The 72,089-nt window shown below is 42.7% G+C and overlaps 1 protein-coding gene across 1 annotated transcript; it reads left to right on the top strand.

Annotated features, from left to right (window-relative positions):
- Positions 1–17,692: 17,692 nt before the first annotated feature.
- Positions 17,693–67,353, top strand: ZDHHC2 (zDHHC palmitoyltransferase 2). Its single transcript, XM_027772353.1, has 12 exons — positions 17,693–17,717; positions 18,889–18,983; positions 27,946–28,066; positions 31,032–31,101; positions 32,091–32,123; positions 42,622–42,742; positions 44,805–44,937; positions 52,063–52,189; positions 52,621–52,713; positions 59,370–59,482; positions 62,892–62,966; positions 65,748–67,353. Exons 1-11 carry the CDS (start codon positions 17,696–17,698, stop codon positions 62,930–62,932), a joined length of 969 nt encoding a protein of 322 aa, XP_027628154.1. The 5' UTR covers positions 17,693–17,695; the 3' UTR covers positions 62,933–62,966; positions 65,748–67,353.
- Positions 67,354–72,089: the final 4,736 nt, after the last annotated feature.

Raw genomic sequence — 72,089 nt, 5'->3', positions numbered from 1 at the left:
TGGACTGTCAGGAATATTAGGACCGGCTTTCATGGAACTTGACAAAGTGTAGACTATTAGGTCGTCAGGAGTCATGACCCATTTTTCTGTGCAAAAATGTGTCATGACTTTCTCACGACCCAAGAGATGCATTTAGGGCTCAAGGGCTGCAATGTTGAAGCCTTGGCTTTAACCTTTGCTTCTGTTCTGAAGCTCCTTCTCTGTCCTTGACGAACCGTTTCTGCTAACCCACGCACACATTTATTTTTAGAATGACTTTTGCCCTAAGGTTTTTAAAAAAAGTCAGTACTTTTTTTTTTTTTTCCAAAAAACATCAAAGTAGGAGTTAAGATCATTTTAGAGCTGGAGGACTCTTCAGGGTAAATGCAGGTTTCTGTTTAAACAGGAGAGAAACACAGCTCCGCCGTGTCGCAGAAGCACCGTCACACAGGTCGGGAGGATGGGATCGTGATCCAGGGCTTCTGCTTCCCAGGTCAGAGCCCGCACAGCGGAGCGAGGGAGGTGAGAGTGTTAGTGCGTCTGAGAGGCCAGAGAGCCCCGCATCGGGGAGCGTGCACAGGCGGGAAGTGGCCTGCCAGAGGCTGGAGAGGAGGGTAGGCACTACAGTGACCTATGAGCACTACAAAGGAAGAAACAGTTTGGAGCCAGCAGGTGGCGTGGTGGTTGAGGCACTGGATCACACATGGCGGACTGCAGTTTGCGTCCTGGACCTGGTGACTGACTTTCTCACTTTCCCTCTTTCTCTCACACTTACTGTCTTTGGTGAGTGCCTGTGCCTTATAGCAAATAAATATAATAATCATAATAACAAATACAATTAAAATTTAATTTTTTTTAAAAAAGAAAAAAATAGTTTGTTAAATACTTTAAGAATGCAGGACCAGCAGTTGGCATAATGGCTATGTCTCTGGACTCCCCTGTATTCAACTGCGGTTCAAGTCCCGGACCTAGTGGCTTAAACTCATGCCCGGCATGTGTGCGTGCGTGCCCAAGACCCCGAGAGGAGAATGGGGAAGAGTTTGTGGCATGGCCATTCCCCCTGGGGGGTGGATTTTTTGCTTTCTGTCTCTCTGTCTTTCTGGCGAACGCATGTGCCCTATAGCAAAAACCTTTCCAAAATAATAATAATAAAAAAAAAATCTTTAAGAATGCTGAACAGGTATGTTATAAACAAAACAAAGTTTTAAAAAGTTATTAGGAAGAAAGGATCCTGTTGGAATTAAATACTGGATATATTAACGTGAATAGGGAGCTGAAGATGGTGTAATGGTTATGCCACTGGACTCCCACATGGCTGACCTCAGTTCGAGTCCTGGATGTGCTTTTTCACTTTCCCTCTCTTGAAACTCATGCCAGGCACCTGTACGTACATGCCCAAAATCCCAAGAGGAGAATGGTGGAGAAGGGATTGTGGCATAACCATCTCCCCGAGGGGTGATTTCTTGCTTTTTATTTCTCTCTTTGTATCTCTGGTGAGCACACACATTCTACAGCAAAAATCTCTCTTTTTTTTTTTTTTTTGAGAGGTTTTCGCTATAGGGCGCGTGTGCTCGCCAGACAGACAGAGAGAGACAGAGAGACAGAAAGCGAGAAATCACCCCCCAGAGGGGATGGTCATGCCGCAATCTCTTCTCCTCCATCCTCCTCTCGGGATCTTGGGCACGCACGCACACGCGCCCGGCGTGAGTTTTAAGCCACCGGGTCCGGAACGTGAACCGCGGTCGACTACGTGGGAATCCAGCGACATAGCCATTACGCTAACTGCTGGTTCCAATCTCTCTTAAAAAAATATTATTGTGAATATATTTTTCTTAGGTCTGTCATTCAATGATTTAACAGTAATGTCAATTTTTTTTCATTATTGCCAGAGGGCACATGTGTTTGCCGGGGAGAGAGAAAGAGAGAGAGAGAGAGAATGAGAAAACAGCCCCCATGGTAGATGGTCATGCCACAATCCCTTCTCCCTCCTTTCGGGATTTTGGATACACACGTGCCTGTACCCTGTGTGTTTCTCAAGTCTCTGGGTCTGGAACTGGAATCTTGCAGTCGCCCAAGTGGGATCCAACTGCCTTACCCACATGCCACCCGCTGCCCCAGTAGCAATGTCAGTTCACTCTCTAATGCGTTAAAACAAACTTGGATATTTTGGAAAGTAACTGAAAGGCAAAGCGGATACAGCTTCATGGGGTTCACATGGGCCAGCTTTGTCAAGAATTAACTGTCACTTTGACAAAGGTTTTCAGGAAGAAGAGCACAATTAATACTGTTAGAGTCACTTGAGTACAGAAAATTAGCTGCAGGGAGGTGCTGGCGACCTTACAGAGTACTGGAGTGGTCCCCCTGGAGTGTCGGGGAGAGGAGACAGCTGAGTAAGAGGAAGAAGTAATAGGAGGTTAAGGGGTAGAGATAGAGACTTTAGATGATGTAAAGTGAGGTTTCTTTTGAAAAAGCCAGAAAAGTGGGATGGCAGCTAGAGGAATTAGGTCAAAGGAGAGATTTCCTTAGGACCGGAGATAACGCTCCTGATATTCGTACGGCCCTAGTATTTTTGTCTTCGCCTTTTGATCCCAGCTGCCTGTCTTACTGGATTTAAGGGCCGTCTGCGTGTGAACACAGTGCACGGCTTCCAATGCTGAAGCACCGGGAAGGACCCGGTTCACATCCCGAGGTCTCCCTGTGCATGCCAGGTGCTTCTGTACCTCATCCTGCAGCTGGGGGTGGATCCCATTGTCAGGCCCCTGCTGGGGGGTGCCTGTCACTCTCTCTCATGAAAGAAAGAAAACGAAAACTTCGAAAAAATGTTTTAAGAACGCCGTCCTTGTTTCTTCAGTAAGTGTTCACTTGTAACTAAATTGGCCTCATAACATTTGAGCTTGTCAGGCATAGAGACGGTCTTATTTACCGCTTTGCTAGGACCGTGTAAGCGTGTACAGTCCCCGGGTGTTTTTCAGTAAGTGAGCTGAAAACAAGCAGAAATAAAGAGCTCGGCTAGAGCTTTTTTTTTTTTTTTTTTTTTTTTTATTTTCACTGTAGGGCGCGGCGCGTGCGCTCGCCAGACAGAGAGAGACATAGAGACAGAAAGCGAGAAATCACCCCCCAGGGGGGATGGTCACGCCGCAATCCCTTCTCCTCCATTCTCCTCTCGGGATCTTGGGCATGCATGCACACGCGCCCGGCGTGAGTTTTAAGCCACCAGGTCCGGGACAGGAACCGCGGTCAACTACATGGGAGTCCAGCGACATAGCCATTACGCTAACTGCTGGTTCCCTCGGGTAGAGCGTTTTTGATATTCTTCATGATTAGATTTCCTGCATGAGGCCAAGATGCAGCTGTGTCAGAATGAGTCTGGAAATCGCATACGAGCTTTGTTGGTTTGTTTTGGTTTTGTTTTTACTTTGCAGAGGGTTTGTGCCCTTGGCGGGATGGGGCACCCACCAATGGGGTGTGATCTCACCACAGACCCTTAGCCACTTCTCCATGCTATTGGGATTTTGATCATGTATATGTATGTACTCAATGTGTATGTGTCATGTGTGTGTATGCACTCAGTGCGTTTTTCTCTCTCTTTTCTTTAAGTTTTTTGCCGTGGGGTGCACACGCTCGTGGAGAGTGACAGAGAGAGGGAAAGTGAGAAATCACCCCTCAGGGAGGATGGCCATACTACACTCCATTCTCCTCCATTCTCTTCTTGAGATTTTGGACACTCACACACAGGAGCCTGCTGTGATTTTTCAAGCCTTTAGGTCCAGTACTCAAACTGAGGTCAGCCACGTGGGAGTCCTCTGCCTTATCTGTCATGCCACCTGCTGGTCCCAGCCAGTGTGTTCTTCAAGCCACCACAGCCAGGATTAGAAATGTGATCAGCCAAGTGGAATCTGCCCTCACCCTTTGTTTTAGGTTTCTGCCGTAAGGCATGTGTACTCACCAGCCAGAGACAGAGAGAGAGAGAAAGTAAGAAATCACCCTCCAGGGGAGATGGCCACACCCAGTCCTTTCTCCTCCCTTCTCTTTTCTGGATTTTGAGCATGCACACACATTGCCGGGTGTGATTCAAGTCACCAGATCTGGAACTGGAACTGTGGCCAGCCAGGTGAGAGTCTACACCTTAACTGCCATGCTACCTGCTGGCTCTGGGATCTGGCTCCCTTAACACCTGGTTTATATGGCTGGCCCTGAGTCTTCCCAAGCATGAAAAAACTGCATATGAACCCGGTCAGAGATATTACCATACACATCATCAACATGTAATTTTCTGCTTTCATGTCTGTTAAATGTTTTGCTTTTCTTCCCCCCACCCCTGATTCCCTTCAACTCACTCCCTTTGTCCCCCCACACTGTCTCTAGTATCCAAAGTTGCTCTCCAAGCCTTTATATCTTCTAGTCTTTCCGTTTCTGTCATAGAGTAGACATTTTTATATATTAAGTGGGGACATAAAAGACTTAAATACTGCTCTTTCATAATCTGGCTTGCTTGACTCAGCATTAAATCTTTCATATTCATCCACTTTCTGTCAAATGCCAGAGTCTTGTTTTCTTTTTTTTTTTTTTTTTCAGGGAGGTTTTTGCTATACAGTATGTGTGCTCACCAGAGAGACAGAGACAGAGACAGACAGGGAGACAGAAAGCAAGAAAGGGGTAATGGCCACTGTACAATCTCTTCTCTTCCAGTCTCTTCTCGGGATTTTGGGCACACATGCACATGCACCCAGGATGAGTTTTTAAGCCAGCCAGGCCCAGGACTTGAACCACGGTTGACTATGTGGGAGTCCAGTGATGTAACCATTACACCATCTGCTGGTCCCCTCATTTTTTTTTTAATAGCCCAGTAGTATTCCATAGTGTATATGTGTCACACTGTTTCAATCCATTCATCTGTACTTGGACATTTGAGTTGATTTTATGTTTTAGCAATTGTGAATAATGCTGCAGTAAACATGGATGTGTAAGTGTTTTTTCGACTAAATGTATTCCTATCTTTTGGGTAGATACACAGGAGTGGAATTGTTGGATCATATGTTAGTTCTGTTTGTAGGTTTTTGAGGAACCTCCATATTGTTCTCCACAGTGACTGTACTAATTTACATTCCCACTGGCAATGAAGGAGAGTTCCCTTTTCACCACAACTTAACCAGAATTTATTCTTTTTTTTTTCTAGAGTTTTTTTTTGTTAGAGGGCACGTACACCCACCAGAGAGACAAAGAGACACAAAGTGAGAGGAAGGCCAAGCCACAGTCCCTTCTCCCTTCTCCTCCATTCACCTCTCAGGTTTTTGACCATGACGTGAGTTTCAAGACGCTGGGTTCAGGACTTGAACTGCGGTCAGCCATGTGGAATCCAATGCCTTAACCACTATGCTACCTGCTGGCCCTACATTTCTTCTTATTTTTCTTCATCTTTTTAATCGTAGCCATTCTGACTGGGGTTGATCCATTTCTTGCTGATTTTTGTTAATGGTGAGAGCTCACGGTCCACTTTTTCCAGCACCATTTGCTGAAGTGACTTTCTTTTCCCCACTGAATTGTCTTAGTAAAAAATCACTTGGCTATATGTTTGAGGATTTATTAAAAGTAAATTATTATTTCAAAGGAAGGTTAAGATTTGAAAACAAGAAAAGGAGATTAAGAAAAGGAGTGAAAAGATAGTAGCAGTATACATTTGCAATAAAAATACCAGAAAACCAAGTTGTTCTAGAAACAATTATGTAACAGTTCTTTGCTAATTTTAGGGGGAGAAAGTACATGTTTTTGTCTATCATGATGGCTTATTTTAGTATTTGACATTTTGGATTTTAGATGTCCTACATGACTACAAGTTTAGTCATATGTTAAGATTTAAGTTAACGGCGACCAGCAGTTGGCGTAATGGCTATGTCACTGGACTTGCATGTATTCGACTGCGGTTTGAGTACTGGACCTGGTGGTTTAAACTCACTCTGGACATGTGTGTGTGCGTGCCCAAGATCCTGAGAGGAGAATGGAGGAGAAGGGATTGTGGCATGGCCATCCCCCCTTGGGGGGGATTTCTCGCTTTCTGTCTCTCTGTCTCTCTCCGTCTTTTTGGAGAGTGCATGTGCCCTATAGCAAAACCTCTCAAAAAAAAGAGATTTAAGTTAACAGTTTGCTGGACTGTCACATTCAATAGACACCATTTTGGTCAGTAAGCAATGTGTAATTCACCGAAGCCAAAAACTATCTGATAAAAATATAGGATTGTAATAATCTTTGAGGTAATTCCTTGCTTTTAATGAAAGTTGAATTTAAATCAGCCAAGACTACATAAGTTCCAATATTTTTAATGCTCTTTAGAGAACAGAGTTTGATAGCATCTTTAGGAAATCATAAATATATGCGTATGTGCATATATATATATATATATATATATATATATGAACAATGTGGATAGGATTATTTATAGTCAAGTTTCTAGAGGTTGGGAAAAGATTTTTGTTTTGTCTCTAGTAAATACACAAATATGTATCGCAGTTAACTTTTTAGATATAGTTCTAATTTACTAATTTATAGAAAATAATTAATTGCCTAAGAGCTGATATAAAAGATCAAGACATATCTTTTTTAAAAATTTTTTAAGAGAGATTTTTGCTATAGGGTGTGTGCACTCACCAAAGAGACAGAAAGAGATAGAAACAGAGAGAGAAAGAGAGAAATCACCCCCCAGGGGGAAATGGCCACACTGCAATCCTTCCTCCTCCATTCTCCTCTCGGGATTTTGGGAACGCACACACACAATGCCTGGTGTAAGTTTTAAACCTCTGGGTCCAGGACTCGAACCGTGGTTGGCCATATGGGAGTCCAGCAAGGTAACCATTATGCCATTTGCTGGTCCCAAGACATATCTTCTTAGTAAACGTTTTTCAGAGTAAAAATAAATTATAGGGTCAGCCTATGTGGCTGGATCCCACGTGGCCAACTGTGTGGTTCAAATCCCAGACCCAGCACTTTAAGAAACATGCCAGATGCATGCGTGTGCCCAAAATCCCAAAAGGAAGTAGAGATGAATGAGAAGGGATTGTGGTGTGACCATGCCCCATAGGGGTGCTTTCTTGTTTCCTCTCTCTGGTGAGCATATAAGCTCTCTGGCAAAATTAAAATAAATAAATGAAAAATTTTAAAGTAGATAAGTGACAGATTTAGGATGTGATGGTTAATTTGTGTGTCAACTTGTCTAGGCTGTGGTGACCAGTTGTCTGGTCAAACACCAGTCTAGGTGTTGGGAAGGTACTTTTTAGATGTGATTGACATTTAAATCAATAGACTGAGTCAAGGGCATTTCCCTCTTACTGTGTGTGCTTGTGTGTGTGTGTGTGTGTGTGTGTGTGTGTGTGTGTGTGTAGGGGAGGAGCTTGTTCCATCATTTGAAGGCCTCAAGAGAAAGACTGAGGTCCCAAAGGAGGAATTCTGCCTTTGGACCCAAACCCACTTCCTTAGCTCTACCAGGACCCGAGCTTGCACGCCTCTCTGCACATCCTCGACGTGGCAGCCCCACAGTCCCATGGGCTGTTCCTCGAGGCAAATCATGCTCTCTCCTCCTCTCTCTCCCTTTGCTAGTATCTCCATGATAGGGAGGTCTCTACACAGTGAATAAAAAATGCCTGTTATGCATGTATTAAAAAAATTTTGCACCAGAATAGACTTACACTTTATTTCTATTTTTCAACTAACTTTTAGAAATACATATGCACACACACACGCACACACACACACACACACACACACCCTATTGGTTTTGTTTCCCTAGAGAACTGTGAGTAATTAATACACAGCGGCTAGAAAACTTCCTGGAAAGGGCCTGATGATAAGCACTTTCAGCTTTTCCGGGTGTACTGTCCCTGTCTTAACTGCACAGTGCTGCCATTGGTGCACGAGAGTGGCCATGTATGTGAGTGGCCATGTACATGAGTGAGCATGTACATGAGTGCCTGTGTACATGAGGGTCTGTGTACATGAGTGGCTGTGTACATGAATGAGTATGTACATGTGGGTCTGTGTACATGAATGTCCATGTACATGGGTGGGTGTGTACATGCGGGTCCATGTACATGAGTGGCCATGTACATGAGTGTCTGTGTAGATGAGTGGGTGTATACATGAGGGTCTGTGTACATGAGTGGCTGTGTACATGGTTAGCCATGTACATGAGTGTCTGTGTATATGAGTGTCTGTGTAGATGAGTGACCATGTACACGAGTGGCCGTGTACATGAACGTCCATGCACATGTGTGGCTGTGTACATGAGGGTCTGTGTACATGAGTGGTTGTGTACATGAGTGGCTGTGTACATGAGGGTCTGTGTACATGAATGTTCGTGTGCATGAGTGGCTGTGTACATGAATGGCCTTATACATGAATGTCTGTGTACATGTGTAATCACGTACATATATGGACATGTACATGATGATCTGTGCACATGCATGTCGGTGTACAGGCATGTCCATATACATGAATGTCTGTGTACACGAGTGGCCATGTACACAAGTGTCTGTGGACATGAGTGGCCATGTACATGAACATCCATGTACATGAGTGGCTATGTACATGCATGACCGTGTACACGAGTGGCCGTGTACATGAATGTTCATGTACATGAATGCCTGTGTACACAAGTGGTCATGTACATGAGTGGCTGTGTACACGAGTTCCATGTGCATGAGTGGCCGTGCACACGTGTGGCTGTGTACATGAGTGACCGTGTACATGTTCTGAAACTTTGTTTACAGAAACAGGTGGCTGCATCTTGTGACCACGGGCTGTATTTTACTGACCCCAGGTGAAATGATTGCTTGAGAATTCAGGCAAAAGAGATGGGGGCATACACTTTTAAAGTGTTTTGTTCAAGCCAGGTTGGATCAAGGAGCAGTTTGCCAGCCTTTTCTATATTAAGGATTACTTCGATACTCTCAACTCTTCAGTTTTATCTGTCTTATACTATACAAGGATTTTAAAAAGAACAGTTATTGCTACAACAGAAAACTGACAGTGTTCTCAGCTCGGAACTGAGCACGTCAGCCTTTCTCTGTCGTCCCACTCAGCTTACAGGAGTGAGTAAAGAGGAAGGAGGGGTGAGTCAGAGAGGGAAGCAGAAAATAGACCCGGACGAGTCCAGACTCCAAGATGTGATTCTCAGGAGCCTTCATTTTGCTTTTGGCAGTCGGGGATACCCTTGGCCACTGGTGATACCTCCTTCCTATGCACCGTGGGTGCCAGGGCCGGGCGGCCACTCCAGTACCACAGTGAACTAGGAGGCGCTTTAACGTCCGGGTGGATATTGGAAGGTTGGAAGTCTCCAGAGCAAAACACTGTTACTGTAGAACATGAACCAAAAGGAAATTAGACCGATCCTAGATAAAATTAGGCAAGTAAATTCTTGAAATGGAAATGAAGTTGTGGTCTTCAGTAATGCTATCGATTGTAGTTAGAGTTACCAGACTGAGGACAAATGACAAATATTTCAGTTCAGTAACAGCAGCGCTATTGTTCCCAAGGGAAAACTGCATCTAACTTCTTTGGAATGACCGTAAGATTTAGGCCTTTTTTTTTAAGTTTTTGCTGTAGGGCGCATGTGCTCCTCCTCAGAGAGAGAGAAGGTGAGAGATCAGCCCCGGGGGTTGGCCGTGCATAGTCCCTTCTCCTCTATTCTGCTTTCCGGCTCTTAGGCACGCACGCGGTGCTGCCAGGCGTGATTGTCGGGTCGCCAGGTCCAGGACTCCAACCGTGGAGCCAGCCGTGTGGGATCCAGCCCCTTCCCTGCACCCTACTTGCTGGCCCCAGGTTTAGGACTCGTTTTGTTTTTTAATTGCTTTTATTCATTAGGGTAAACAGCATCATATCCAGAATAGATATTCTCACCTTTAAGAGAATTCCTCACAGGGACTGAACTGCTCCATCCCAGCTGAGGCGTGGCTGTGTTAAAGATGAGTAGCACCTCTTTTGTTTATTTAGACCTAAAATTTCTGGAAGGGCACGTCTGTGTAAAATGGCAATCTACTTATGTTAAGAGTTAAATCATTTTTTACCTTTTCCCACTTGTAAAGCCTGTATTCATGTAAAATTTGGCAATTATTTCTTTCAAAAACCTGTATATGTTATTTTTGCCTTGTGATTTTTCATTTAAAAAAATGATTCATTTAATTTTACTCATTGTCATTATTTTATTATTATTATTTTTTAAAGTGGATCAGAGAGAGAGAAAGAAGTGAGAAAGTAAGCTGCCAGGTCCAAGGCTCAAACCGCGTTCAGCCATGTGGGAGTCCAGCACCCTAACCACCATGCCACCTGCTGGCCTATTTTTTTCAGTTCTAAAAGTTTCTTTCTTTATTCCTTTCATGAGAGAGAAAAAAAATCACCTCTAACAGAGTCTCACCACAATCCCCTCCCAAGCCTTCCAGCTAGCCAGGATCATGGATCAAGCACACATGTGCCTGGTATGTATTGGTTGACCCAGGAACTGAACTCCGATCTCCCATACGGCTTCTGGTGCTGTAGAGCATTGCACTGCTGCCGTGTTACCATGGCTGGGTCACTTCTTCTTTTTCAGTCCTTCTGCTTATATATTGCAGTTAAAGTAAGTGAACTATAATATGTTATAATTGTACATTCGTAGGGCTTATTGTGTGTCAGGCAGTTTTTTTTCTTTTTTTGGAGAGGTTTTCGCTATAGGGCGCGTGCGCTCGCCAGACAGACAGAGAGAGACATAGAGACAGAAAGCGAGAAATCACCCCCCAGGGGGGATGGTCACGCCGCAATCCCTTCTCCTCCATTCTCCTCTCGGGATCTTGGGCACGCACGCACACGCGCCCGGCGTGAGATTTAAGCCACCGGGTCCGGGACACGAACCGCGGTCGACTACGTGGGAGTCCAGCGACATAGCCATTACGCTAACTGCTGGTTCCCGTGTCAGGCAGTTTTTAAAGTACATTTTATAAAGGGTTTTCAAAAGTTTGTAAAAAATCCATATTTTGAGAACAACCATGCATGGTTTTCAAAGTTTTTGCAATAAAATAAGCTCATAAATTTTTTTTCTTCTTTTTTTTTTTAAGAGATTTTTGCCTTAGGGCACATCGCTCATAGGGAGAGAGACAGACAGAGACAGTGAGAGGGAAAGTGAGAAATCATCTCCCAAGGGTTATGGCCACGCCACAATCCCTTCTTCTCCATTTTCCTCCCGAATCTTGACTATGCATGCACATGTACCCAGCATGATTTTCAAGCAGCTGGGGGTCAGGACTCGAACCGCGGTCGGCTACGTGAGAATACAGCGCTATAATTGCTGTGCCATCTGCTGGCCCCAAGAAGCTCATAATTTAATTCCACTCTCCGTGAACTCATTGGAGTCTTGTTGATTCCTGCAACAGCCCCAGGGATGCCGCCCTGTTACTGCACTCATCTCGTGACGGAAGGAACTGGAATAGCTTTTACGCCGGCGGCAGAGATGGTGTTGAGTTTTGCCCGTGTTTATCCAGAGCATTTGCTCTTAAGTGCCTTTATGCTTAATAAGAGGTCCCTTTTCATTTTGATAAAGTGAACTATAAAAAAGTAAAATGCTAAGGAAGAACCAAACGTAGGTGTGGAGGGAAACCTGTAAACTTATAGAACTTCCGTGTTTCAGAGGTGCCTGAGGCCCAGTGGAACCCAGCTGAAGCCAGTTTCTCCCTTGACATTTTCCTTTTTAAAGGAATAGCAACCTGAGACCAGCAGTTAGTGTAATGGCTATGTCGCTGGACTCCCATGTAGCCAACTGCGGTTCGAATCCCGGATCTGGTGGCTTAAACTCACACCGGGCATGTGTGCATGAGTGCCCAGGATCCCGAGAGGAGAATGGAGGAGAAGGGATTGCGGTGTGGCCAACCCTCCGGGGGGTGATTTCTCGCTTTCTGTCTCTCTGTCTCTCTCGGTCTTTCTGGTGAAAGTACACACACCCTCTCCAAAAATAAAAAAAGGGAATAGCAACCATTTTGTCTTCTTCCCTCTTTTCATTTTATAAGTTCATTCATTTATTTATTTACATCATGAGCTACAGGGAGAAAGGTCCAGTCGACAGGGTCTCACCACACCACATCCTGTTCAGGTCAACCCCAGGGTCCACACCTAGGCCTCCCAGTGGCTCCCGCATCGCTCAGTGACACCCTCCCACCTGCATCACCATGGCTGGGCTTTTCCTTGAGAGTTATTTCTTCATTTCTGGAGAAATATGCCAGAAGGAGAATGCAGAAAGATTGCATTTAGTTTTGTCAGTTATTAGTTGAGGTTCCTATACTGAACTGACATGGTTAAAAAAAATAACAACTTTTGTGTTGAGTTTTTCATGCCCACGATAGACAGAATGAACTTTTTTTATGTTTCTGCTTGAACACTTTTCTGTGAGTCAAATTCATGTTTTATTCTGTTTATCTAAACTGCACTTTTTGTCAACAAAAATTTATTTATTTTAGGGTTATTTTGGCAGAGGGCGCATGTGCTTGCTGGAGGCAGTCAGAGAGTGGGAAAGTAAGAAATCACTCCCCACATAATGACCAGGCCTCTGTCGCTTCTCCTCCATTCTCCTCTGAGTATTTTGGCTGCGCACACACTCCTAAAGCGATTTTCAAGCCACCAGGTTCGGGACTCAGGCTGCATTTGGCCATATGGGAGTCCAGCGCCTTAACCACCACCATGCCACCTGCTGGCCCCAAGGAATTCATTTTAATATGGTACAACAGAGCCCAAGGTCGTAACAATTTTATCATATGCCTAAAATTTTTAAATTGAAAATAAAAGAATTTCTAGGCCAGAAAGAACTAATGTGCTATTCACTGTTACCTTGATAAAACTCATTTGTTTTTCTGAAAAAATGGAATTAACTATGTTAATTTACCTTAATAGCTGGTCTTAAAATGGGATAAAGATGGCCATGTAATTTCTCTCTGGTGCAGTTGGATAATAGGTATCAGAATAATATTTTTTTAAAGATCAATCTCAAGATCTGTCCATGAATTAAATAATACTAAATCAAAATCCCAAATTAAAACCTAATTGTTGTTTTTAGAAGATCTGGCATAAATATGTTCAATATTTAATTCCCATGTTGATGTAATCAAACCATATTTTATTTCTTTACTATTTCTTTTCTTTCTTTTTTTTTTTTTTTTGAGAAGTTTTCGCTATAAGGGCGCGTGTGCTCGCCAGACAGACAGAGAGAAACATAGAGACAGAAAGTGAGAAATCACCCCCCAGGGGGGATGGTCACGCCGCAATCCCTTCTCTTCCATTCTCCTCTCGGGATCTTGGGCACGCACGCACACGCACCCGGCATGAGTTTTAAGCCACCGGGTCCGGGACGCAAACCGCAGTTGACTACTTGGAAGTCCAGCGACATAGCCATTATGCTAACTGCTGGTTCCCCAACCATATTTTATTTCCATTTATATTTGTTCAAAAATGCATCTACTTTTCACATACTATCTTTATACACATATATATTACAAAAGTAATGGCAACACTTTTAAAAAATAATTATTTTATTTTATTTAACTTTATTTATTCATTCATTCATTCATTCACTATTTTAATTTGCCCAGAGAGGGGCAGAGTGAGAGAGAGAAAGTAAACTGCCAGGTCCAGGACTCGAACCGTGGTTTGCTATGTGGGGAGTACAGAGCCCTTAAACACCATGTCACCTGCTGGCCCGGCAGCCTTTACTTAATCAAACAAAATATATACATTTGAAAATAACATTGCATTAATATGATTTTACACAGTGAGAAAGGAAACTTTGACCACTCTGTCATTAAATTAAAAATGACAAGGTGACTCTCAGACCCACTAGTAACTTAGTAACTGTGGTTAAAAGAACAGTCATCGTAACAGTCCCTGTATCTGTTAATAAAATAAGCTAATTTGAAAATTTTGGTTCTGCTCTTTAATCAGTGATAAGTCATAGCATTTAGCTAGTGTTTACTAAGTCATTTGAAAGATACACTGCTTCATCTGTAGCATATGGATATAGGGTTTCTGTGCAGAACAGGTCAAAGGCTCTCAGAAACTAAAAGATAAGTAGGCCAAGAGGAGAAGGGTAATGTACTCAGAGGAAATAGGGAAAGCCAATCATTATATTTTAAAACTATTGCTAAACGTCACTAGTAATCAGGGAAATGAATACTAAAACCATGCTTTTTGTTTGGGCCTGTGATGTTGACAAAAATGAAAATGAACTATGTTTGTAGAAAATTAAACGTGTTCACAATCTTAGTGGGGCTTGCACATTTCACTCCATACATGTTACCAGAACTATTGACCATGAGCATGTATCCATGTGCAGCTTACTTGAAAAAGAACTAGTGCCTCTGTGGGTTTTGAAGTGCATTTAGAGAAAAGCTAGGCATGCACAGCAAACATAGCTTTAAAAGTGATGTCTTCTGGGGCCCGCAGGTGGGATAGCGGTTAAGGTGCTGGACTCCCACAGGATCGCAGTTCGAGGTCTGCGCCTGGTGACTTGAAAATCACACCAAGCACCGAGGAGAATGGAGAAGGGATTGCAGCGTGGGGGCCATTCCCCCGGAGAGGGATTTCCCACTTTCTCTCCCTTGCTGTCTCTACAGCGATCACACACGCCCTATAGCAACAATCTCTCTCTCTCTAAAAAAAATAATGATGTCCTTGAATGCATATCCAGCTAATCAGAGTGTTGCTTCCAGTCAGAAGGGTGATCAGCCTCTGCTGACTGCACTGTTTTTTAGAGTCGTCTTGTTTTGCTGTTTCCCGTCCTGACAGCTAGTCGCAGATCGTCGATACATTTCCTCTAAGACAGCAGCCCCCCTCCCCCCCGCCCCCGAAATGGTCATTAAGGGCCATTCATACATAAATGCACAGACAGAGTTGAATTGCTTTTCCATTTCTTTCTATTAGCTTCACTCAAGGATGGGAGATTTGATCCAAGGGAGAGCGGTAGTCAACGTGGGGCACTTTTCGACAGGGAAAGGAGTGTAAGCGTGGTGGTCGGTTCTCTTGTAGGACATGAGCTCGCCTCCAGGCTCTTCTGGTCTTCAGACCCACCCTTCAGGGCTCCTTTAGAAAGTGAGTGTCTACAGCCTCTGCCCCCTGGCAGGCTTGCAGAACAGGCCATCTGGAGTCACCTAGTGACTGTGCTGCCTGTCCCATTCTGGGAACTGAAAGTGTTAAAGGGAGTTGGAAACATTTAAAGGTACCTAAAAGAATTGGTAAGAGTTAGCGTAATGGCTATGTCGCTGGACTCCCATGTAGTCAACTTTGATTCGAGTCCCAGACCCAGTGGCTTAAACTCACGCAGGGTGCGTGTGCGTGCATGCCCAAGATCCCGAGAGGAGAATGGAGGAGAAGGGATTGCGGCGTGGCCACCCCCCCCGGGGGGTGATTTCTCTCTTTCTGTCTCTCTCTTGTCTTTCTGGCGAGTGCACACTCCCTATAGCAAAAACCTCTCAAAAAAAAAAAAAAGAGTTGGTAAGAGACGATCATTTGGGCTAAAAGAGTATGGTTTAGAGCACAATCACTTTAAATGTGTGAGGATCTGTCATTTTGATTTTCCGTTTACTGCTGCAGATGGGAAGCCTAGATATCACGGGAAACAGTGAGGATTTCAGCACCCTGGAGGATGAATTTTCGCTTTCTCAGAGCAGCCTCAAGCTGAAATGGGCTACTCTCCAAGCTGTGCCTCCTGTTGGCTCCAGAAATGTCTAAATTGGCATTCGATAGTGTCGTGGGAAGGAGGTTGGTTAGACCAGGTCATCTTCTTTTTTAGATTTTTTTCTTTCCGTAGGGAATGGGCTCTCATAGGAAAAAGAGAGAGACAGAGGGAGAAGGAAACTGAGAAGTCATTCCTGGGGAGGCAGCCATGCCACGGTTCCTTCTCTATTCTTCTCTCAGGACTTTGAGCACATACACACACACACACACACACACACACACACACACACACACGTGCCTGGAGTGTTTTTTTCAGGCCACTGTCCAGGATTCGAACCTCAGAATTGGCCATGTGGGAGCCGGTACCTTAACCTCCAAACCACCTGCTGGCCTGAATCAGGTCATCTTAAACAGCTCTCCATTAACCCTCTGGTTCCAGTACTTCTTAAGGTAGCGACATTTTATTCCAGGACTCAGGCCTGGAATCCTGAACCTCTTTAAAAAGCTCAGTGGAGGGCCAGCAGCTGTTGTCGTGGTTATGGTGCTTGACTCCCATGTGGTTGAACACAGTTCGAGTCCTGGACCTAGCAGCTTGAAACTCATAATAAGTGTGCATGTGTGAGTGCGTGCCCCAAATCCTGAGAGAATGGCGAAGGGATTGTGGCATGGTCATCCCCCCTAGGAGGGTGACTTCTCACTTTCTATTGCTCTGTCTCTGTCTCTCCTGTGAACACGCATATCAAAAATCTCTGGGGAGGAAAAAAGCTGAATAGGAACAAAAATACCTAGCTATTCTTTGGTACAATGGAGATAGGACTAAGTTTCAAAAACTTTAGTACAAACAGGAGAAAGCCAAATGATGCAAAACAAATAGACAGTACAAAAGGTAAGAAAACTGTCTGGATTATCATGTAGTTTCTTGGTTTTGACCCTGTGGCCCCTGTCCTAAACTGCCCCCTCCCTTACAATAGTCTTAATGGCCCTATGGACTGGCAGCTCCCCAGGTGCGGCCTGGATTCCTTACTGTATCGTGGGGAGCTGTGGGTCACTGGGCATATGAGTTTGTGCACGGCAACAATGTGAAGAGAAGAGAAGGCCCCGCTGCCTGGTGCAGCTGCAGTGCAGTGCTCGGCGGTGCTGGGAGCCACGTGGAGGACCGGGTGTGTTTCCCAGGCTGCTCGCACCTGCTCGGATGCACATGCTTGTGATCCTGGCTGGCTGGAAGGCTGGGGGGAGGACTGCAGTGAATTCTCTGCTGAAAGGTGCTTCTCCTGCTCTGTCTCTGTCATGAAAGAAAGAAAGGAAGGAGGGAAGAGAGAGAGAGAGGAAGAAAGAGAGAGAAAGAAAGGGCCGACAGGTGTGGTGGAGGTTAAGGTGGCTGGATCCCATATGGTCAACTGCATGGTCTGAGTCCTAGACCCAGATGTTTGAAAAACACATTGGATGCGTGTGTGTGCACCCACAATCCTGAGAGGAGGATGGAAGGGAGGGGATAGTGACGTGCCCATACCCCTTGGGGGATGATTTCTCACTTTCTCTGTCTCTCTGCCTCTCGGCCAGCGCATGTGCCCTTTAACAAAACTGAAAAAAGAAAGTATGGGCTGTAGATACAACCTTTTGTATGGCTTCCGGTTTATAAAGAGCAGTAGTTGGCTCCGGAAGTGAAGATGCCTCTGTAAGGGACCTAGAGAATGCTGGCATTTGTTTTTAAGGATTTATTTTATTTTATTTGCTGCTTTTATCTGAACTCTGTGCCTGGAAGGAAACCTACAAACCCATCGTACAGAAATAGACCCTCCAGGGTACCCTGCAGAGCCCCAGCGTGACTAAGGCGCCCAGCGGAGGCCCCACTCCACCCTCTCCCACACGGTGCGCCTCTCCTCCTGCGGATGCCATTTAGGGACCGTGGAAAGAATGTGGGCTGGAGGGAAGCCAGGTTATTAACCTCCGTAAGGGCCTGTGTCTCCCTTAGGCCCCATGTTTGCCATCAGCTTCATATAACCTATTTTCTATCTTTTTTTTCCCATGTATTTCTGTAGTGTCCATGGAAAACATTGGAGAACAAGGTAAAATATCTTCATTGTTACACTTTTGAAATAGTTTGGAAAAAGTGAATTGTGTTCATTTAGATTGGGTTGGGCTTTATTATTCTTTGAGAATGTGGAGAAAAGATAGGGTTAAAGAGATCTCATTTCTCTATGTCTCTAGACTGAATTCTGTTAGACACCTGGCAAAGGATTCTACCCTGAAATGGTTGCAGTCATGCCAAAGATTCCTGTGACTTCCAGGCACAAGGGTGTCAACAATCTCCTGTCCCAACTCAGGACACTATCCCAACATCGAGCCTCCTTTTCATGAGTTAAAGTCACCTTTCATACAGATTCAAGTGCCTTATTGGATAATTCAAATTTTAATGATTCTATAAACATGAGTACCCTCGTTCTTTAGAAAAAGATTATAAATCGCTATTAAGTATTACAATAGCTAACATGATATATTTAAAGTTCGCCTTATTTTATACAACTATGGCATACAGAATTAAGTTGTATATTAATAGATTATCTAGAGTAAGTCACCATCGCTGTAGACACAATCAGTATCTTAACTTTGTATACACTCGAAGGCTTTAGGCACCAAGATACATTTATATACATCGCCTGAATAAAACTCTTCAGGATGCTTTTCTTAACCATCATCCCATGTAATAAATAACACAAGCGAACTCCCATTGGAGGAAACCACTCTTTGTCCAGATGGTCTGTTTAGATGTGTTGTCACTACTGTCAGGGACACCAATTTTGTCCAGAGCTGAAAAGCAAATAAGCAAATAGCTTCTCAAATAGGAACTGCTTTTGCTTTTTGTATCAGTAAAGCAACGTTCTTAAAACCTGAATGTTCAGCATTTCATGCCATGTTGACAGAAGCGCCCTAGTTTCACAAGTTAGGAAGGGTCCCTGGGAGCCGTTCTGCCAATGGATGGGCCTATCACAGATCAGAGGGTTCTTTTCATGGGCATAGATCTAATTATACATTTAGGGATTTTTTTTTTTTTTACAAAATTCTTGGCTGTAGGTTTATTCATTAAGTTGTGCTTATTCTAGTATAATATAAATGGAGTTTTATAGCTTATTATAATTGGTAATTTGGTTATTTTAGAACGAGCAGATCTTTTGTGAATATCATGATTTGCATATGTATTTGCATATTACAGTGATAATTATGTTTCTCTCATTTTAGTTGTGTGCCTGATGGCTTATCATCTACTTTTTGCAATGTTTGTCTGGTCGTACTGGAAAACTATCTTTACATTACCAATGAATCCTTCAAAAGAAGTAAGTTAAAATATTAGTGAAATTATCCTACAGATAGAAATCAATGACATTGCTGTCTGAAGAATGAATTTTATTATTTTCGGTAATAAAGCCGACTTAATGTACAGTCCCTTTTTTGCATTTTAAAAATATTAATATCTACACATAAACATTTCATTTCTTTTTTGTAAAACGAGAACATTTTAATGTTTTTATATGATTTAGTGAATAATACCTTTGATGACTGCGGGCAAGTGTGGTGGGTAGCACTTAGAAACACCACAGTCATGGTGGTTTTCAAGACTGGCGTATCATCTTCAAAAATGATAAGGAATTACTTAGATGAAACTGCTATCAGGCCAGTAAGACAGCTTTTATGTATCCATTGTTCTCAGCATTGTTGGGAACTTGGGCATATTTCCTCCAAATAACCTTGCCTCCTGTGTCACAAGGCCCAACTTGCTCACGTTCACCCCAATGACAGTACCTTTGGTGATAACACCCAAAGTTGTATGTAGTGGGGTTGAGGGATTCTAATTTACACCGAGTACCGGCAGGCAGAAGGTGGCTTTCAGCTCAGGATGTGTTACATGGGCCTTCTTGAAACGTAAGCCCATTGGCCTAATGAATCTTTCATATTTAGGTGGTTTTCTAGTAAAGCATCTCCAACAAAGCAGACTTTTGTAGCCATCCTCTTCCATGCCTTTTCTCTCTTTCCTGTCTGAATAACTTTTAATATTTCTGTTTCTCCCTGGGCTCGAACTTTGGGTAGAGAGACTTCCCATTTTCCCGCTTTCTCTTTCCGTTTTTGTTTAATCATATTGGAAAGTACTTTAGCTCGGGACTGTCCTTCTCTGTCCAACAGATAGGCAGGTCCTGCTCCTTGTGGAGTCTTTCCATCATTCTTCTGTTTGGTGTTCCTCTTTTCATGCAGCTTGATCGTCTTTTTCATTTGTATTTTCTCAGCGTGGCGCTGTTTATGATAGAGCTTAGCCTTCAGACCAGTCATCTTTTTTGCCTCCTTTGAATGTTCATGAGCCTTTCAATTTTCCTCCTTTCTCTTTTTCTCATGATAAACCGATCAATGTCCATAGCATTTACGATGTGATTCTACTTATTAATTTTGTGGCGTGGTGACAGCTGCAGAATCACCGGGTGCAGCCTCTCGAATGCAAAGAAGTTCCCAACCTCAAACATTAAAATTTATACCTGATAGATATTAGTTTTGCACTAGAAAAATGTTCTATTCTAATATGAAATCCGTTATGCATCCCATGTCTTCATTAGAGGCAGACATCAGGATGAACGGGTGGATAGACATACGCAGATAGAGCTGGAAGGTGGATCTGATTCTATTATAATTATCATGGGACTGGGACCAGCAGATGGTGTACCGGTTACGTTGCTGAACTCCAATGTAGTCGACCATGGTCCAAGTCCTAGATCCAGCAGCTTAAAACTCGGGCCAGGCATGTGTGTGTGTGCCCAAAATCCCGAGAGGAGAAGAGATTGCGGTGTGGCCATTCCACCTGAGGGCGTGGTTTCTGCTTTCTGTCTCTTTCTCTCCAGCAAGTGCATGTGCCCTATAGCAAAAATCTCTCTTTAAAAAAATAAAAAAATTACACACAAGGTGTGTTTGTTTGCTGTTAGACACCAGAAACAACAGCACCAACAAAATTATGGCTTTACCTTGGAAGGTCTGTAGTTAGTCCACAGCTTCAGGTACCAGGGCTCCTCCTGTCCTGCTGCCACGCGAAGCCTCCATTCCCAAGGTCACCTCTTATTTCCCACTTTTTATGCCAGAGGGAGCAAGTTCTCCCCTCCAAACCCCCATGGGACCTGAATATGCCACAGTCCTTTTCCCACTAATTCTTCTTCCTGTCAGAATCCTGGGTACATGTATGTGTGCTTAGCGTGTTCCTCAGGCCACTGGGGTGGGACTCTAACCCTGGTCAGCCATGTGGGGTCCGGCTTCCTCCATGCAACACTTAACCACTGTGCTACAAGGCCAGCCCCAAGTCATCTCTTGGCCTAAGGTGGCTGCTCCATTTTCAGCTATCATGCTTACCTTTCCACCAACAGGTTAGAGAAAGCAGCAAAATAAATGCCCTTTTGTTTAAGGATACCATCTGCAAGGTGTTGACACCACTGCTGCTTACTCTGGAATCAGCTATGTGGCCACATCTCCTCGTGTAGGCGCTGGGCATGTAGTTTTATCCTGATGGTCATGTGATCGTCCCAAGAAAGGGAAAATGGGTATTGGGAGACTAGCTGTCTCTGCTACAGAAAGTTTTAAGTAGCACCCTATGATCAAATTTGCATTTTGGGGACCAGCAGTTGGCATAATGGCTATGTTGCTGGACTCCCATGTAGCCAACCGTGGTTCAAGTCCCGAACCCGGTGGCTTAAACTCACACCGGGCGCATGTGCATACGTGTCCAAGATCCCGAGAGGAGAATGGAGGAGAAGAGATTGCTGCGTGGCTATCCTTCCGGGGGGTGATTTCTTGCTTTCTGTCTCTCTGTCTCTCTCTGTCTTTCCAGTGAGCACATGTGCCTTATAGCAAAAACATCTCAAAAAAAATTGTATTTTGAAAATATTCTGTTTGTTTGAGCCTTCCATCCTGGCTAAGTGATTTTGGAGCCAAGGATGGTGTCTTACTGATTTTTGTATCCTGGGCCTTTAGTCCAGCCCATGTTTGTTGAAAAGAAAGGAGCTATGACTATGTTGGCAGTAATAGCAGTGTAGTTTTAGTAGGCTAAACCTAAAATATAAATTTCAGAAACGACATTGCTGTAGATCGTTTCCTGAAGTCGTAAGTTTGACACGCAGCTGTGGTCACGAGCTGCAGGGCCTGGGAAAGGGCATGAAGACAAAACCATGGATACTTGCACAGAGTGAGGGGCGCGGGGCCTCGCGTGCTTACGCATGGCCTTGTTCCTCTGCTCTCCACTTCTTGTCCTTTTCCTGCCTCTTTCCTCCCTCCTACCATGTTTTCTTCTTGTCTGTCACATCTCTCAGGCCCATCCTGGCCTTAGCTATAGGTCTGAAGAAAAATACTGACTTCCGTTATATGTGATCTCATTCACTCTGGTGGTTTACCCACAGCGTATCCGTCGGTAACTCCAACCTTGTTCCCATCTCTGAATTCTTCTCCATTTCACCTTAGATATCTCTCGGCCAGACATAGCTCCTTGATCACTCCACGGATGCCTCAAATACAGAATATCCAAACCAGAAGTTACCACCCCGTCCTTCCCCACACTGTGGCTCATCTGTTCTTACGTCAGTGGACGCCACTGGCACCCACCTCACCGTAGCAGCCAGGGCCCTGGGCGCCATGCTGGAACCCTTCCTCTGCCTCACCTCTCCCCCAGAGTCTACTTCCTACTGATGCTCTCACTTCCAATTGTTTCCTTCTACTCCAGCTTCTTTTTCCTCATCCTTGCCCTAACTCAGGATCTCAGTCTTCTCTCCTGTGAGAGACATCCTAGTCTCTTCCTGTGGGCGTCTCTATTTACGGTCTGGCCTGCATTCACATCCCAGAAATCCCTCCTCCACCCTGAAGCTGAAGTGCTCCATCTAAAGGCAGATTAGAACATTCCTGACTGCTCGCGTTCATTCTGGGAGACTAGCCCAACATCCCACGGGGTAAGGCCATCCGTTTCACGCAGCAGAGATGACTGTTCTTGTGTAAGTTTCTGACTTCCCACTCGATACCCTACTCATCCTTAACTACATGTAGTTGTATATACAGTAGCCTTTTTTTTAGAATTATGTTTGTTTATTTCTTACAAGAGAGAAAGAGAGGGAGTTTGGCCACACCTGTAACTGGTCTTCACGCCGTGATCCAAGCCGGAAGCAGCCGCAGATCATGGGTGTGCACACGTGCCACATGTTCAAGGTGGTCTCTGGAGGTGAACCCTGAACCTTCCGTGGGGGTCAGCCTTGCAGAGCATTGCATTTTCCCTCTGCCTGGCTCCATGGCATTATTTTCTCTCTGGGATATTCTTATCCCCTTTCTGACTGAAACGAACAAGCATAAAGAATCGATACGGGCAGCTTGTTCTTGCTCTGTTTTGCTGGTTCTTGACTGTGTCCTGAACCTCTAAAACACTGGATTATCCCAGAGCTGCATCTCTGACTTCTTTCCTTCCTTCTACGTTTATCCTCTCAGTGAGTTCATTTCGCTGTATGACTTCGTATATTATCCTCTTGCTGTCGTTCTCAAATACATTAGCATGACTCCGCTTCCTAACCTTTAGGCCATTTCCAGCTACCTATTGGATATCTAGTAACATTTTCCAATTCAACACGTCTTAACATGTACTTCTAGGCAGTCCCTGTAGTGCGGCAGTGAAAAGAGGTGGATCCCAGATGGCCGACTGTGGTTTGAATCCTGGCCCCGGCAGCTTGAAAACGTGCTGAGAATGTGTGTGTGCGCCCCGGATCCTGACGGGATGGAGAAGGGGGAGAAGGGGTTGTTGCGTGACCGTGCCCCATTGGGGGGTGCTTTCTCCCTTACCTTCTCTGTCTCTCTGCGGAGTGCACACGCTACCCTCTGAATTACTTCTGACTTCCCACCCACTTCCGCATCCTCATGTTCCTGAAGTTCTCCCACACCACCCCTCCGTTTGTTCGGTCCAGAAACCGCCAAGTCAGGGCAGGTCAGTCCACCTGTTCTGTAGGCTGTACCTGGGACCATCCACCATGTGAGCTCAGACCCTCTCACTGCATCACCGGGCCCAAGCCACAGTTGTCTTCTGCTTCTGTATCTGCAGAAGGCTCTGAGCACTTTTCCTTGTTGTTTTTTTTTTTTAATTATTTTTGCTTTAACTTTTTCTTTTTTCATATTTATTTATTTCAGTTTGACCAGAGAAGGACAGAGTGAGAGAGAGAGAGGGAAAGTGAGAAAGTAAGCCTCCAGGTCCGGGACTCGAACCACAGTCAGCCATGTGGGAGTCCCGTGCCCTTAACCACCACACCACCTGCCGGCCCCAGTTTTCCTTGCTTTTGTCCTTTCCTCCTCCTGTGTGTTTTTGACACAGTGGCCACAGTGATCTTCTCAAAATACAGGACAGACCGTCTTCTGCTCAGAACTTTCCCGAATGTCTGAGCCTAGTGAGAGCTGAAACCTCATCTTTCTGGCCCACTCTTCCCCTCTCACTGCTGCTTCAGGCCCGTTGGCGTGCTTGCTGCTCCCTCCGTGGGCTGAGCATCTCCTCCTTGAGGGGCCTTGAAACCTCTTTCTCCTGGACGTGGAACACTCTTCCACAGAGACAGGACCCTCACTTTCCTCATGGGTGTTCCTCAAATAATACTTTATCGATGAGGCTTTTTCTGACCATCCTCTGAAAAAACAGTGTCCTTGCCCCTGCCATCAGTTGGAGCATAGGGGAAAAAATACCAAAATGTCAATTTATGTCCTATTCACTTAATGTTTCTCATTTTTTTTAGAAGGTTAATGTGTAAGGTACGTATATCAGTAAGCAAATACTCACGTTAGCAGTGGGGTTTCACATTACTTTTCACTGATGGAGTACATGAGTCTGGAGAGCACTGTGGGAAGAAGAGCCCTTGTTTGGTGGTTCAAGAACCTTGGGTTGTAGGGGCTGGCAGATGGTGTGGTGGTTAAAGGCACTGGACTCCCACATGGCTGACCAGGGTTTGACTCCCTGACCTGGTGGCTTGCTTTCTCACTTTCCTTCTCTCTCTCTCTCTCTCTCTCTCTCTCTCTCTTTCTCTCTCTCTGTTTCTCTCTCCCCCCACCCCACCCCCTGGTCAAATTAAAATAAATACATAAATATAAATAAAATAATTCTAAAAAAATAATCTTAGGTTGCCCCATTAATAAAATGCAAGGTCTTGGGCTAAGCTTTTAGTTGATTTATCAGTTAGAGACCCTTCAGTTACAAAATGAGTATCTTAGACTTGAATTAGCAATAAAATATTCTACTATAAATTCTTGAAAAACAGGGCTACATAATAGAAAGAAATAATGTTCATATTTTCTTATCATTATTAAGAGAATGTAGGAAATCTGCCTATACTTTTTCATAGCAAGATCGTTACATTAATGAGATTTTTCTCCCAATATAAAAGAAGTATAACCACACTAAACTGTTTTTAAAACACAGTCTAGGAAAAAAGAAAAAGATACAATTCAATCACACTAACTGAACCACTTTAGATTTTGGGATTCTTTCTAGTTACCTTTTGTACTCAGTGTGTACTTGTTCCAATTTTTTCCCACATGGTAGTCCATCCTTGGTTTATCTTTATTTTTAGTAATAGCATAATTTTCCAGCTGAAATATGTAAAAATCTGCTTAGTCACATCCCATGTTGGATTTTTAGAGTGATGCCAACTTTTCATATTATAAATGCTGTCCTTTAAACCATGTGTAAGCTGTTGTTCAGAAAGTTCCACCCATACATTAGATTATTGCCTTACTATAAATTCTCAGAAGTAGAAGTAATAGATATAAAGTCACTTGCCAAGTTGCTTCCCAAAGGATTTGGTAACTTATTATGCTACTAGTTTCTTAGATCTTTGGCAGTGCATGTGGGTATTAACAAAATTCTTCTTTGATGATTTAATTGGTCAAAAAGATTTGTTCTATTTTATATATTTTAGATATTAGTGAACTTTGTTTTTGTCCTATGTGAAAAACAGCTAGCAAGAAAAAAATGCAGTTCTGTGAGTTTTCTACTCATTTGTTATTAGATCTTTTTTCCCCCATAGTTTATATGTTCTTTTTAAAGATATTCTTCTTTAATCTGAAAGTTTTATATGTGGAATCTTCAGAAAGTTCTTGGGAAGGCCATATGAGAAAAGTATGTATGGATTCCAGAAACTTTTCAAAATTTGTACTGTAATTCTGTTTTCCACAAACTTTTTGAAGTCCTCTAATGGGAGTCCAGATTTTGGTTTCTCTAATAAAATAAAATCCTCTAGTAAGAGGAAGGTAGACTCCTCCGAGAAATGGCTGGATTCTAGGGCCGTGAAAGGAGAGATTTAAGATGAGCCTGGGGGAACAGCAGATGGTGTAGTGGTCAAGGCACTGGATTCCCACATAGCCAACCATGGTTCGAGTCCTGGACCTGGCTTGAAAATCACACTGGGCACAAGTACGTGCCTGTCAGAATCCTAGGAGGTGAATGGAGGAGGAGGGATTGTGGTGTGGCCATCCTCTGTGTCTGGGGGGGTGGCCTCTCACTTCTGCTCTCACTGTCTCTCTCTCCCCTCTCTGGCGAGCAACATTCCCTGTGGCAAAAATCTTGGGGAAAAAAAAAAGAGATGGGCCTGGAACAAATGAGCTAAAACACAGGGAGGTGCTCCCCCCACACGCACACTGACGGCCATCTGTCTCAGGGACAGCGGAGCCCACTGAAGAAACTTCAAGTGGCAAGTGGGAACCATTTGAGCAACAGAAATAAAGTCGTGTTGGATTATAACTCAAATTATAAAAGAAATAATCATGAGACGACTGATATAAATCAATGATCGAATATATAAATAAGTGGGGGGAAAGTCTGTCTTATAGAAGAATCCCAAATAATTTTTGTAAATTTTTTTTTTTTTGGAGAGGTTTTTGCTATAGGGGGCGTGCGCTCACCAGAAAGAGAGAGAGAGAGACAGAGAGACAGAAAGCGAGAAATCATTCCCCGGGGGGATGGCCACGCCGCAATCCCTTCTCCTCCATTCTCCTCTCAGGATCTTGGACACGTATGCACACGCGCCTGGCGTGAGTTTTAAGCCACCAGGTCCAGGACGCGAACCACAGTCAACTACATGGGAGTCCAGCGACATAGCCATTATGCTACCTGCTGGTCCCATTTTCCACTGTTTTTTATTTATCATTTTATCACGTCCGTATGTATCCCTAAACAACAATATGTACGTTGTTTAGCTTGCTTGCTTTTAACATTTATATGATGAGAAGAAGGCTTGTTATTTGGAAATCTGTTGAGATTGTTGAGATTCTTTCCTTTCTCATGCACCATTGTCGCTCAAGAGTCAAGTGCCAGTAGATTCTGTCCTCCGGATGTATCACACCTTAATTTATTTATCCTTTTGTTTTTGGATGGTCATTGAAGTTCTGTTTAGCTTCTTTACATTTTAAGCAATGCGGTGACTATCTTGGTCTATGTCCTCTGAAGCTTATATAGACCTAACTGTTTTTGTTTGAGTGTGATGATCAAGTAGGAGCCCAAGCAAATGTTCATTTTTCTCAGATATTTTTTACTTAGTTGGGCCACACCGTCAGTATTAGATATAAAATGAACAATTCTTTTTTGAGTGTTGGAGATTTCATGTAATGATTATCCCGATGTAGAAACTCACTGAAATGAGAAAATAAGCTTGATGGATTTGTTTCTATGTGTTCTTCATTTTATCCAAATTAAAACAAATTACCCATTGAGCCATATTTGTTTATCGGGCCATTTTATCAATCAGTGTAAAGAATATGAAGATAAGGCTGGCCCTGTACACAGGTTAGGGTAAACACTGCTTTGAGAGCCGGGTCCCACGTGGCCAACAGCAGTTCACGATCTCACCCAGGGGCTTAAAAACACGGCAGGCACCTGTGTGCACGAGCCCCAGACCCTGAGGGGATGGAGCACTGGAGGGCAAAGGGTGGCACATGACCAGGCCCCAGGGAGGGGGCTTTCTGTCTCCCAAACACGTCAGGCAATTAAAAAAAAGAATGGCACAAAAGAGTTCCACAGTTTATAAGCACTTTTACCTTCTTTGTTCATTTCGATGTTCACAAACGTCCGAGGAAATATTATTATACACTTTCTCTAGATGCATCGTTAGATCTGCAAGGTTCACAGACCTGCCCGGGTTTCAAGCTCTGTTACGTCTCCAGATGTATTATATGCTATGAATGTTTAATAAGTACTTTTTCTGGGTATGGGAAAGTAGACCATATTATAATGCTTTGAAATATTGATTGAAATGTAAACTTCTTCCACAGTTCCATCTCTCTTATGCAGAGAAAGAGTTGCTGGAGAGAGAGCCGAGAGGAGAGGCCCACCAGGAAGTTCTGAGGCGGGCAGCCAAGGACCTCCCCATCTATACCAGAACCATGTCTGGAGGTACGCACCGGTAATGCGTGCTCTGGAACGGCAGCCACGCCCCTGCTGGGCTGTCCATCAGAAAGCATGTTTAAGTACTGCCAAGCGCTCATTCCACAGTAGTGTTATTTCTCAGATTCTAGTCAATCTTTCCTACATGATTCTAGAAAACAAAACGGAAGCAGGAATAGCACTGTGCATGGGCATCTCAGCTAGACCCCCTGTGCCTTTAGCTCTGTTGTGCCTGTTTAATTGTGACCCAGTGAGGACGTGGAGCCTGCTGACATCTCGTTTGGAGTAGTGTTCATCCTGAAAGTTTTGAACAAACGTTCCTCTTTGTAGTTATTTAAGGGTGCAGTGTCTATAATGACTGCAAAGTCAGTCGTTTTACACACATTTTTCATAAACTAGAAAAGCACTTATGTAAATTATCTAAAACTCAAGGAGGATATCAGTAGAACTTCTCACTCCATCTTTACGGGGTAGTACTTTTTTTTTTTTTTTTTACAAATGCAACTAGATTATGAAGCTTTTGCTTGGGTTATGTTTTCTTTGAGGAATTATTTACCTAATTTTATTTATTACTATTATATTTTTATTTGCTATAGGGTATGTGCAGTCACTAGAGAGATGCAGAGAGAGAGAGAAAGAGAGAGGGTGGGGGAAAGTGAGAAAGCAACCCACCAGATTCAGGACTCAAACTACAGTCTGCCTTGTCGGAGTCCAGGGTCGTAACCACCATGCTATCCGCTGGCCTCTTGGGGTCATATTTGTAAGGTAATTTAACAGCTATCTTATTACCAGTTGTCTTAGAAACTGACACACATGGGGTGTTTATACGAAAGATTACAAACTAAAAGCTAATTTCAAAGTTGTTTTGATTTCCTGAGCTTTTGCCTCACTCTGCGTTAAAAAGTTTCCTTTTTCCCCAGTGTACTTTGAAGTAGGGACTTATAACCTGGAGAGCATCTATGACTGCCCCCTAAAATGCCCCTAGAAACCCGGCAGCTGTAGACCGTGTTGCCATGTGGTAGCCGCTAGCCTGGTGTGGCTAGAGAGCTTCAAATGATGCTGCAAGTTATAGTAATAGATTGCAAAGAATTAGTATGACAACTGAATGCAAAATATGGCATCAGTATTTTTATATTGACTGTTGAATTAACATCTTGGATATGTGAGGTAAAAGGAAATTCTATTAAGATTCATTCTCCCTGTTTCACTTTGCTTCTTGTAATAGGCTGCTAGAGAATTTAAAAATAAACAGGTGGGCCCAGTGGGTGGTGTAGCGGTTAAGGTGTTGGTCTCCCACATGGCCGACCACAGTTCCAGTCCCAGACCTAGCTGCTTGAGCACCATGCCAGGCACCCATGCGAGGGTGCCCAAAGTCCGGAAGGGAGCATGGAGGAGAAGGCATTGTGGCATGGCCTTCCCCCCTGGGGAGTGATTCTTCACTTTCCCTGTCTATCTTTCTCTGTCCCTCTCTCTGGGAAGCACATGCACCCTATGGCAAAAACCTGAAGAAAAAACAAGTGTACATATATTTCACGTTGTATTTTCTGCACATACATTGGAGGAGCCGAGGAGACCTTGTAGCTTCTTTTGGAATGTACCTGTGAGACTTCTTCACTGAGGAGGTGAGCAGGCCAGGCCGCTCAGCTCTGCCCTGCATGAAAAGGGCATTATAAATGGGTAAATCAGACCTTATTTAGATATGACAACAATTCCTTAGAGGCTTTGTTGTCTAAAAAGAGCCCATTTTTATTTTTTGATTACTGCAGCTCTGTCCTTTTTCAGGAATTCTAATATCAACTAATCTAGCATTGGTAATTATTTTCTGCAAATAAGTCTTCTAATGAGTAAATGTAATACTGGATCATCTCAAAGGTCATGATGTGTCTCTGCTTAGACGAACAGAAAAATACATCTTGACTTTTCGGACAGCCCAATAGTTTGGGTTTCCGATCCTATCAGACTGCTCTCTGAAGTGCTTTCGTGTGGTTCTGGTGGACTGCTGCTTCCTTCCTGACGATGTTGCTGTACTGAGACAGCGTCCTCATCTCAGTCTCCTATAATTCTTTGGGAATCTGCATTAGAGAAAAAAAGATCCGGGCTTCAGTTGCAAAAACTAAAACTCTCTATTGGAAGTATTTCCTCCAGTACTCATTTCTAACATTGCGTCTCACTCAACAGGGTGTGAGATCTCGCCCAATTGAAGCAATTACTAGAGTTTATTCACAAATTTCTAAAATGTGTTTCTGTGTTTTTCTTTTTTCTCACCTAGGTATCCTAGCAGGGCACAGGCAATAAATTGATTTAATTGAGAGATACAGTCTGTTTACGTTGATAGAAATTATATATATATATATATATACACCCTTTGTGCACCTTATAAAACTAGTGATGATTGAGAACGCCTTAGAAAAATGTCCCCAAAACATTCTCTGTTCTTGGAAAGCCAGAGACTGAGTTGCAAAAACTAAAACTCTCTATTGGAAGTATTTCCTCCAGTACTCATTTCTAACATTGCGTCTCACTCAACAGGGTGTGAGATCTCGCCCAATTGAAGCAATTACTAGAGTTTATTCACAAATTTCTAAAATGTGTTTCTGTGTTTTTCTTTTTTCTCACCTAGGTATCCTAGCAGGGCACAGGCAATAAATTGATTTAATTGAGAGATACAGTCTGTTTACGTTGATAGAAATTATATATATATATATATACACCCTTTGTGCACCTTATAAAACTAGTGATGATTGAGAACGCCTTAGAAAAATGTCCCCAAAACATTCTCTGTTCTTGGAAAGCCAGAGACTGGCTATGGGCAAGTCATTCCGTTTTGGTATCTAAACATTTCATCTTTTTATGAAATTTAACGCTTCAACACTCTGCTTAGTTGAACTTAAATTTGGAGCGACGATAAAAGTCATGCAGTTGTACATTCAATGCTGGGTTCCATTCGAGACTAAGTAGAGCTTTTCGTTTCTAGCCATCCGGTACTGTGACAGATGCCAGCTGATAAAACCCGACCGCTGCCATCACTGCTCCGTCTGTGATAAGTACGACCCTCCTTCTCCACTGTCTGCATGCTGGGGGATTTTACGGAGCAGGCTGCTGTCCTCACTGTTCTCAGGATGAGCCCCTGTGGTCGTCACTCACGCTCTCAGCCACAATCGTTATCATGCCGTGCAGTAAGACCAGGGTGGCATTGGGCCACCACCGTTGCCTCCTCTCCCCACGCGGACATGGAGTGCAAGATCTGTAGCAGTTCTGACTTGGCTAGTTCGGTACTTTCTCTATGAATATTTCCCATCTCTCTATAGATAACACAGTTGATTTCATGACTGTGTGACATTGTGATATATTTAATACACCGCGAGGACAGTACTAATTGTTTTTTTGTTTTTTGTTTTTTTGAGAGGATTTTGCTATAGGGTGCATGCGCTCGCCAGAAAGACAGAGAGAGACAAAGAGATAGAAAGCAAGAAATCACCCCCCCCAGGGGGGATGGCCACGCCACAATCCCTTCTCCTCCTTTCTCCTCTCGGGATCTTGGGTACGCACGCACACGCGCCCAGTGTGAGTTTAAGCCACCAGGTCTGGGACTTGAACCACGGTCGACTACGTGGGAGTCCAGCGACATAGCCATTACGCTAACTGCTGGTCCCAGTACTAATTGTTTTATAGGTTAATATGAAAGGAAAAGTTTCACCCAGACTTTCCATAAATCTGTTCACATTTTACACTTTCTTTAGCATAAGATAGTTACATATTAATCTATTGGTTTTTCTAGAAAATGAATGGATGGCCACCTGAAGTTTGTATATCTTGAACTTAAAGTTCTACGATCATATCAGAATTAGAATTGGCTACAGTTTTTCTTTTAGAGAAAAATTGCTATCGTTCAGTATGTAACGAACTGACTCGTTTTGCGATATTTCACTGAAAGTTGTGACAACAATTCTGAAATAACCGTGTTTTATATTTTCTTATCGTGTCTCGTTAAAATGCTGTCGCTGTTTGGTCTTGTGTTCTGTTTTGCTCTTAGATGTGTTCTGAAGATGGATCACCATTGCCCCTGGTGAGTTGGCTCTATTCTTATAATGCCTCTTGTACGTTTGAATCAGTTGAGTCCCTCATCCATTTAAATCTTTTTATAAGTGAAAGGTTACCTTCGCTGGCCCAGAAAGTACTTGCAGATTTAGTTTCTAATATTTATTTAATTCCCTCAAAGGAGCCTTGAATCAGGAAAATGTCCATGAAATAACTTTAAAGCCACTAGGCCAATAATGCCAAAATTTATTATGCATGTTTGCTCAGAACAAAGTTTTCTTTGCATGCCCATCCATTAACACGGAGATTCTAAAATAGTTCCCCAAAGTATAAACAAAGATATGGACAATACCTCACTGGAAATTTCTACTAAGAAAAGAAGTCTTCTGAAACCTTGAACAATTCATTTTATGTACAGATGGACACTAGGGGCCAGCAGATGGCCCCGAGGTTAAGGCACTGGATCCCACTTGGCTGACTGGCTCTAGTCTCTGACCCAACAGCTGGAAAACCACTCCAGGTGCACATGCGTATTCAAAATCTCAGAGGAGAATGAAGACGGGATGTGGCGTGGCTATCCCCCTGGGGGGTGCTTTCTCACATCCGCCTTCTCTCTCTCTGTCTCTGGGGAGTATATGTGCCCTGTAGCAAAAATGTAAAATAACATATACTGACATTAAGGAGAACAGATGCTTAAACAAGAGTTTCCACTGGAGCTTTAGAAATGTCTAGTACTTCTAAGTCATGGAATAGATACCTGAATAGGAAATTGTCATAAAGGTCTGACTGATGGTTTGTTTTCCTTCCTTTTCCTGTAATTTTTCACCTCAGTGAGCATGTATCTCTGACAGCCACGCTCAGGCTGCCCGCCAACCAGGCTCGGTCTGTACCGTAATCATACTTTATAAGCATGATCTTCTTTTTGTTTGATTTTTGTTTTGTTTGTTTGCTTTCGTTATAGGGTATGTGCTCTAACTGAATAGACAGAGACAGTGAGAGGAAAAGTAAGACATAATCCCCCAGACGGGATGGCCACACCGCAATCCTTTCTCCTCTACTCTCCTCCTGGCATTTTGGGCACTCGTGCACACATGCTTACGTGAGGCTCAAGCCTCCAGGTCTGGGACTAGAACTGTGGTCAGCCATGTGGGAGTCCAGAACCTCAAGTCCCACGCCACCTGCCATCCCCGCGTTATCTTCTTTTAAGGAAAGGACTACAGAGAGTGGTCCGTGCTTCCGTACCAGGTGTGGGCTGCCACGTACAGGGGCTGGTCCTCTCAGCAGCGAAGAGCAACAGGGGAAGGCAGAGCTGCCGGTATTCTGTCTCTCTTCCCAGTGTCCCTCTTCCTTTTCTCACCTAGTTTTCTCCTCTAAAAGGAGAAAAGCTAGTCACCTCCTGTGAAGAGGACATTCGGGCACGGCCGTGGTGGTGCACGCTGCTAAGGAACTTTGCAGGCTGGGCTGCATGGGAGACCTGATAGACTCCTGCTCCAGTGCCTGGTCCAACCTGAATGCCAGGTGTGGTGCAACGTGCCGTATCCCAGCAGCTCAGGGGCCTGAGGCAGGATCACAAACCCAAGGCTGGTCTGCACAACACATAGAGACCTTGTCTGCAAAAGCCAGGCCTGGCGTGTGCCAGAGGTCTTAGCTCTAAAAAAGGAGAGAAAAAGAAAACACATGACATGTATTTTTCAAGAATTATTTATTTAATTTTTAAATTATTATTATTATTATTTTAAATTCACCAGAGAGGGGGGCAGAGAAAGAGAGAGAGGGAGTGAGAAAGCAAGCTGCCAGGTCCCAGATTCAAACCAGTGCCACAGATGCCACACGGCCTGCTGGCCCAAGAATGATATTCTTAAAGAAATACGTCAACGGATAACCCCTCTTTGTAATGGATAACCCCTCTTTGTAACGGATAACCCCTCTTTGTACTATTTACATTTGCAGTCAGTCTTTTGCTCCCCATTCTTCTCTCTCAGGCAGTGTTTCCTCCAATATCTTTAATTATAAGTTTTCTTTGCCTTTTTTTAGTTTTTTTTTTTCCCCCCCACAGGATGCATGTGCTGACTAGAGACAGAGAGAAAGTGAAAAATCATCCCACAGCGGGGATGGCTACACCCCCTTCTCCTCCATTCTCCCTTCAGGATTTTGGGCACACACACATGCGCACACACACACACACACGTGCCCGTCATGGTTCAAGCTACCGGGTGTGGAATTCGAACCGCAGACCACCATGTGAGAATCCAGTGACTTGACCACCATACCACCTGCCGTCTCCAATGATGTCTTAATGCTCCTTCTACTCCTCCACCATAGCAGATGCTGCGTGGCGCCCCCACATATCCTTAGGCCCCACCAGTAGCAGATACTGTCGAGGCCCCACTCGTATCCCCGGGCCGACTTCGTGAGACCATAGGGCACAGTGCCAGGCCTGCTCGCAGCGCCTCCCCAGGCACCTCTGTCTCCTCGCTGCTCTGCCCGAGAGATCTTCCTGGGTAGGCTTGTCCAGCTCACAGGCCAGTCAGAAGGGCCAGGGCACTTGGGCCCTCAGGGCCACCCTCGGCCAGTGCAGCCTGGACAGCTGCAGATGTTCTGTTCACTTTTGTCCCTTCTTGTCTCGAATAAACTTATTCAGGGTTTGGTCTAGGGTCTTTGGGGAGAACCCACACTAAGCACTCTGTATGGGCGTAGTTCTGTACCCGAGGTATAGTTCCTGGGTGCTAAAGTAATTAGGGCACAGAGCTGCTCCAGTTTTTTCTAACGTTTTTTATTTTTAAATGCCTGAGGGCGTGTGTATGACAGAGACAGAGAGGGAGGATGAGGAAGGGTGCACCCCAGTGAGGCATGGTCACCCCACAGTCCTTTCTCCGTTTCTCCGTCATGGCAGGACCCCAGGTGCACACACGCACGCTTCACCCATTTTTCAACCCACTGGGGCAGGGAATCGAACCCAGTCAGCCATGTGGAATCCAGTCCTTCTGCCCAGAACGTAGCTACTGTGGCACGGGACTGGCCCACGATTTTTCTAACTTTAACAAGGGAGTGTGGTGATAAGGGGCGGAGGGCGGAAGCCGTCGTAACTGACGGCAGACCAGTCCCTGCCGGTGCAGCTTGCCATGCGTCCCCTTGCCGTGCTCGCAGAAGTACAGAACCAGGACATCATCACTTACCGTGGTAGCGGTCTTTGTAAACCTGCGATTAATTGGGCTCAATAAAAGATTTGACAGCCTTTCACATTCTGACAGATCCTATGTAAGAGTGGAGTGGAATCTGAGCAAGAGAGGAGAAAGCACCCCGTGGGATGGTCATGCTGGAATCGCTTCTCCTCTTCCCCTTCCTTTCAGGGTCTTGGGCACGCACGCATACGTGCACAGCATGTTTCTCCAGCTGCTGAGTCATGTGGGGTCCCGCTGCCCCAACCACCAGGCCGTACAGCTGACCTAACCTAGACCCTAGCATTTAAAAGTGCGCTCCCACTGCTTACCTCCCTACTGTGTGCTGCTGCGTCTACCCTTGCCCTCAGTGGAGTGGGAGAGAAACTCCATGTTGCACTGTGACTTTGCAGGCTGCGGGCCCTCCCAGCCGCATCCCCAGCTCTGGGCACGCCCTCACAGAAGGCAGTGGCTGGTGGATTTGCGAGGACACAATGCCTAGGGAGGGCCTAACCATCACCTGTGTCAGCTGGATGGAGCAGCCATTGTAGGAAAAGCCCTGACACATTTTAAGATAGAAAACTTAGAAAAATACATCATGACTTTTCTGACAGCCCCCCCCCTTTTTTTTCAAATTAAAAAATTTAAAAATGTGGGACCAGCAGTTGGCGTAATGGCTATGTTGCTGGACTTTCATGTAGCCAAGCACAGTTCGAGCCCCAAACCCAGTGGCTTAAACTCACGCCGTTTGCATGTGCATGCGTGCCCAAGATCCCGAGAGGAGAATGGAGGAGAAGGGATTGCAGCGTGGCCATCCCCCCAGGGGGGTGATTTCTCTCTTTCTGTCTCTCTGTCTCTCTCTTTCTGGCAAGCGCACGTACCCTATAGCAAAGACCTCTCAAAAAAAAATGTTTTTAAATGTATAGGAAATACAAATTTGTATTTCCAAATTCAAAAATAAAAGAGGTGAATGTGTTCGTCTCACCCTCCTTCCCACCATCTTCCCCTGTGATTGGGAAAATAATGTTAAAAGTCCTGGGCACTTTTCAGGTAGAAATGTGCAGAGCTGTGTTTGTCGCCTCCCCTCATTTCTTCACGCAAATAACTACATGCCGGATGGCTCTGTTCCCTCTCTTATAATATTTATGAATGTTTCCATCTCAACATATAAAAAATATTTTTTTCAGCCATGAAATGAATGTAACATGTATAAAAGACCACCAGGATGTGTTAGGGTGGTCCCAGACAGTAGGCAGTCAAAGATGACAGATTCTAAAGTTCAAATCCATTTACAAGAAGTGGGCACCAAGACCTGTGTAATCGTGTCTTGTTATGGATGTGAAGCTTTATATCTGTTACCTTGGACTATTTGAAATATTAGATGAATAGTGCCACTGTCCAGCCCCTAAAACGTTAATTAAATAACACTTTCACGTGGTTGCCAAAGGTTAGGTACAAATAAAATGTTAGCTTCAATTTGTTGAGTGTCTGTAATGTTCTAAAAACCATGCATATAAATAATCTAACCCATTTAACAAAGACAGAAAAGGGTAGAAATTATATATCCCGATTTTTTTAAAAAAAGTTTTTGCCATAGGGCATGTTGCCAGAAGGTGACAGAGAGAGAGAGAGAGAGAGAGAGAGAAATCACCCTGGGGTGGGGGGTATAGCACACCACAGTCCCTTCTCCTCCGTTCTCCTGCACATGCACCCAGCATGATTTTCCAGCTACCAGATCCAGTACTTGAACCACAGCTCATGGTATGAGATTTCAGTGCCTTTACCACCATGCCACCTGCTGCCCCATGCATCTCAATTTTAAGGGGAGGAAAGTGAGCCTCAACAAAGAGTGGGCTCAACATCACATGGTAGATTTTTGGATTTCAAAGGCCACATTTTTGTTCAGAATTATTTTATTGAAATTTAATTAATTAGTTAATTAAAATTTGACCAGAGAGGAACAGAGAGAGAGAAAGAGCGAGAGCGAGAGAGAGAGAGAGAGAGAGAGAGAAAGCCTCCAGGTCCAGGACTTGAACCGCCATCGGCCTCATGGGAATCCAGCGCCCTCACTTACCACACCACCTGCTGGCCCCTCAAAGACTTCATTTTGCCAATATGCTAAGCGGTTTTTCCAATTTAGACTCAGAAAGCATTTGCCCTGACACTGAGCCAGCAGCCGTATCTTACACTCAGAACACGTTTGATCCCCCATGTGAAATCATCCCATTTTAGACAGAGGAAGCTCAGACTCAAAACGAGTCCTCTTCCTGTACAAATTGAGTCTATGAAGCAGAAGGCAGTGTGTCTACCCAAAGCTGTCTGTTACAGAGAGGGCAGTATTATTCAAAGTATCTTACTGAATATCATCTACTAATATGAGGGCGCTTCCAAAAGTTCATAGAAAAACAAAATCAAAGTAGAAGTGCATTTTGGTGCAAAAACTTAAAGTTATGCTTAGCTTTTTTTTTTTTTCTTCTTTTTTTAAGGTTTTTGCCACAAGATGCATGCAGGGGCCTGAGAGAGACTGAGAGGGAAAGTGAGAAATCATCCCCAGGCCACGGCCATGCCATAGTCCCTGTGCTTAGCTTTTTTATAATATACAATTTTCATGAACTTATGAAGACTCCGTATACATATCAAAATTCCATGTCTGTGCCTGACACTCTGAATACCTGTTCTTTATTTTCTGCCTTTCCCTGCGTTTCCTGGCTCTGACCTGGCCAATCGTGTCGTACTCTTAAGTAGAAGTTAAAGTAAGCTAACTCAGGTGTTATAATGTCTATGATCAAAGTAATTTCCTTTCTATAAAATGCTATTTCGCGTTTAGTACCAGGCTGCTGCTTACGTTCCTGTAGGAAGAGGAACAGCCTCTCCCCTCTGAGCTGGCCCTTCCTCACATAGCCATGGCTTATCCTCCCATCGTCCGAAGTCTCGCAAACTTTGTCAAGTCTTTCCCCTTGAAACCAGCCCAGGTACACAAAGGGCACCTCCTATCTCCCTTTGAGGTTGAAAGCAGTTAGATGAGGCCCATTGTTCTCGGTATTATTTCTTGCCATTATTTCATTCAGATGTCCTGAAAAGCCGTCTCACCAATTGGTCTGCATTCCCACTGAAACCCCAGCACTACACATGTAACTTTTTTTTTTTTTAAGAATTCTTTTTTTTATCTTTCTTTCTTTATGTATTTATTTGCTTTTAAAATTTGAACAGAGAGGGGGAGAGAGAGAGAGAAAGTGAGAAAGCAAGCCACCAGGTCCGGGACTTGAACCTCAATTGGCCATGTGGGAGCCCAGCATCCCCAACCACCACGCCACCTGCCAGCCCCACACATGTAACTTTTCATACAATATGCCAAGCTGTAGCTTTTGGCTTCTTTATGAATTCATTACTCATATCAAAGGCCCTTCAGTTCAAAAATGACTAAATAGAGTATTATTTTTCCACCTTATATTTTCAGAGATAAAAAATATAAACTTTTATTTTAATTGCCAGAGGGCAAGTGTGCTTGGCAGACAGAGACAGAGAGATAGAAGAGAAAGCACCCCCAAAGGGGGCCTGATCCTCCACCATCCCCTTTCCATTTCTCCATTTGCGGAAATTTTAGGCATGCAAGCACATGCACCCTGCATGTTTTTCAGACCTCCGGGGTGGGATTCAAACTGCAGTTGGCCCATTGGGATCTGGTTCCCTTAACCACTAGACTACAAGGCTGGCCCAAAACTCGAAACATATTTATGTGAACATAGTTTTATTTTTTAAAAATCTAGAAAAAAATGTTTTATTTTTTAAAAATCTAGAAAGAAAAATGTTTCTTTTTCATAGCAAAGTTTTGAGAGAGAGAGAGAGAGAGATTGTTTTGCCATGGTAGGATGGGAATGAGGACAGTGAGGAAAGGTGGCCGACCATGTGCGAGTCCAGAGCCTTAGTAGCTGTATGTTCCCTGTAGAAGGTTTGTTAGACCAGCAGACAGAGGATTCACTCGACCAGTGAAGCTAGCTTCCAATTCCGCATAAGTTTTGTATCACATGTACACAAGGTCAGCCCTTGTTCTTATGAAAAGGAAAAAAACAAAAAAACCACTTTGATAGAGAATATGACTCTACAATGAGATGAGTTTGTATTTTTGTTAATTGCTACGCCTGAATTTTGCACTTCCCTCCCATGTAATGATTTCAGAGGAAGACCTGTAAATTGATATATTTCCATATTTGGTATCATAGTATATTAAGCTGACTTCCAGAAAATATCACAGGATGCTTATGTTATAGAAAAGGAAAATAAAATTCTGATAGACTGTTTCTTCCTCAGGGCCATGTCATTATTTAGTGTCAGATGGGCATTGCAGTCTGCCGCCTAGTGGATCCTAGTCTGATGGCTTTTCTTAACCCTCCCACTTAATATGCTTTGATAATCCGATGATTTTAGTGACAACCTGGAAGATATTTTATCTAACTTGGAAAAACTGGAAAGATTTTAATGTAATCATAGTGGGAAATCAAATTCAACATAAATAACATAGAGAAGGATTTAGTAAATTCCTCTTAACTGTCTGAATTGTTAGGTTTTTTTTATTAACTCTGTGCTTTTAGGTAGTGCCAATTTTAATCCTGAAAAACACAATCCCAAAGGCCATCATCCCACATTTTCAAATCCAAAAAGGTCAGAAATCTCTGGTCTAAAATCTCAAAACACTACAATCCTGAAAGATTAAAGCCCAAAGTGTTTTTTTTTTTTAAAGAATTATTTTATTTGACTTTTATTTAAATTTTATCAGAGAGGGAGGGAGTGAAAGAGAGAGAGAGACAGAGAGAGAGAAAGAAAGAGAGAGAAAGAAGGAGAGTGAGAAAGCAAGCTGCCAGGTCTGGGGCTCAAACTGTGTGGTTGGTCGTGTGAGAATCTAGCGCCTTTAACCACCATGCCACCTGCTGGCCCCAAAACCCAAATCGTTGAAATCCCCAAAGCTAAAATCTCAAAAACTGCGCTTCCCAGCAAAACATGGAAAAAAGGAACTGGCTGAACATGAGAGCCTAGAGAACCACATTCTAGGGAACAGATTTTTGGTTTGTATTTCCTTTTTTTTTTAAAAGTTCTTCCTCAGTTTTTAAAATTTTTTTAAATAATGATTTATTTAATTCCATTTGTTATTACTATTGTTATTTTTAATTTGACCAGAGAGAGACAGGGAGAAAGAAAGGGAAAGTGAGAGAGCAAGTCACCAGGTCCTGGACTCACACTGTGGTCAGCCCTTTGGGAATCCAGTATCCTTAACCACCACGCCACTGCCGGCCTTTTAAAATTGTTTTTAATTAACATATAATTATTGTGTATATTTATGGGATGCAGAGTGCTTTCTCGATACATGGATGCAATGCGTAATAATCAAACCAGGGCGAAGAGCATAGCCATCAGCTATCCCTAACATTTATCATTACTTTGGGTTGTGGACATGTAAGATCCTTTCTTTCAGCTGTTTTGAATAATACATGAAATTGTTACTAACTAGAGTTATTCTAATTGTGTTTGAGTACACCCTGGAACTTATTGCTTTTTCTAACTGCAATTTTGTATCTGTTTGTCACGTTCTCTCCCCAGAGTACTTTAAATTTTTGGTGGTTTTTTTTTTTGTTTGTTTGTTTGTTTAGATTTTTGCCAAAGGGTGTGCACCTGCTGGAGAGAGACAGAGGGAGAAAATGAGAAGTCATCCTGTGGGGGGTGGAGGGAATGGCCATGCCACAGTCCCATCTCCTCCATTCTCCTCTTGGGATTTGGACACACACACACACACACACACACACACACACACACACGCCACACACACACACGCACACACACATCTGGTGTGATTTTCAAGCTGCTGGGTCCAGGACTTAAGCCGTGGTGGGCCATATGGGAGTCTAGCGCCTTCACCACCATACCACCTGCTGGCCCTGGAATTCTTCTTTACAATTTTCTATGTTATATATTTCATCTTCACCTCATTTCCAGTTCTGGAGATAGAAATTGTGTACAGACTTTGTAAAAGTTCTAATCAGTCGCATGTGTATTTGCAAAGTTGCCTCCAGGAACATGCATTACCACAACATTGGTTCTGTGTGTGTGCATTGTGTACGTACATGAAGCCTTGAGACTTCGTCAGTCAACGAGAGATCACTTTTATCCATCTGCATTTGTGAAAATCACAATTTCTTCAGACCTTAGCTCCCATTATCATTTTTTTAATCTTATTTTTTTTAATTGCCAGAGGGCATGTGCACTTGCTAGAAACAGAGAGAGAGAGAAAGAGAGAGAGAGAAGGGGGAGGAAACACTCTCCAGTGTAGTGGGGTCATGCCACTATCCCTTTTTCTTCATTTGTCCATCTCGTTGAGACTTTGGCACATACACACACACACACACCCAGCGTGTTTCTCAAGCCACGAGGGCCAGATTCAAACTGCGGTCGGCCTTGTGGAATCCAGCTCCCTTAGCCACTAGGCTATGGGGTCAATCCCTATTGCAGCTTTTGACTGCTCCCACCAGATGAGGTTGTCCATCATAGTATTTCATGTGAACACACTTATCAAAAATCTCCAAAATATAATTGTGGACAAAATAATTTTTTAAATTCTTTAAAAGACACTTATTTATATTTTTAAAAGGGGACTTAACATTGAGAAACAGAAACACACTTATAAAGCTGGTGAACACAATTACCAACCATAGCGATACATACATTTATACCTTCTGGTTTTTGACTTAGTTCTTTGTGAATACAATTCTTCTGGTCATTGTAACCATGTCACCACCATTTGTACAGGTGAGTGTTTATGCCTGCAAAAATGTGTGTATTTTTATTGCCTATTTTATTCTGTAAAGTGGCCTATGAATTGTTCTGTCATGTTTTTCTGTTTCTCAATGTTAAGTCTCCTTTTAAAAATGTAAGTAAGTGTCTTTTAAAGAATTGTTTAAATTGTTTTGCCCGGAATTATATTTTGGGGATTTTGGATTTATCGGGATTTTAGACTGTAGGGGTTTTGATCTTTCAGGATTTCAGCATTCAGGATTGTGCCCTTTGGGATTATGGTCCAGACCTGCTTTTAAGCTTATGCTTATTTCTACACTTGGGCAGGAAATGTAGTTACATTGTGGTTGATGAAGTAATATTAATTATCATACAAGAAAAGTCTCATCACAGAAATTTCCTAATGAAATGGCTTTTTTAATGTTTGTATGTACAGAGAATGCTTATGAATTATACTTAAAGAAATACCAATAAATTGAAAAATGAGAGAATACTGAACACTTCGTAAAGTTTGTGCTTATACATAGAAGCCTAGGTCGGAGTGTTGAAGTTGTTAAGACTCTGAAAATGTTTTTGTTTTGTTGACAGGGTGAACAATTGTGTTGGATTTTCCAATTATAAGTTCTTCCTCCTTTTCTTGGCTTATTCTCTGCTGTACTGCCTTTTTATTGCTGCTACAGATTTACAGTATTTTATCAAATTCTGGACAGTAAGTCATTATCTTGGTGACTTTTTTGCATGAGAACATGGAACGTTTCGGTAGAGAATGATCGCCGTGGTTTTATCCACCAGAGCTGGTTTAGATGCAGGATTTATACGCAGTCAGTCCTGTGCACACTCCGCGTCCGCCAGCTCACCCCCTCAGCAGGTCTCTTGCTGCCCCACGTGCACATGCCCAGCTGATGTCAAAGAAAGTGACATTCTGCCTCTTGCTTCAGATCTCACACCATAAACAAGTGTGCTTCTCCACCGTTCATGTAGCGCCTTGCATTTTTGTGCTTTTTGTTGGTGATTTTGCTGTTAAAAATAGTCCTCGAGTGTACCGCTGAAGTGTTGTCTAATGTTTCGAGACAAGAGAAGACCCCTGTGTCTCAAGGAGAAAATTCATGTGTTAGATAAGTTTCATTCGGGCATAAGTTCTATTCAGGAATGAGTCGCATTTGCTATTGGTCTTGAGTTCTTTCCTAACGAATCAACACTATATATTAAGTAGGTGCCCTTCAGCAGAAAGACACAAAATAAAGTTAGATACTGGTCCGGTGGTGAAGTTGTGTCTGGTGCTCGGAAGAACCTAATCCTAGGAACAGTGGTTCAGGATTCACACACCCAGTGGCCCTGGCAACTTTATAACACATAAGTGCTGCAACTAATGAGAATTGAGTATATGGAAAGATATTTTTCAGTATTTAAAAATAGTAATGTTTTCTTGCTATGTAAAAAGATTCCCTTTTAAGCTATCACATCTAATGTACTAAATTCTTATTGCGTATTACTTGGTTAGACCTTCGATAACTCATTTGCTTTCCGCGCTATATGTGTTAAATGCAGGCAAAACAATTAAATTGAATGATTTGAATTTCTTAAGATAGTTCTTGTGAACACCAAATGCTGATAAAAAGCAGTTTATCCCCTGCCTGGATTGCTTTTATTATTTTGATTAGACAGTCCTTTATTATGACAAGAATTTCAGAATTGTTAGATCATTTATGTGAGTTTCGACCAAATTTAATACCAGAGAGTTCATGGAATGCTTCCGGTGCGCCAGTTAAACTGTTGCTGACGGGATACGCAGGTGATCGGACATGGCCCTGACTTTCAAGGGTACGTCCAGTGTCCAGCATCAAGAATAATTCCTAATGAGAGTTGGGAGAGAGAGTCCTACCTGGCTGCTCCTCATTCCCGTGGATGGTTTTAGCTCCAAACCCCAAAACATATTTGAAAAGAAATGCCCAGGGTTTCCACTGTGCAAACCCTGCTGTCAAAAGCCACCAGTGAGATCTTGTGAACTGTGTGAGTTGGACGCGACAGCCCCAGGGCTTTGCTAAGTGTCCATTGCCCCAAGGGCTCTTCTTGAGAATGAGTCTGGGTCTCCTTGGGGATGTGAACATTGAAAGTCAAACTGGTTTTGCTTTTAAGATGGACTGTTAGAGTCATGGATATCATCAGGTTTATTTTACACAGGTATTGGTCCTGTTGATCTTTTCTGTGACGCTATTATTTAAAACAGCTTGAAGCATTATTGTGGGTGTGTTGTTGTATTCTCTGAGTTGATGCTGTTGTTTGTAGTAATGTAAACACCAGTGAGATAACAGCTAAATTGTGCCAGTTAATGTTCACTTTCTGGCATTACAATAAAACTAAATGTTTGTGAATCTGCTAACAGCACATGTTCAGGTAGTAAATTTAAAACTACATTGTCTACTTCCTTTTATCTTGCTTCTTACACCTACGCTTACATGTATACTACCATGATTTTCCCATGATTTAGTTATGTAAAACAAAGTAAATATTCCAAATTTTAAGAATTTTCGTATTTATATTCATATTCCAGTAGACATTTATTTTAATCTGATGAAATATATATTTTTTGTACATGTATATATATGTATATATGTATACTTACACATATATATACAGAGATATTAACAGAAAAACATGTGTATCTCCATTTCTAAATTCAGGAAAACTTTTAATAAAAAAAATCTTACTAATTTACAGAAGTAGGGGAACATTTATCCCTTTGACAAAACATTTTCTTCCTTTCTTTATAGAATGGCCTACCTGATACTCAAGCCAAGTTCCATATTATGTTTTTATTCTTTGCTGCAGCTATGTTTTCTGTCAGCTTGTCTTCTCTGTTTGGCTATCATTGTTGGCTAGTCAGCAAAAATAAATCTACATTAGGTGAGTATCGATGTATTGTAGTTGACAGAACTTTAAATACATGAATGACATATAGATATGAATTGATAGTTGCCATATGATTAAATGTTTCCCTCTTATGAAGTAGTAAAAATCATCTTATTTCCTTTTTTTTTAGTAGGATACTATTTAAACATGTACGAGTTCACTCATTCCATACATTTTTTATTTTCTATTGTATATAAGGCATTATGGATATACTGTAGTGAGCAAGATCAAAACAGTCTAGTGAGAGGCATAAAAGTTAATAACAGGAACCAGCAGTTGGCAAAATGGCTATGTCGCTGGATTCCCATGTAGTCAACCATGGTTCAAGTCTCGGACCCGGTGGCTTAAACTCACACCTTTCGCATATGCGTGCATGCCCAAGATCTCGAGAGGAGAATGGAGGAGAAGGGATTGCGGTGTGGCCATCCCCTCTTCGGGGTGATTTCTTGTTTCCTGTCTCTCTGTCTCTCTGTGTCTCTCTCATGAGTGCATGCACCCTATAGCAAAAAAAAAAAAAAGTTAATAACAAAATATAAAAGTAATTATAAAATGCAAAGTGCTTTGAAGGAAACAAAAAGAAAGGTGACAAATGAGCAAAGGGCTAGAGATGGCTGAAGAAAATCCATTTAGAATTAGGCAGGGAAGGGTTCTCCATAGTAAAACATACTTAACCTAAGAAGTCAGCTTGGGAAACAGCAAGAACATCTTAGAGAAAAGAGTGTGTTCTAAAGCCCTCCAGATATGGGGTGCAGCAATGGCAGTACTTAGAGGGAAACGTATAGCTATAAATGCATATATGAAAAAAGATATTTCAGACAATAACTTCATATTGTAAGTAACTAGAGAAAGAAGAGCAAAGTACATAACAGAAACATAGAGGAAAGAAATAATTAAGATAGAAGACAGCGGAAACAGAGAATAAGCAAATATAGAAAATCAATGAAAACAATAGTTGGTTCTTTTTAAAGTATCACCAAATAGGACAAGGCTTAACTATAAATAAAAAAAGAGACAAGATGCAACACAAATTAGCAATAAAGAAAACAATAGAAAATGCATCACAAATATCTGAAATTGAAGTGGGGACACTACTACTGACTTTAAAAGGATTACAAGAGAATACCTTGAATTATTATCATGTGTTTAAAAAATTAGGTAACTGTGCCAGTAGGTGGGATAGTGATTAAGGTGCTAGACTCCCACATGAATGACAGTGGTTTGAGTCCTAGATACAGCAGGCTGAAAACCACACTGGGCATGTGTGCATTCATTCCTAGAATCTTTTTAAAGTATCACCAAATAGGACAAGGAGCAAAATGGAAGAGAAGGGGTTGCAGCACGGCCATCCCCCCCTCCCCCGCCGCCACACACCCCCCTCGAGAGGTGATTTTTTATTTTCCCTGTCACTGTCTCTCTCCAGTGAGCACATGTGCCCTATGGCAAGAACAAAGCTAAACGTTAAAACAAAACAAAAAAATTGTTAACCTAGATGAAGTGGACAAACTACAAGAGTACACAAAGAAAATGAGAGAAGTCCAGGTCTAGATGGCTTTATTGGTGAATTCTACCAAATGTTTAAAGAAAAATTAACACCAGTTTTTCTCCAGCTCATCAGTATTTAAAAGAATACTTCTTAGCCAAGTCTGTGAAGCTAGCACTGTCCTCGTACCAAAGACAAAGACACCGCAAGAAAACTATAGCCCATTACCTGTTACAAATATAGATGCCGTTCTAGTCTTTATTATATTATTAAACAGAAATACCTGCAACTGGGTGATTTATAAAGGATAGAGATTTACTGTTCTGGTGACTGGGAAGTCCAAAGGCGTGGAGCTGGCAGCTCCGTCATCATAAAATGGCAGAAAAGTCAGCAGGTATGTGGAAAGTAAGGAAGAGACCTACGGGCGGCCATCATTCTTTTATTTCAGTTCACTCTCCTGGGAACCGATTCATTCTCCTGAGAGCAAGCACTCACTTCTTCCTGCAAGATGGCATTGATCTATTCATGAGAATAGTACCCCCATGATCCAAACACCACCCACTCACCCCCGCCTTCCAAAGGTCTTTTCACCTCTCAACATGATTACAACGGGGACCAAGCTTCTAGCACACGAACCTGAGGGAACAGACCTTATCCAAAACCACAGCAGATGCAGCAATGCTCAACAGAATACTAGCATCCCAAACCCAGCAACTTATTAAAAAGATCAGTCACCGTGATCAAGTGAGATTTACTCTAGGAATGCAAGGGTGGTCCAATATATGAAAATCAATCATTGTTAATATACTTCAGTAATGAAGGGAGAAAACACATGATCATCTCAAATCCTGCATAAAAAAGTACTCAGCAAAAGTGAACATGCTTTAATAATTGAGGAAAAAACACTTAATGTCTTCTAGAAATAGTCTGTGACTTCCTCAATTGATAAAGAGCATTTATAATAAATTTATAGCTAATATCATACTCAGTGGTGAAAAACTGAAAGTTTTCCCTCTAAGATAAGAAAGAAAACAAAGACCACCTCGACTGTTGCTATTCAATTTTGTACTGGAAGGTCTAGCGAAAGTAATAGGTCATGAAAAAGAAATAAAGGCATTTAAAAGTAAGCAATACAACTATTCCTGTTGACAGAAGCCATGATTGTATATAGAAAACTAAAGAATTCAAAATAAAACTATTAGAACTAAGAAACAAAATCTAGAAAGTTTCATGTTATAATGTTGACTTGCAGAAAAATCAGTGTATTGCTATAAACAAACAAATAAAACATCCAAACAAGAAAGTAACAAAACAATTTCATTTACAAAAATACCCAAAGCAATAAAATACCTAGAATTAACTTTAACCGAGAAGGTACAATGCTAGCACACTGAAAACCAAAAAAGCATTGCTGAAAGAAATGGAAGAGACCTAAGTAAATAGACTGGAAGACCTAATGTGAAGATGACAGTACTATTAGAAGTGATTTACAGAGTCAGTGCATTTTTTTTCTTTTAGATTTTTTCCACTGGGCACGTGTACTTGCTGGAGAGACAGAGAGGGGAAGTGAGAAATCACCCCCTGTGGGGGATGACCACACCACAGTCTCTTCCTCCATTGTCCTCTCAGGATTTTGGACATGCACATACATGTACCTGGCTTGATTTTTGGGCTGCTGGGTCCAGGATTTAAACTGTAGAATTAGCCATATGAATTCCAGTACCTTAACCACCATACTACTTGCTAGCCTGAATCAATGCAATTTTAATGGCATTTTTTTCATAAATGGAAAAGCTAATCCTCACATTCATGTATAATTGCAGGAGTTCCCAATTAGCAAAAACTAGTATTTACCAAAAAATGAAACAAAGCAAAATAAAAAAAACCTCCAAATTTGGAAGATTCAATTCCTGGTTTCAAACTTATTGCACAGATACAGTGATCAAAATAATGTGGTACTGGTGTAAGAATAGATGTTTAGACCAACGAAATAGAAATGACAGGAAATAAACACTACATTAGCCAACTGATTTTTGACAAGGATACCAAAACTGTTCAATGGGGAAAGAATAACAATCCATATAAATAGTGCTGGGACAGACGACTTGATATCCACATGGAAAAGAATGAAATGACTCCTACCTCACACCATTTACAAAAATTAATTCAAAAATGTATTAATGACCTAGATAGATGAGCTACAGTTATAAAATTATTAGAAAAAATAGGGATAATATGGTAATGAATTCTTAGATATAGCATCAAAAATATAAGCAACAAAGTAAAAAAATACATAATTTAGACTCTCAAAATTAAAATCCTTTGTACATCAAAAGATATTATCAATTGACCTTAAAAAGACAGCATACAGACTGAGAATGATCTTTGCAAACCATATAGTTAATAATGACCTAGAATATACAAGGAAATCTTGTAAGTCAACAACAAAGAAACAAACAAGCCAATTTAAAATTTGACAGAGGAGGAGGGAACAGCCGATGGCGTAATGGCTACATTGTTGAACTTCCATGTAGTCAACCATAGTTTGCAACCCAGACTTGGTGGTTTAAAACTCATACCAGGTGTGTGCACATGCATGCCCAAAATCCCAAGAGGAGAATGGAGGAAAAGGGGTTACGGCATGGCCATCCCCTCTGGGGAGTGATTTCTTGTTTTCTATCTCTATTTCTTTCTGTTTCCATTGAGCGCATGTGCCCTACAGCAAAAATCTCTCTTAAAAAATAAAAAAAGACAAAGGATTCGAACACATATTTAAATAGTCATTTCTTAAATAATAGGCAGAGATGGTCAACCAGCACAGAAAAACATACTCAACATTAGTCATTAAGGAAATGCAAATCAAAACCACAGTGAGGTGCTATTTCATACCCACTCTGATGGCTATAATCAGAAAAACAAAATCAAATACTGGTGTGGATGTGGAGAGATTTGAACTGTCGTATCGTGCTGGTAGGAATATTAAATGGTGCGACTGTGATAGAAAAGTTAAGCATAGAATTATAAGAACCAACAGTTGCACTCATAGGTATATACCCAGAAGAATCGAAAACAAAGTCTCAAGTAGATGTTTGTTCATAGCAGCACTATTCACAATACTCAAAAGATGGAAACCACCCAAATGCCCATCCAAGAATGGCATAGCTATACAATCAAATATTTTTTAAAAGAATTATTTTATATTATTTATTTATTCACTTTCCGTTTGGTCATAGAGGGACAGAGTGAGAGAAGGAGAGAGGGAAAGTGAGAAAGCAAGTCACCAGATTCAGGACTCGAACTGCAATTGGCCATGTGGGAGTCCAGCACCATTAACCACCACGCCATCTGCTGGCCCCACAACAGAATATTACTCAGACATGAAAATGGAAGCATGATACTTGTCTAATGTGTAATGCTAAGTAAGAAAAACTGATCACAACATGCTGTGCATTACATGATTCCATTTATATAAAATATCCATAATAAATCTGTAGAGAAAAATCATATTCATGGTTGCCAAGGGTGGAGAAGAGGGAGAATGAGAGTGACCCCTTCATGGGTATTGAGTTTCCTTTGGGGTGGTGAGATAGTTTAGAACTTGATGTAGGTGGCAGTTGCACAAAACTGTGAATACAAATGCCATCGAATGGTTCACTTTAAAAGAGATTCATTTTCTGTTCTGTGAATTTCACTTCAAAATAAAACAAGCCCATAGGAAGAGAGGAAATAGAATTTTTTTTTTTTTTGAGAGGTTTTTGCTATAGGGCATGTGCACTCGCCAGAAAGAGAGAGACAGAGAGGCAGAAAGCGAGAAATCACCCTCCTCCCCCCCGAGAGGATGGCCACGCCGCAATCCCTTTGCCTCCATTCTCCTCTCGGGATCTTGGGCACGCACGCAGATGAGCCTGGCATGAGTTTAAGCCACTGGGTCTGGGACTGGAACCGTGGTCAACTAGATGCGACTACATGGGAGTCCAGTGACTAGCCATTACGCCAACTGCTTGTCCCAGGACAGAGAAATATTTGAGAAACTATTTACGTGCTTGGAGCATAGATAGCCAAAGAATGAAAAATATATTATGAGAGTGAAGACATGATTAGGCACTAAACTATGTAGAGTTTTTAGGCTAGGGTTGAGTTTGCACATACAGTTGGGACTTTGTAAATCCTTATGGTTACAAAGTATACTTAAATCTCCTGTGAGATTCTATTTTTATAATATACAGTGAGGATTAATTATTGTAGTCAATATTCATGTGAAATCTTATTACAGCAAATACTATTAGGGTGAAGATATTGGTATAATAAGTAAGCAAGCTATCTTATTTCAAATTATACATTGGACAATTTAACTTACCACAAGTAAGTGAGGTGTTTCTAGAATCATTTGGCATCTAGAAAGTTCTACATTTAACTTGCAGTTGAAAGATTTGTTCTGGACAATGCAGTCCTATAATTATAAAAATGTTTAATAAAAAGCTGTAAATCCTGGGGTCATCCCTGATAAGGATTTCACAAGTTGCCACATATTTTCATGGTACCTGACTCTGCTAGGTTCTTCTTTTAAAAATAATGGACGGGAACCAGCAGTTAGCGTAATGGCTATGTCGCTGGACTCCCACGTAGTCGACCGCGGTTCGAGTCCTGGAACCAGTGGCCTAAAACTGACGCCGGGCACGTGTGTGTGCGTGCCCAAGATCCCGAGAGGAGAATGGAGGAGAAGGGATTGCAGCGTGACCATCCCCCCTGGGGGTGATTTCTCGCTTTCTGTCTCTCTGTCTCTCTCTGTCTGTCTGGCGAGCGCACGCGCCCTATAGTGAAAACCTCTCAAAAAAAATAATAATGGACACATTTATGATTCTCCTGCCTTTATTCCTAGTCCCAAAATAAAATTTGGACACATTGATGATACTTCTGCCTTTATTCCTAGTCCCAAAATAAAATTTTAGATCTTGCATTCCAGTCTATTTCAAGAAGAAACACTGATGGCTTTGTTCAAGGTCAACTTCTGTCATTCATAGTGTCTCCTTAGGCAAGTCTAAGAGCCGTTTTGGACCACAGCTTCATCTGCAGAGCCAGCATAACCAGATGCAGCGGATGGTGCTGGGGAGGGTCACGGGTCCTCGTTTGGACAAACTAGCGTTAAAGTACATTTCTGAGCCAACCGGAAACATTTTATGATTAAAATTTTTCTGAGATCAATTTCTACTCAAATTGGAAAATGGAGACTATTGACTGAAAAATGTCGGTTCTATCGAAAAGTAAAGTCTAGTCTCATGTTGGCTGAAAAGACTATGTTGGTTTGTATATATGGTTATCTGCTCATCTAGCCATTTCTCTATCAAAAGATCCAGAAGGTGTAGTTTTAATTTATTTGCTGGTTTGTATTTACTCATTTTCCACAATTGTACTGCTGTAATAACTCCGGGGTTATTTAAAGTAAAATAGACATCTTCTGATGTACTACGACATCAGAAAATCACTACTGTGATTTCAGGGCTGTTGATAGATGCATTAAATACTCACGGGAGAGTAGCCCTCGGTTCTCAGCATGTCATTACATTTAATTATCTCTGTACATTAGGGATTCCCAGCAGGTTCAATCTTTCCTCTTGTAATTGCTTTGCCTTCTTTTCTAGAGGCATTCAGAAGTCCCGTATTTCGACACGGAACAGATAAGAACGGGTTCAGCCTGGGCTTCAGCAAAAACATGCGGCAGGTGTTTGGTGATGAGAAGAAGTACTGGTTGCTACCCATTTTTTCAAGGTACTTTGTGGTTACATTTTTTAGATTTTCAACTGCAAATGAATTTTCAGTGAAAGTAATTCAACAAAAACTGTAATTTCAGGAAAAGCCTCTACTTCTACAGGTATGTAATTCTGCCTAGAGAGACAACAGAAAAACATGAAATTTGGTTTCTTAATTTGTGTCACGCTGGCAAAAATCAAAACTCCTCTATTTAAATCCGAAATTTGGTTCTTAATTTGTGACACGCTGGCAAAAATCAAAACTCCTCTATTTTTTTTGAAATATCACTTTATGATTCACTGTTACATGAGCACAGAAATCAGTTAACTCGTGATCTCCTTTAACATCCGCACCGTGCCGAAACCAACGTCTCATACACGTCTCGCCTGTGATAATAACGTGTCCTGCCTTTTTAATGGTTCAATAGTAAGTTTTTATTTTAATTATAGTCTAGGTGACGGCTGCTCCTTTCCAACTTGCCTTGTTAACCAGGATCCCGAACAACCGTCTACGCCTGCGGGACTGAATTCAACAGCCAAAAAGTAATTCTGGGTTTGTTTATGTTTTACTCTCAAATGTGGGGTGGTTGGAAAAGTCATAACGTATTTGTCTATGTTTCCCTTTGCAAAAATGCCTCCTAGCCCAGTATGTCCTTTGATTACATGTTCTTTTTAAAAAGGTAGAACATAAAGTAATTTAGTACAAGGGTTTCCACTTGGATGAGGGAAGGGAGTTATGATTGGAGTAGTATACCTGAGGAATGTCACCCGTACTTGGAAAGTTCTGTTATTAATCTATGGGGTGGATACACAGGTGTTATTTCTCTGTGCATTTTGGTTGACTGAAATATAGCACAATGTTTTCTTCTTTTTTTTTTTTTTTTTGGAGAGGCTTTTGCTATAGGGCGCGTGCACTCACCAGAAAGAGAGAGACAGAGAGACAGAAAGTGAGAAATCACCCCCCAGGGGGGATGGCCACACCACAATCCCTTCTCCTCCATTCTCCTCTCGGGATCCTGGGCACGCACGCACCTGCGCCCGGCATGAGTTTAAGGCACTGGGTCCAGGACTCAAACCGTGGTCGACTACATGGGAGTCCAGCGACATAGCCATTATACTAACTGCTCATCCCTATAGCACAATTTTTTAAATGTAGTACTTAAAAAGATGGAAGTCAAAATTAGCTCCCCATTTCTCAAGTGAGCAGATAGGATAAAATGTCCCCTGACCCTCCATGCCTGTCCTCTCGTAACTGTTACAGAGATCAGAGAGAACATCCCTGGGGCAGCCCTTGGGAACAAATGGAGCCCGGGGACTGCCGGACAGTCCCATCAGTGTGTGCACCATGTCCTTAGTGCCCACTAGCAGACCTCTGAGCGTGAGCTGAGCCTTTGCCAGGGAGAGAAAAGGAAAGGAGTCTTGGAAATTCATTATTTGAACACTTTTCCTATAGCTTTGAGGGTTTTTATTATTATTATTATTATTATTATTATTATTATAGTCTATTAATAATTTGAGGATGGCAACAGAAAGACCTGAAGTTTGATTCTTAATTTGCTACAAACTGGCAAAAAGCAAAACTATTCAGACGTTTTAAGTGTTCCATATGAACTTCCTATGTTTTGAAATGCTAATTGTTGTATCTTTAGGACAGACTTATTTGAGTATTATCATACCTCTGCTTTTTTAACAAAAGCCAATAGAAAAAGCATAACCTTAATCATCTTCATTTAGTGTCGGAGACTGTCTTGGTCACTGCAATGTCCCATACGTAGGACCTGCCACTGTCCCATCCAAGGAACTTTTTTTTTTTTTTCTTTTCCAGATTTTTGCCATAGGGCACATGTACTTGTGTGTGTGGAGGGGAGGGGAGTGAGAAATCATCCCCAGGGGGGATGGCTGCACTGCAGTCCCTTCTCCTCCATTCTCCTCTCTGGGTTTGGGCACACATGCACACACACTCAGCATGTCTTCAAGCTGCCAGGTCTGAGACGCGAACCCTAGAGTCAGCCACATGGGAGCCAGCACCTAATCACCACGCCACCTGCTGGCCAAGTGGACATTTCTCACTGATCACAGCACTTTTTCCTTTGGTGCCTACAGTGACCCTAGAATCCCTCTCAAGGCACTGTGCCTCACAGCCACGTCAAAATCATTGTAAATTGTCAGGGACATGACACTTACCTTGGACCCCGTCCCAGAAGTGAGCTCTGTGCAGGCCAGGCTGTCAGCGTCACGGCCATTCCGATGTCTCCCACAGGGACATTCCCAGGCATCAGTCTTTCTCTTTGTGCCCTGTGAGTTTTGTCCTGAAAATTCTAGAGCTAAATATTAATGGTTTTTACTAATACCTCAATGCAGAAAATCCACCTCTAGTAAATTTTATGAAAACGTTTACCAAGCTTTCATAACATTTACAGGTAGTTTCCAATAATATTTTTTACTTTTTTTTTTTTTTTCCCTCACTAAAGAGGGAAAGTGAGAAATCACCCCCTCCCCAGGGGGCATGGCCACACTACAATACCTTCTCCTCCATTATCTAGGAATTTGGGGCACACACAAATGCACCCCTGGTGTCTTTTTCAAGACATGCAGTCTAGAACTCGAACTACACTGCCGGCCGTGTGGGATCCAGAGCCCTAATCACTATGCCACCTGCTGGCCTTTTTTTTTTTTTTTTTTTGCCTTTAAATTTTTTATTTATTTTTTTTTTAAGTTTAAGAAGTGTAAAGATGGGAACCAGCAGTTAGCGTAATGGCTATGTTGCTGGACTCCCACGTAGTCATCTGCGGTTCGCGTCCCGGACCTGGTGGCTTAAAACTCATGCCGGGCGCGTGTGCGTGCGTGCCCAAGATCTCGAGAGGGGAATGGAGGAGAAGGGATTGCGGCGTGACCATCCCCCCTGGGGGGTGATTTCTCGCTTTCTGTCTCTATGTCTCTCTCTGTCTGTCTGGCAAGTGCACGCGCCCTATAGCAAAAAAAACTCTCTCAAAAAAAAAAAAGCGTAAAGATCATTGCTCTTCTTCACTGAAGGTACCACCGGGTCTGGGAGAAATCTTAGTTCTAGCACTGTTCCCCAGCCAGGTGGTCTCTAAGAAGTCAAGTGACATCTCTAAGCCTCTCTTTCTCTTCCTTTAAATGTTGAGACTGGATTTTGACAGCTAATGTCTCTTTCTTCTATGAAATTCTGTAATTTCCCTTGTTTATTCGCTCATATGTCGTTTCTTTTGCCGGCCCGTGCTGTGCTCTGCCCCAGAGTCGTAAACCTGACTGCCTGTCGACATACCAGTTCGAATGGCTAAAAGTCCTCCCCAAGTGGACAGAACTTTGAATTGGATTCCCAGCCATTTACACCCTCACCCCCAGCCTATGCCTGGTTTTCTTCCAGTTTCCACTTATCAGTATTAGTGACCTCCATTCTCCCAGCTCTTAGGGCCAGAAACTGTGGAGTCATCCCAAATCCTTCTCTTTCTTACATTAACTCCATTTGCAATTCTACCATATATCCCCACAAAATGTATCTATAATCGAAATACTTTTTTTTTTCCAAGTGATTTTTGTTATAGGGCACACACTCTCACCAGAGAGACAGACAGAAAGTGAGAAATCACCATCCAAGGGGATGGCTGTGCTACAGTCCCTTCTCCTCCATTCTCCTCTCAAGATCTTGGGCACTCACACACATGTGCCCGGCATGAATTTCAGGCTGCTTGGTCTGGGACTCAAACTGCACTCAACCACGTAGGAGTCCGGTGCCTTAATCACTACGCCACCTGCTGGCCCCTCCAGATTTTTTTAACACCGCTACTTTCCTGGCCCGGGCTGTCATCCCTTCTCACATGGCTTATTTCATGAGTCAGGAAAGTCGTCTCCCCAGGGCCGAGTTTGCCCCACTCTCCTCTGTTCTCCGGTTAGAACATAAGCAGAGGTGCCCGTGCCCTGCTCAGGACCCTCGCTGGTCACCCATTTCACTCACAATAAGAGCTCTTGAATGCCCTGAGCATGGCTCTGAGGACCCGGTCAGACCTGGCTGCACACACCCTTCTGAAGCCATCTCTGTCGCTTCTCCTCACTCGCCGTTCCTGGACACACGCTTCTCGCTGTTCCTCAGACATGCCGAGCGTGTTCCCCACTGCTGTGTACTAGCCAGTTCCCAGTTCCCCTTCCTAACTGCTCGTACCCCACTGTCTGAGTGGTCTGCGCCTCTTCTGCACGTTCTACTGGTGGAACTTCAGGAGACGCCGCTGCCACTTTGATAACGCCTGTGAAGCAGTAACCTGCTCCTTCGTTCCCCCTCATTCTGTCCTCACTCTCTGTTCATAGCTCTTATTGTCACTCGTGACTTATATATATGAGAGGACTTCAGGAAGTTTCATGAAGGGACCAGCAGTTAGCGTAATGGCTGTTTCACTGGACTCCCATGTAGTCGACCGCAGTTCGCGTCCCAGACCCGGTGGTTTAAACTCACGCCGGGCGCGTGTGCGTGTGTGCCCAAGATCCCGAGAGGAGAATGGAGGAGAAGGGATCGCAGCATGGCCATCCCCCCTGGGGGGTGATTTCTCGCTTTCTGTCTCTCTGTCTTTCTCTGTCTTTCTGGCAAGCGCACGTGCTCTATAGCAAAAACATCTCCAAAAAAAAAAAAAAAAGTTTCATGAAAACATGAATTACAATACAGGTTTACTGGTCAAAACATTTTGAAATCTATTCATGATTTTTTTTAATCACATGTGTTTTCCATGAACTTTTTGAAGACCCTGCGTAGATTCTCCATAGTAGTTGTCTTAATATTTTAGAGAGATTTTGTTTGATAGAGGATGCGTGCACTCACTGGAGAGACAGAGAGAGAGAAAGTGGGGAATCACCATCTGGGAGGATGGCCACACAGCAGTCCCTTCTCCTCCATTCCGTTGGGATTTGGGGCATGCTCACATGTGCAGCTGGCATGAGTTTCAAACCGCCAGGCCCAAGACTTGTACCACGGTCAGGCACGTGGGAGTCCAGCACTTGAACCACTACGCCACTTGTTAGCCACTATTCTTCTCCTTTTTTTTTTTTTTGCCATGTCGGAGTCCGGCACCTTAACCACCAGGCCACCTGTTGGCGCCAAGTAGTATTCTTCCTCAGTGAAAATGAAAGTTACTGAAGGCAAAGACTCTGTCCATTGTTACACTGGGTATTCAGTAGCCGTTGTTCACTTAGTGGGTCCTTGTCATTGTTAACATCCTGTTGGAAGTGAAGAATCTGCAGTCCCTAAACTGGGACCTACTTAGTGCACTGTACTTGTATGGTTCCTTTCTTGAAAGATAATAAGAATTAAAGAGATTTTTTTCATATGAATAGGACAGACTTGGGTGGAGACATGTTCTTTTTAATTTTTTTTTAAATTCAACTTCAACTTTTAATAAGGAGCAGTTAAACCTGTACAAAATTATTCTAAAATGTAGGTATTAAGTTATTATTAAGGACCGAAAGGATATTCTCATGTCCTCAAAAATTATGTAGTAGCTACGGGGCCCTAGGGTGGCACAGTGGTGAAGCACACTGCTCTGGGAGGCTGACTTGCACGGGACAGTCCTGGGCCTGCATTTGGATACTTCCCTGAGCACACTGCGCAGATGCATGCTCATCATGGTCTGAGGCTGCCTGAGTCTGGGGGTGAGTCATCACAGTAGGACCCTGTTGGTGGGACTAGCAGGTGGTATGGTGGTTAAGGCGTTGGACTCCCACATGGCTAACCATCGTTCAAGTCCTGGACCTGCCAGCTTGCTTTCTCACTTTCCTTCTCTTCTCTCTCTCTCTCCCTAGTGAATGCATGTGTCCATAGCACATTTTAATTAATTAATTAATTAATCCTTAAAAAAAATAAATGAAAGACCCTGTTGGTGGGGCCACCAGGTGGTGTAGAGGTTAAAGTAGCAAACTCCCACATGGCTGACCTCAGTTCAAGTCTTAGACTTGGTGGCTTGGAAATCACCAGGGCAGGTGTGCATGTGTACCCAGAATCCTGAGAGGAGAAGGGAGAAGGGACTGTCCTGGGGCCTCCCCACTGCGGGTGATTTCTCACTTTCTCTTCAACTGTTTTTGTCCCTCTCTCTGGCGAGGATATGTACCCTATGGAAAAACATTTTTAAAAATACATAAAGCTATAATATTGTTATATGTATATGTGTATATCTAAAATAGTCACACTCAATGATGCAAAATATGAAAAAATATTTCTTGAAAAAAATTTTAAGTAGGTTTTTTTCTTTTGACCATTACAATGACTACTTTAGGGTATTCTAAAAGCTGACTGAGAGTGTCAATGCCAATAATTTTTTCCCAAGTGAAATATTTTATGTGTATATTTTTTTCATATCAGCTAATATGTTTGTGTGTGGCATGTCTGCCTAAAATGTAAAAGTTAATTTTTAGGTTTTCGTTACGGTTTTAATGCCAGCGAGCATGTGTGTGTGCATGAGAGAGAAAGGAAGCGTTGAGAGCAGGCGCTGTCCAGCGGGCCCTGCTCACATCACAGCCTTTCTCCTCCAGCTCTCCGTCCTGCTAGGATTCTGGGCGCACACGCGTGTGTGCACCTGTCGGGTTTTTCAAGCTGACTCAAACCCTGGTCAGCCACATGGGATCCAGCTTTCTTTGTGCAGTGTGCAACTGCTATGCAAAGGGGTAGCCCTTATCGCCTAAATTTCAGAGAAAATTCTTTGATCTCCCCCTCCTCAGTCCCCAGATTGAGTATCAGGTTTGTAAGGCCTGATAGTGTCAGGAGTTTTCAATATTCCTGCCAGACAGTACTCAAACTAAGACCGTTTAGGCCACTCTGGAAACGCTAGGCTAGATTTTTCTCAGACATGTGTTCCGACTATGATTATGTTTTCTCTCATATCCACGTATCATTTTCAAAGTTAGTGTTTTTCTTTAATGTAGTTCTTTACACGGGCACTTCAATGGAAGACTGCTCTCTGTGTTACACATGGAGACCTGCCAGAGTTAGTGTTATCTCAGTGTAGCAGGAAGAACGAGACTGCAGAAAGAATACTTTCCTCACTGTGAGTCAGTGTGACTTCATGCTTTATGCTCGTGTTCTCCAAGTCATCCTGGGTCACTTTACAATCACCTTGTATCGTAAGTGCTTTGCGTTCCATGCTTGGAGGAACACTCAACCATACTAACGAGTTAACTTACAACTATTTATTTTTATTCAGTCCTGAAAACCATCAGTTTCCTGCAAAGCCATTGCGAGAGTCTCAGAGCCACCTTCTCATTGATTCTCAGTCTTGGACAGAGAGCAGCACAAACCCAGGAAAAGGCAAAGCTGGTAAGGAAGGGCTTGTTTGACTGTCTTTTGCTATATTTTACTTTTGAAAGGTCAAAGTCGTGAGAAAACATTCCACTTAATTATCTATGGACTCTTTCTTACTGGATTTGGACTCGCATTGAAAATTTTCAATTATTTTCAAAGAACACTTCTATTTGGGGCCAGCCCATGGCTTGGTGGTTAAGGGGGTTGAATTGCACACTGCCGAGCGGGTGTGCAAGCGTGCCCCAAATCCCCACATGAGAAGATTCCCAAAGGAGAAAGAGATGAAAGAGAGGGAATTGCAGCTGATTATTCCTCATGGGGAATGCTTTCTACCTCCCCTTTTCTCCTCTCTTTCTCTCGCTCTCATTCTTTAAATTTTTTTGGGGGGGAGAGGTTTTTGCTATAGGGCATGTGCGCTCGTCAGAAAGAGAGAGATAGAAAGCGAGAAATCACCCCCCAGGGGGGATGGCCACACCTCAATCCCTTCTCCTCCATTCTCCTTTTGGGATCTTGGGCACGCACGCACATGCGCCCGGCGTGAGTTTTAAGGCATGGGTCCGGGACTCGAATCGCGGTCGACTACGTGGGAGACCAGTGACATAGCCATTACGCTAACTGCTGGTCCCTCTTTCTCTTTCTCTCATGAGCACGTGCAACCTCTAGCAAATGGAAAAAGCAAACAGACTTCTATTTGTGTAATACTGTGATTAGTATCTGTTAGCAGTAGAAAATCGTGTTGTGAAATAAGGATCTTCATGGCTTTTTTCCCTCTGTAAAGAGCCAAGTATTTATCACTGTACATTAAAGAAAATAGAAATAAATTCAAAATATGTCAGTATAAAAAAAAATGAGAAAATTGTTTTTTCAACTCAAACGGTTAAAAAAATACCTGCCACAGGGACCAGCAGATGCCATAATGGTTACATCGCTGGACTCCCACATGGCTGACTATGGTTCAAGTCCTGGACCTGGTGCCTTAAAACTCATGCCAGGTGTGCGTGTGCATGCATGCCCAAAATCCCAAGAGGAGAATGGAAGAAAAGGGATGTGTGAGCATCTCCCTTGGGGGTTGATTTCTCACTTTCTGTCTCTCTGGCAAGCACACATGCCCTATAGGAAAAATCTCTCTTTTTAAAAAATACCTGCTTCTAAGGATTATAAATTAGTTTTTATCTTTCATGCTCAGATTTCTATTCGGTTTCAGAATATCTCGGTGAAGTGACTGCATAGTTGCTGTAACTTCAGCTGCCTGTGATGGCTTTATGCCCTGCTCACAGTTCTTTTGTATTTGTTGCTGATTTTAATTTTTTTATTACTTCAGTCAATACAATTTATTAGGATGCAAAGCTTCAGAATTAGGCCTTATTTCAAATCCCAATTTTGCCCTTTATTAGTGTGTAGTATCAATAGTTATTAATTTTTTTTTTTTTTGGAGAGGTTTTTGCTATCGGGTGTGTGTGCTTGCCAGAAAGACAGAGACAGAGAGACAGAAAACAAGAAATCACCCCCAGGGGGGATGGCCATGCCGCAATCCCCGCTCCTCCATTCTCCTCTCAGGATCTTGGGCACACATGCACACGCGCCCGGCATGAGTTTAAGCCACCGGGTCTGGGACTCAAGTGCAGTTGACTACGTGGGAGTTCAGTGACACAGCCACTATGCCAACTGCTGGCCCCAGTATCAATAATTATTAAGCTGCCTTAACGTCTTTTAGATTTAGCTTCCTTTTCTTTAAAAGATCTCTTATCTCGGGAACCAGCAGTTAGTGTAATGGCTATGTCGCTGGACTCCCATGTAGTCGACCGCGGTTCACATCCCGGACCTGGTGGCTTAAAACTCACGCCAGGTGCGTGTGCATGCGTGCCCAAGATCCCGAGAGGAGAATGAGGGAGAAGGGATTGCGGCGTGACCATCCCCCCTGGGGGGTGATTTCTCGCTTTCTGTCTTTCTGTCTCTCTCTGTCTGGCGAGCGCACGCGCCCTATAGCAAAAACCTCTCCCCCCCAAAAAAAAAGATCTCTTATCTCAGGGTTGATAAGGGTTAGACACAATGCGATCACACATGCAGGTGTGTGTGTGTGTGTGTGTGTGTGTGTGTGTAATATGTATATAATATATGGTTTCCTATAAATAGGTACAAAACCATACTTCTGTAATTAAAGCACTAGTAGCCAGAAAATCTCCATATTTGCTGATATCATTTTTCAGACCTTTTCTTCTTTATTTCTGGTGTTCACACGTTCATGCTGCTTAATTTTGGTTCATTACACTTTAAAGTGTTTACTGGTTTATTTGAAATCTTTGGGATTTAGTGATAGTGGAAAAACAGCTAGTCCTGGGTAAAAATTCTAGTCATTATTTAATATGTAATCAGTCATATTCTTTAAAACAGAAGTTATCTCTGAAAAAATAATGTTCTAGAGTGCATGTACTCACTAGAGAAAAAGAGGGAGACAGAGAGAAGGAAAGTGAGAAAACACCCCCTGGGGGGTTTGCACTGCAATCCCTTCTCCATTTTCTTCTCAGGATTTTGGCAAGTGCGCACACACACCAGGTGTGGTTTTGAAGCCTCCAGGTCTGGGATTCAAACTGTGCAATTGGCCACGTGGGATCCAGCTGCCTTAAGCACGATGCTACTGACTGGTCCAAGGCTATCTTTGAAGACTGACTCTTAAGGACTATGTATTTGTCCTCTGCAGCTCTTCATGATTTGAGTATTCACATCTGGTCTCTCTTCACCTCAAACGTGCCCTTCCAGTTTCCTGCGTATGGGGAGGACTGGGCATTACCCCAACAAAAATCAGTAGCCCCCTCTGGCTTTGGAACCCCTCAGTTTAGAGGCAGAGTGATGTATTAAGTCTAGGCAGCATTCAGTTGTTGCCAGGAGGAAGAACAGAGAGCTGCCTTTCTTCCAGAAAAGACTCAGGTTTCACTTTACAGTCTACATTAACACAGAACTCTTTAATTACTTGCTTAGTTTTTCTTAGTTTTGTGGATGATTTGAGAAACTAAAGTGTAAAGGGTGTTGTAAAGGAACGAAGAAAAGCGTGAGATGGATGAGATGAAGAAGGTCTTAAAGATTCGCTTGACTGAAATAAGGTAGTAGCTGAAGATTAGGAAACACTGGCTTGAAGTGACGTGAGCGGTGACAGGTTCAATGTCTCTTTGGTTATTTCGTTCCCTGCCTTTCTTAGGTGTGATCTCCTTTGTGTGTGTGTGTGTGTGTGTGTGTGTGTGTGCTTTGCTTGCTTATAAAAATGGCCGTGGCTAACACTGTATCCTGGTTTTATATAGCCGTGTTATAAACACCCACAGTGGACAAGGCACCTCCGGAAGTGCACTGCGGGATCCACAGATGAAAAATCACGTCTCCGTATTTGTTCCAAACCAACTTTACCAGGCTGATTTACGTTTTTGTCTTTAAGGTATGAGCAATCCTGCATTAACCATGGAGAATGAGACTTAACTCTTCAAGCAAAATAAATTCCTATTTCATAAAAGTAAGATAAGTTGATTTCTTGATTGTTATGCTTTATAGATTTGGCAGTTTTCCAGTTTTCTTAAGGCAAGTGGTTTCCGTAAACAATATTACTTACTTGTGAATGACTCACAGATGTCTTAGCTGACCCAGGGAATCAAATCACTCATGCTTGCGCTTCTGGCCGCAGACCAAGCTGCAGCACTAGCTAGCATTTTATTTATTTATTTAGAGAGGTCTTTGTTATAGGGCATGTGTACTTGCCAGAAAGACAGAGAGAGACAGACAGAAAATGAGAAATCACCCCCCAGGGGAGATGGCCATGCTGCAATCCCTTCTCCTCCATTCTCCTCTCGGGATCTTAGGCACGCACACACAAGTGCCTAGTGTGAGTTTAAGCCATCGTCAACTACATGGGAGTCCAGGGACATAGCCATTACATCAACTGTTAACCCCAGCATTAGCTAGTATTAAAGTTAACTTTATATAGAAATAAGTTGATGAACAAAAGTCATTTTTATGGTAATGCATTAAATAGCAGGGCTTGGTCCCAAAATAGTGAACTTCAAGCATGACATTATTTTGTCATTTCTCAGGACTATAGAATTTATTACTTCCGGGGCCAGCAGATAGCATGGTGGTTAAGGGCACTGGACTCCCACATGGCCGACCATGGTTCAAGTCCTAGACCTGGTGGCTTGCTTTCTCACTTTCTCTTTCTCTCTCTCTGTCCCTCTCTGGACAAATTAAAATAAATAAGTAATAAAAATAATTCTTTAAAAAAAGAAAAAAAAAAGAATTTATTACTTTTGTTTTTCTCTGTTCTTCTGTGGTCATATACTTGACCACCCAGTAGCAGAATTTCAGTGGGGCCCAGTGTAAGATAATTACATCATCTTAGCCCAGACCAGTGCTCCCCCCAGTCTGGTTACAGCAGGACCTCAGCGCATGTGTTATCCCTAACACAATGGATTCCCTTTAAGCAATATTTTTTTTAAAACCTGTAGTTCAAATCAGGTTCTTTAACACATTGCCGTTTATAAACGTGCAGTCAGTAAAAAGCTAAACGAAGGAGCTCATTTGGGACAAAGCCATAAACACTTAAGCAGCTAGATATACTGTTTAATAAACATAAAGACCTGAACGTTGATGCTATCGGGACAGCTGTTTATAAATTGCAGTCTAGAGCGGCTCTACTAAAGTCCAAGAGAAGCAAGAGATTAGCATCTAAATCAAAATAATCTGTATCAAACTACTTCATGGAAACCTGGTTTCTCATGTGTTAGTTTCGGTTTGGTTTTGATGAACAGCCATGTAATAACGGCGAAATGCTGCCCTGGCAACTTACTGGGTGACTGGTGTTTCGATGTGGGGAAGACTCAGGTCAGTTCTGAACACATGATAAAGCTCAGTAGATTGCACTGTGACTAGGATGGTGAAATGTAATATTCATCCTTCTTAACAGCAAAGAGATGTTATGACATTTCTGGGAATAAATGGAAGAAATTAACCACGAATGCACAAATAGAAATCACTAGCTGATATTGTATTATTTTACAGAGCATAGTTCTGTAAAATCTGTAGAATTTCTCAGGAATCTTTCTTTTTTTTCAGGATTTTGAATCATTAGTTATGGTTGTTGGTGAGGTCAGCATGATTACAGATTTTTCTGTGCACTAAATATGTCACATAGTTACATGGTGATATCGCATATAAGTCATCTAGACTCACATAGTTATGTTACTCGATTACATCTTAATTCATATGCTTTTCTTTTTTGAACTACATTAGTAAAGGATCTGTGGGGGGAGAGATGTTTTGCTACAGGGTGTGTGTGCTTGCCAGAGTGTCAGAGAGAGACAGACAGAAGGCAAGAAATCACCCCCCACGGGGGATGACCACACTGCAATCCCTTCTCCACTAGTCTCCTCTCAGGATCGTGGGCACACACGCACATGCACCTGCAGGAGTTTTAAGCCGCCGGGTCTGGGACTTGAAGTGCAGTTATTATGTGGGAGTTATGCAAGTAACCATTACGTTATGCCATATGCTGGTTCCGATCTGTGGCCTTTTATAAAATACATCTTAGTTCAACAGACTTTCCAGATAATTATAACATGTCTAAGTCCATAGTAGTGCTAAAAACAGTCAATTAAACTTAGCTTACTCAACTATCTCCCTCATACAATGAAATAAAACATGCTGTGCTTCTATGCCTATGAAGTTTAAAAAATAATCCCCCTAGATCTCCCTTCCAACTCACTTGCCACTTAGTGAACTCCAGGTGGCCTCAGATGAATGTGGGAAAAAGGACACAGACCCCTGTCACCCAAATTGCACCCTGAACCCACTTGGAAGCATGATAAAAATGCAGAATCTTGGGGCCAGCAGGTGGTGTGGTAGCTAAGTGCTGGACTCCCACATGGCTGACAGCATTTCAAGACCTGGACCTGGCAGCTTACTTTCTCACTTTCCCTCTCTCTCTGTCTTTCTCTGGTGAATTGAAAAATAATAATAATGATAAAAAAATTAAAATAAACAATTCCTTTAAAAATGCAGACTCTTGGGCTTTACCCTAGACCTACTGAATCAGAATCTGCATTTTCTGGCAGTGTAGTAAGATACCGCTTGTATGTGCACATTCAAGTGTGAGAAAAGTTGATCTAGAGGTCTGTATTCAGGAACATGATTTAACATAGAAAACTATTTTGAGCAGAGAGTGTTCCTTGCAAACAAACGAGTTGGTTTCGTTTGCATTTTCGTGGTTTTCTTAATGGCCTCATGGTTTTTGTTTCTTTTCTAGGTATCAATGCAGTAAGGAGGTGGATGGACGAGACTGCCCCAGGCAGGGGCCTTTGGCCACTTGTTCCTGTATCCCGTCGGCTGATTATGCAGAACACGACTGATCCGTTCTAAGTTACTGCTTAAAACAACACATTTTGATCCAATCTATAAATTGTTATAGCTAAAACAAATTCCTATTAAATATGAAAAGTTACTATGGTTTACAAATCAAGGGGGGAAATATCTTCTATGAAAAACTTGGAACATGGGCCGGTTTTCACCCAGATACTCGGATAGCAGAGTTTACAACCGAACAACTCTGTTAATCATGTACTTTTCTGATTCAGAACATTGAAACTATTAAGATACGGTTTAAGATTTGAAAGATTTTAGGTCACGTTACAATGACAAGCTTCGTGGAACCCCTTAGCCACCTTTAAGAAGGTGGAGGTAGCAAATCAGACGTCTTTATTTTAACCCTCTGCTGTGAGTCCAGCTCAGACCGAGTGAGCTGTAATAACTAGGAATTCATTACGAAGTCCAAGTGGCTGCTGCTCAGCATCACCGTCCATTTTTGCCAGACTTTGATCGAATTCTAGCCTTTGTCCTCTGCTGGGAAATACATGTGAACATTGAAGCTTGAGCTCACGGAGCAAGCAATTGGCTAGAAAACTTTTGTCAGGACTAATACGTTGCCGTTACATCAGAAATACACTTCCATCTCTTCTCATCTTAAACTGGGGAAAATCTGTGATATCTCCGGTGAAGATTGCTTCATGACATTCTTTTATCAGTTTGGCTTTTTAAAAAAAAATCTTACAAGTTCTGTCTCCTATTGAACGCAGTTTCTGTTAAGAATTTCAGATGGGTCAATGGATTATTATTACTGTCATCCTCCAACGATATTATTTCTGTGTCTTCTCATCAAAATAATGACCCTCCACCTATATTTTTCCTCAAATGTCTATTAAGATTAAATTATGCAAATCAGATAAAAACCATATACTCTTGGCAATTTAGTTCGACAGGAACTAGATGGTAGCCTGTTTGGAACTGAAGGTCAACTGAAGTGGTGTGTTTGTCGATGCCAAACTGCTCAGCTTCAGTAAATACACGAAGGAGCTCCTGTGCCTTGTAAGCACTATTTGAAAAAAAAAAGAATCGTTTTATTTTATTTCGAATGAACTCTAAGTTTTGTAAATGTTAACAATTAGAATAATAACCTGTATACTTTTTTGGTACTGATTTTAAACATTTAAAGTAGAATACCTTTCCAAGCTCCACCGCCAAGTCATTGGTATTTAATCGAAGAGAAAAAAATAAGTGGTAATAAACGTTTCAGAATCTCTGTTAGGCAAAACTTCAACACGAAATAAACTGGAAGACCAGAAGATAATGGAGCAAAAGACCCTGGCAGTTACTATCCTTGCTGAAAACACAGAGTTTTGTATTCCGCGTCGATGGAAGAACTGTCGTCAGCCAAGTTCGTTTTGTAGTTCATTAGAGGGTGAGGCTTTGAACAATAGAATCGACAGTCTTTCTCAGATTTTTTTTTAAGCTAAAGTGTTTGATCTGACAATCTGCTTCAGGAATCTCAGAAGATGTGGTACAGTTTTACTTTTATCTTAAAGCCTTTTTTGGCTGTTTTGCGTTACCTGAAGTGCCAGACCTACAGCTGCTCCTGGCGGTCTTAAGGAGCAGCAGCATGAGATGTATGAAGGATTACATGCAGCCAGGTAATTTTTTTCCAAGCACAGTACTGTAGCCGTTTTCCTGGGTAGGATTCTGTTAGATAATCCCTCTTGTCCACTTAAAAGCTCGGAAAAAAAGATTTTCTTTTACCCTGCTAGAGTACCATTAATTCACCTCCTTTAGGTATTTTATGTAATTGTTTAAATGCTAAGTCAATCCACATTAGAATCATATTTGAAAAAGTTAAAAAAAAATAAAAAAATTTTTCATTGTTGTAATGGTTCATTTTCTGTTCTCGTACAGTGAATAACTTTAAAAGGGTTTTTTTGTTTAGTTTTTAATTGTAAAAGGTTATCATTTTTGGTGGCAATTGCATATCTCATTAAATATGCAGTATAAATCTTAACCAAGGAACAAAACACCAAATAAAATAGACCTGCATATTTGGTACATATTTACAAAGTTTACCTTAGAATATTGTAAGCATTTTTATTTAAAAAAAATAAAATTGGGGGACCAGCAGTTAGCGTAATGGCTATGTCGCTGGACTTCCACGTACTCGACCGCGGTTCGAGTCCCAGACCCGGTGGCTTAAACTCACGCCGGGCGCGTGTGCATGCGTGCCCAAGATCCCGAGAGGAGAATGGAGGAGAAGGGATTGCGGCGTGACCATCCCCCCTGGGGGGTGATTTCCTGCTTTCTATCTCTCTGTCTCTCTCTGCCTGTCTGGCGAGCGCACGCGCCCTATAGTAAAAACCTCTCCAAAAAAAATAATAAAATAAAATAAAATTGGCAGTTGGGACCAGGAGATGGCGTGGTAGTTAAGGGAACTGGACTTCCACCTGGCCAACCTCGGCTTGAGTCGCGGACCTCATGGCTTGCTTTCTTACTTTCCCCCCCTCTCTCACCCTGTCCCTCTCTGGTCAAATTAAAAAAATAAATAAAGTTGAACAAAATAATTCTTAAAAAATAATATTGGGGGCCATGGGACTAGCATGTGGTGGGGTGATTGAGGTGCTGAATTCTCACATGGTCCACTGCTGCTGGAGTCCTAGACCTGGAGGCTGGAAAATCACAACAAATAAATAGATAAATAAATATATATACTTAAAAAAATGTAGGGGGCAGACAGTGGCACAGCCATAAAGTGCAACACTCGAGGCCGGTCCGGTGAGAAGGGTCTGGGTCAACATCAGACCTCGCTGGACTGCTCAGGCACACACATGCCTTAGCCGGGGCTGCTGGCGGCGGGCGGATCGTGACCCCAGGATCTTGGGGGTGCGTGCACTCTCTCCAGCTCTTTGGCTCAGAGGAAAAGTAAATAAACAAATGTAATGACTTAACTCAAACTTGAAGACACACACTTCTTCGTGGGTCCATTATGCTGGTATTTTCCCTGTTTTCAGGCATTTTGCCATATGTGTAAAAATTTAAGGAATTTTTTATTTAAATATACTGTATAGAGTCTTCATGGGTGCTAGTCAACTTTTTGCTGTTGTGTAGTAGAAGAGTGGCTTTCTTTTATTTTTGTCTTTTTTTTTTTTTTTGCTATAGGGTGCTTGCGCTCACCAGAAAGAGAGAGACAGAGACAGATCACCCCCCCCCACCCCAGATGGGATGGCCACGCCGCAATCCCTTCTCCCTCCTCTCGGGATCTTGGACACTCACGCACACGCGCCCAGCATGAGTTTAAGCCACCGAGTCTGGGACTCAAACCGCAGTCAACTACATGGGAGTCCAGCGACATAGCCATTACACCAGCTTCTGGTCCCGGTTTTCAAAGATAAAGAATACCTGCCTATGAACACAGTGTAACAGGCGTTCCAGGAGGTCGCACGACAGACTCAGTCCTGGTACGACCTACCCGAATACAGCGGCGACTGCTCCCCCTAGCGTCTGCCTACACCTGCCTCTGTACTGGCAGTGCGGCCTTAAAGATAAACTTCCTAACAGTCTACTGGAGCTACCAATGGCAAAATTCAAGTCTCCCACGTGGTCACAACATAAGCTTTTGGGGGAATTGGTGACAGGGTGAGATAAAAATTAGTAGTTAAATCATTCTGAGGAAGGACCAGCAGTTAGCATAATGGCTATGCCGCTGGACTCCCACGTAGTCGACTGTGGTTCGCATCCCGGACCTGGTGACTTAAAACTCACGCCGGGCGCGTGTGCGTGCGTGCCCAAGATCCCGGGAGGAGAATGGAGGAGAACGGAGGAGAAGGGATTGTGGAGTGGCCATCCCCCCTGGGGGGTGATTTCTCGCTTTCTGTCTGTCTGTCTCTGGTGAGTGCACACACCCTATAGCAAAAAAAAACCCTCTCCAAATAAATAAATAAATAAATAATTCTGAGGAAAATTATAAAGACTATAAAACTCAAGCACACGCTAATAGACAACTGCTGGAAATATAGGATATGCTTGATTAGAAATCACACTAAGGAAAACAGATGCAAAGGATAATGAACCATGTTGATTTTTAAAAATTAGGCTAGCAATCGTGGGAACCAGCAGTTAGCGTAATGGCTATGTCGCTGGACTCCCACGTAGTCAACCGCGGTTCGTGTCCCGGACCCGGTGGCTTAAAACTCACGCCGGGCGCATGTGCGTGCGTGCCCAAGATCCCGAGAGGAGAATGGAGGAGAAGGGATTGCGGCGTGACCATCCCCCCTGGGGGGTGATTTCTCGCTTTCTGTCTCTATGTCTCTCTCTGTCTGTCTGGCGAGCGCACGCGCCCTACAGTGAAAATCTCTCAAAAAAAAAAAAATTAGGCTAGCAATCGTGATGCATGCTTTGGGAAAAGAACGTGAAAAGATTAGTACTCCATTATATTATAAACTACCAGATTTTACATATGGTGAAATACATATACACTTGCTAGGCTGATGCTGAAGTCAGACTGTATATTTTGACATGCATTATCAAATTGTTTACTTGATAAAGAAATGGTTGATACCTTTATAAGTTTTTTAAGCCCACAAACGTACAAAACACAGAAAATGGTGCTTCCATGGTAAACCGTGAGGAAGGGATCCCACCCGCCCCCAGGGACCACACATTCTCATCTGTGATATTTTGTTCAAAGTAACACATTTCAACAATGAATTTTTCATAAATAACATGTCTCTAGGTATGGAGACAAGTACCTTTCTGTGGGAAGTTTTCTTCCTAACTAGAAAACTAAGTGGGACCAGTTGGTGGTGTGGCATGGTGGTGAAGGCCCCAGCCCCTGGCCCCCAGCCGCCTCCCCCGCACCATTGGCTGACGCGAAACAGCGTTGAGTAACTCGCAGCCTTTTTCTGACGGCTGGACAGTGCGAGTCAAAACAAAGCTGACGGCAAACGCACAGGGACAGGTCAGTGTTCTTGTCCATGGCCAGCACTCAGAATTCCCGTATTGATAGTTTACAACGGGGGCGATTTTCTGCTGAGAGTGTTCTGAGTTGACTTATGTCTATGAGTACCAAGTAAACCAAAAGGAATCTTCTAAGTGGGCTTTTCTCTGGTTTATGCCCTAAGAACGAGCTCTCCAGGACCACCAGATGGCAGAGCAATTACGTTGCTGGACTGCCACATGGCCGATAGTGGTTTGAGTCCTGGACCAGGTGGTTTCAAAATCACACCAGGTGCATGTGCATGCATGCCCAAGATCACAGGAGAAGAATGTAGGAGAAAGGATTATGGAATGTCCATCCCCTCAGGGGGGTGATTTCTCACTTTCCCTCTCACTGTCTCTGTCTCTGATGAGTGAATGCACCCTAAGACAAAAACAAAAAACAAAAAACAAAAACAAAACTTGAAGAGTTTCTGTTTGCTCAAAAAGGACAGCACTGCTTTATGATTTATTAAGAGCGATTTTTGTTGTATCTTTTAGGAAAGGCTAATAGGGTAAGAAGGTCAATCCTGACCTAAATTTCTTTTCTTTTTTTTTTTTTTTGAGAGGTTTTTGCTATAGGGCGTGTGCGCTCGCCAGACAGAGAGAGACAGAGAGACAGAAAGCGAGAAATCACCCCCTAGAGGGGATGGTCACGCCGCAGTCCCTTCTCCATTCTCCTCTCGGGATCTTGGGCACGCACGCACATGCGCCTGGCGTGAGTTTTAAGCCACTGGGTCCGGGACACGAACCATGGTTGACTGTGGGATTCCAGCGACATAGCCATTACGCTAACTGCTGGTTCCCCTGACCTAAATTTAACACTTAGTAGTTCCTGTTTGATGGATAAAGAATGCTCCAAAGTAGAATTCTGTTTATACTGAATTAAATAACTAAATTAAAAAAAAAAAGATAAATTTTTCTGTTATTTTTTTATGCAGCTCTGAAAGCAAGGCTTTCAGAGTTTGGATTTCAGGTCTCTTTACGTATGGCTCTGCACACACAGTGCACTATTAAACGCAGCAATGACTGAGTCAAACAGCGACTGTGTAAAAACAGCACTAAGCGAAATCCTAGTTGCACACTAATTTTGGAGTAACATGAAAACATGTGTTAAGGGTCATTCGGGGCCGGCAATGGCGTAGTGGCTAAGCACTGGACCTCCACATGGCTGACTATGGCGCGAGTCCTGGACCTAGCAGCTTACTTTCTCTCTTCCTCTCTCTGATCAAGTAAAAAAAAAGATGAATGAAATTTATTTTTTTAAACAAGAAAATAGACACTTAGGCAAGAAGTAGAG

This window comes from Tupaia chinensis, unplaced genomic scaffold, assembly GCF_000334495.1.
Source record: "Tupaia chinensis unplaced genomic scaffold, TupChi_1.0 Scaffold000271_1, whole genome shotgun sequence".
Lineage (NCBI taxonomy): Eukaryota > Metazoa > Chordata > Mammalia > Scandentia > Tupaiidae > Tupaia > Tupaia belangeri.
The sequence above is the reverse complement of the archived record's forward strand: the minus strand, read 5'-3'. Positions and strand labels throughout refer to the sequence as shown.

What these genes read in the sequence shown, in the direction of transcription:
- ZDHHC2 (XM_027772353.1), top strand. Translation starts at nt 17,696, where the DNA reads ATGGAAAACATTGGAGAACAAG. An exon ending in CAATGAATCCTTCAAAAGAA is followed by an intron (nt 18,984 to 27,945) that starts GTAAGTTAAAAT and finishes CTTCTTCCACAG; the next exon opens with TTCCATCTCTCTTATGCAGA. An exon ending in CAAAAATAAATCTACATTAG is followed by an intron (nt 44,938 to 52,062) that starts GTGAGTATCGAT and finishes CTTCTTTTCTAG; the next exon opens with AGGCATTCAGAAGTCCCGTA.